General features: G+C 27.5%; 6 protein-coding genes across 6 annotated transcripts; 3 read left to right on the forward strand and 3 right to left on the reverse strand.

Moving 5' to 3' along the window:
• Positions 1 to 20177: 20177 nt before the first annotated feature.
• Positions 20178 to 24138, forward strand: Bma-fkh-9.2 (Fork head domain containing protein; the record flags this gene model as incomplete). The annotated part of the gene is made up of 6 exons (XM_001892393.1): positions 20178 to 20648; positions 21603 to 21741; positions 21937 to 22113; positions 22896 to 23041; positions 23162 to 23440; positions 23734 to 24138. The coding sequence occupies 6 exons, from the start codon at positions 20178 to 20180 to the stop codon at positions 24136 to 24138; spliced, it is 1617 nt and encodes a 538-aa protein (XP_001892428.1).
• A 4912-nt stretch (positions 24139 to 29050) lies between these two features.
• On the reverse strand, positions 29051 to 34723 carry Bm2240 (Uncharacterized protein; the record flags this gene model as incomplete). The annotated part of the gene is made up of 10 exons (XM_043075088.1): positions 29051 to 29247; positions 29397 to 29525; positions 30086 to 30164; positions 30365 to 30479; positions 30754 to 30838; positions 31257 to 31358; positions 32535 to 32652; positions 32838 to 32887; positions 34262 to 34331; positions 34673 to 34723. The coding sequence occupies 10 exons, from the start codon at positions 34721 to 34723 to the stop codon at positions 29051 to 29053; spliced, it is 996 nt and encodes a 331-aa protein (XP_042931022.1).
• Positions 34724 to 39077: 4354 nt separating this feature from the next.
• Bm1246 (Uncharacterized protein) lies at positions 39078 to 40855 on the reverse strand (the record flags this gene model as incomplete). The annotated part of the gene is made up of 5 exons (XM_043075089.1): positions 39078 to 39224; positions 39427 to 39533; positions 39744 to 40041; positions 40255 to 40440; positions 40757 to 40855. 5 exons carry the CDS (start codon positions 40853 to 40855, stop codon positions 39078 to 39080), a joined length of 837 nt encoding a protein of 278 aa, XP_042931023.1.
• Positions 40856 to 43411: 2556 nt separating this feature from the next.
• Positions 43412 to 47457, forward strand: Bm3410 (Uncharacterized protein; the record flags this gene model as incomplete). The annotated part of the gene is made up of 7 exons (XM_001897815.2): positions 43412 to 43498; positions 44774 to 44956; positions 45324 to 45546; positions 45735 to 45997; positions 46341 to 46534; positions 46715 to 46826; positions 47167 to 47457. The coding sequence occupies 7 exons, from the start codon at positions 43412 to 43414 to the stop codon at positions 47455 to 47457; spliced, it is 1353 nt and encodes a 450-aa protein (XP_001897850.2).
• Positions 47458 to 53568: 6111 nt separating this feature from the next.
• Positions 53569 to 54837, forward strand: Bm13417 (Uncharacterized protein; the record flags this gene model as incomplete). Its single annotated transcript, XM_043075090.1, has 3 exons — positions 53569 to 53667; positions 54072 to 54233; positions 54811 to 54837. The coding sequence occupies 3 exons, from the start codon at positions 53569 to 53571 to the stop codon at positions 54835 to 54837; spliced, it is 288 nt and encodes a 95-aa protein (XP_042931024.1).
• A 4239-nt stretch (positions 54838 to 59076) lies between these two features.
• Positions 59077 to 63472, reverse strand: Bma-pag-3 (Uncharacterized protein; the record flags this gene model as incomplete). Its single annotated transcript, XM_043075091.1, has 5 exons — positions 59077 to 59252; positions 59525 to 59716; positions 60374 to 60587; positions 61257 to 61573; positions 63274 to 63472. 5 exons carry the CDS (start codon positions 63470 to 63472, stop codon positions 59077 to 59079), a joined length of 1098 nt encoding a protein of 365 aa, XP_042931025.1.
• Between the last annotated feature and the right edge of the window lie 8617 nt (positions 63473 to 72089).

Below are 72089 nucleotides of genomic sequence, written 5' to 3' on the forward strand. Positions count from 1 at the left end.
CAACAACATATAAGAAATTGTTACTGAGGAATGATATAATTATCAGAGGTTATTAATGAAATTAACATTAAATGCAAATGTTTTAAGGTTTGAATTTTGCGTATCCCAAATACTTTTGAATATGTTTCATAAGTTTCATACGTGATATGTAAATGAGCTCTAGCATATGTTATTTTTTTTTTAAACAGTAATAAAAAAGCAGAAAAAATTATATTCTTTTATTATAAGTAAATTAAACTTATAATTATAAGGAACAGTAAAATTAAAAAGGATGAATTGACGATAGAATGAAAAGAAGTAGAAATTTATGAAAGTTGCGAAAGTTGGGCTGAGAACTAATCGAAGAAACATATATAAATTATGAGAATAGCTTGGAATAATGAAATGTGTGCAAATATATGCGACAATAATAAATTCAAATGATAAAGAAGTGATTAGGAAAAATTTGAAGTAATCAATTGGATCGAAGAGGAAAATATTCGTGGAACAAAATGCAAATTTAATTTATCACTGAAGAAAATGATGTAAGTGATATGTTCAATAGAAATAAATAAATAGTAGTAGGCCAAGAAAAAGATTTAAGGAATAATTGATTATTTTAAAAAAATATACACCGATCATTTATGGTAGTGCAAATGGTAAGATTATATTTTAGAAAAAAAAAATTATTAATTTTTAACAGCTATTTTAATACTACCATAATTTTATAAATAATAGGGAAAAATTAAAAAAAGAAATTAAAAAAGTGATAATACAAAGAATGAAAAATGAAATCAGCCAAATGACATGCAACAACTAGTATATTATATGAGAATAAATTATATTATAATTAAATAACGATAAAAGCTTATTAATAATTTCCGATCTTTAGTTCTTGTTAACAACATATGAACAAATTCATATCATTTGTTTAATTCAAAATTTATTTCATATGATAATAATCTGATTACTGTTAAATAGATAAAGTGAAAATAATTTATATATTTATAGATTTCAAGGAAAAAAATACAACTTTACTGTTACAGTTGAATTATTAAATAACTTCAGAAATATCATTAAAATTGTAAAATTCATGCAATAATTCCCGAAAACTAATAAATAAGCGCCAGATATGATCATAAAGTTGAATTACATTAATTAATCTGATTGATTACTTAAGCTATCTTATTTCAATATTGTTATTATGACACGAAATTTAAAAAAAAAAAGTAATACTCGACTATTCTTTATTATTATATTTTTTGATTCGCTACATTTTTCTACTTCTTTCTTTTTTTCCATGTTGTGTCATCGTTGATACTTCACTTCCTACTTTTTTTTTTTATCATTTCTCGTTTTCTTAGCTGTAAATAATGAATTTTAATAAGGTGGAATTCATTATTCACTATTTCAATTTCTTTTCTAATCAAAACATTTATTTAATATTTCATTTTTGATTATCCCAGATATTTATGGTTTGTTATAAGACGAGAAAAATAATTTTCCATTTAATAATAAATGATATATTTATGAGCGAATCTTTTAGCACAATTTTTATCTCATAATTAATTTGTCTATTAAGGAACTTGAAAACTTGGAAGAATTCGAATTTAAAATATAATCACAATTTTCGTTGATGTAATATAACAAATGCTCATCCTATAATAATTCTTCTATTATCTAATTAATTAATAAGTCCAAGATATTGTTAATCCTTTTTGATAAAATGAATAGCAAAAACTGATTAAAAACGAAAACGGAGTTTTTTTTTTTTTGTGTTGAAATATTTTCATTCTAATGATATTTCACATGAAGCAGAAAGGTTGCTCTAACTATACTTTCTGAAAAGATCTATAGAAGCAAAAAAATAAAGAATTAAATCAACAAAAAAGAAAGAAAAAAGAGTGTAATCAAAAAATAATCATTTCGTTTTATATTTCTGACAAAATGTTACTTACAATTAACACGTATAATTGGCTTTTCTCCATTTTTTTATTCCCTTATTTACTTGGTTGTTTAATGAATTTCTGTCAATTTCATTTTTTCTAATGTATAATTATACGCTTTATTTCAAAACATTTCAAAATAATAGTATCAAATAAGGTTGTTCAATAATGTTTGTTTAACTTTTGAGAAAATGAAATATTGTGTTTGTCAATTGAAGGCTGAGAGGGAAAGAGAGAGAGAGGAAGAGAAGGAGAGATCTGTAATCACTTACCTTCCTTCACAGAATATTTGACAAATAGGAATAAATTATCAGTTATTATTTAAATTCTATCGTTAATTTAAGTTCACTTCGAATTTTATTTGTTTATATTTCGAATTTGATATCATAATGTATTCATTCAAGAAGAATTATTTAAATTTTATTGAAAAATGAATTATTTCACTTAGTATATACAGGATTTCTATGTCTATCATTCCATTGCTATAATTCATTTTTTCATAAATTCATTTATAATTATGTATTAAAAAAAAGAACGAAACGTGGAAATATATGAATAAATAAATATAAATGCACAAATAGATAGATGTAAGATATACAAATAAGTATGATACAGATAAATGTGAACAAGTAAGCATATAAATAAATAAGAAATACAGCTTAATATGCAAATAATTGTGAAACAGCTAAATATATAAGTACATATCTCACTTATGATATATTAATGTTATTAAATTTATATAAAGTTTCTTTTATGTAGAAATAGACACAATGAACCAAATTTACTGACACAAATTCTTTCATTCTAAAAAATCTATTTGGGAATTAATGAAACAGCTAATTGGTTTTTAACTTTTTAACTATAAATATACATTTTGCTATGCTACAATTTTAATTAAAATTTCCTCTTCGTCTAATTTATTTAGATGAAAAACTGAAAGTCATCTGTTAAATTTAGAATATTTGATACAACTGTCAATACATATTTTAAACTGAAAACAACCTTTAATTTTGATGTCTGTAGCAAATAGAAGAATATAATAAAAATAGTGGTACTATTGATACTATATCACTGGTAGGTAATATTAGTAAAGCATTTTCACAAGAAAGTCTGTTGAGAGTTCACGTTTTAAATTATATCGTAATAGATTTATTATCTATTAAGCTTTTCATTTCTCTTTTTTCTGCATAAGAAAATTACGCATACAATTTGTAAAAGAAAAAATTGTTTTTCCAAATTTTGATTCAACTAGTTTACAAGTTGTATGTAAGAGTATGTTTACTTTTATGTGTATGTGTTTATGTATGCGTAGACCACGTATTATGTATGTATGTGTGTGTAAGCATATGAATCATATTATAATGCGATACTGTCAAGTTAATGTCGCATTTCGCTTTGAATTAAAAAGAAAAAAAAATATTTTTTCAAAATGTGCTTTACCTACTGTATTAAAATTTTGTTTGCCATCGATATTTTCGAGATATCGTCGACTTTCTCGTTATATATATATATATATATATAACGAGAAATATATATATATATATATATATATATATAATTCATTCATAAATGATTAGTAGTAGTATTTCGATGGATCATTAATTATGGGCTGACCACAGCAAATAATAAACATTTAGCTAATAATAACTGAGCATAATTTGTCACTGAATGCAAACAGAACCATTTCACATCAATAGCCATTGGGCATTAATGGTTTATAAGTATAGTTGATTACTTATGATTAAATAACTTTTTTATATACTTCTTTTTCTATCAACGTTATAAGTGAATGGAAATGACTGTTATAGAAATAGCATTGTTGTATTGTTTGCATTCGTTTAATTGTTGATTCATAATTTAATCCATTTTTACTATTAATTAAATATGCTACTTTTTATCATCCGGCTGTCAGAATAGGATGATAAGCAGAAAACTGTTGCATATAACAAGCAATATTTGTTCTTACCGTTATCATAATAATAAAAATTATTATATATATATATATATATTCGGAAGATGTGAATAGGGAAATAAAAATTTATATTTTTTCTTAAAGTTCTGCAAATTCTTAACATCGATATAACACATGTATTAGTTAGGCTGTTTAATATGATTCTCTTCGTTTTACATAAACTTTTCCTGGGCGCAGTTATATGATCAATCTATCTGATCACTCTTTCCATTTCTCTTTTCATCTCGTAATGTATAAATCTTGCCCGAAGGTATAAATAGAGAAATAGTAGGGTTGTTCCCAATTTTGAAACAATTTAAATTTTCAAAAACTTGTTTTCTTTTCTTGTGAAATCCAACATCACAAAAACTATGGCAACAAGACCAAAGTTTAAACAATTCATTTTTTTCCCCGAAAATTGCCCATAACTTTAGTATATCTACATATCTTATATATATATATGTGTATTTTGTTAGTATTGTCATCATCATAAATGAAGACAAACTGTTTAGCTGTCGACTAGATACTTCATCAGCAACGATAGTACTTTAATTTTTATTTTGTTTTTAATATTAAAAATTTTTTTGTTTCCTTGCCCTTTTTATTAACATCAAAATTTATGTGAAGTGGGACGAGGAATCATTGTTATTCAATCTAATATTTAAAATATTAGGTTGGATAAGAAGTCATATTGCAACCTTTGGAAGTTAAAAAGTTAGGATGAACAACTGCTCTTTGCTCGGTTAATAAAATTAAAAAAAATTTGCTCGGTTAATAAAAAAAAATTGCTAAAATGAAAAATTTTATTAACCGAGCAAAGAGCAGTTGTTCATCCTAACTAATTATAGGTAGAGAATTCACTCATTTTAAAGTTAATCATTCGCAATCGTTTCAGATTATCGCTATGATGTCACCATTTCCCATTATTATTTTGAAATATTAGGTTAGATAACATTATGAAGTTTTTCTTGCTACCTGACACTTAATTTAATTTTCTAACATTCTTTACCTAATGATTATTATTCATTTTGATAATTTTGCTTTTAATTATGTTATTGCTACGTTAAATAATTTTTCATCCCTTTCTGTCGTTTTAGAAATAAATATTATACCTAAAATTATCTGGTCCCATTTCAATTACATTCTTAATTGGAAAAATCGATCAACTTATTCACCATCGCTCTTCTTATTACTAATAAAACTTCACGAAAACAACCTGATATAAACACCTATCCCATTATTTATGTATAAATTTATGAGGATAAATTTTAGAAGTCCTTTCTTTTTCCTGCAATAATTTGCAAACAAGTAATTCTAGTTCTTTTTTTGCGAAAAACGTAACTCAGTTATATAAAAATAGTAATATTAAATTGATAAATAAGTAAATTAAATAAATAAATAAATAAGTGATAATGAAAAAAGGATGATATTTGTTTTTAATGAAAAATAAACACTCTTGTGTTATTGCAAAATATGGTTTATTTCATTTTATATACAATGCATTTCAGTCTGATAAACAATATGAAATGATAATTAATCCTTTAGTTCTTCCATTTTTTTTCTATAAATTATTTTTAAATAATAGCATAAATTGACTTATCTCCATTACACAATTCCATACCTTTTCTATGGGCAAAGTCATTTAGTCATTCAGGTACTTAGTGAGTTAATTAGTTAACGAAGTAATAAAAATTTACGAAATATTTCATATTTCTTTGGTAGCAATTAGTAATTTGAAGTACATATTCAAAATATCCTTCAATATTGATTCAGCCTTTAACGATTTTATGGTATCGAAAACTATTTCTGCTTATTATATTGATGTAAATATTTTCATGTAAATTATGTATGTCTTTGCATCAGTAGATTCTAACTGAAACGTATGAGTTAATACAAGAACTACGTATAACGAGTCGTTATCATCATTATTGAAAAACAAAATTTGAAATGATAAACGTATGAATTAAACGTTCCAACTTAGCACATGACATCTTATTGTCGTCATCCTGAAAAATAGATTTTGGTTTTTTTACTAATTACAAAAATATCATAATTATCGCCTAAAACTAGTAACAATCAAAATTATGATAAAATTAGGAAAAGCAGTTTTTTTTTCTTTTCATTCTCTATAGAATGATCATTTGCAATTGTAATCAGCACAGATGCTGAGGTGAAATTGAAGGGCTTCACTATTATTCTTCCCTTTCGCCTATGTTATTGTTTAACATAAGCTCATTTTTGAGGTTGATTTTAGTTCAATAAACAGAATATGGGAGTAAAGTTTCAAAAGATCAGCTTATATTAATCACTTCCATTACAAGAAAATAAGGTAAACAGGATTAATGTTCCCTTTTGTTTTAATGTTGCTGTCTTTTTCCCTTTGCAAAATAATACTCCTAAATTTTAATTTGCTTAAATTCGCATTTTTTCCTTTCGTTCTTTTGAATCAATTCATTTTTTACGGTTATACCGTGTACCTTTTCAGACTTGCCTTGTTGATTTAATTTTGAACATTTTCATCTTTCAAACAGTCTTCAATTACAATACTTTATCTTAGCTTAAATAATTTATTGTAATAGTAAAATACATTCATGACATATTAAAATTTTTTCTTCAGTTTATTCGATTGTTGGTTGGTTATGAATAATATCTTTTTTTTCTTTCATGAAGTGCTGTTTGTGTTTACATCTTTGTACAGTTCCCGAGAATCGAGAATAACACTCCAAAATTTCAGGCAATTTAGAAAAAATCCTTATTTCGAAATATTTCCCTTCCCAATCGAAGTTTTGCTTATTTCGCTTTTTTCCCTTTCCTTCTCCCTCATTCCCTCTTTCTTTCTATCTTTCCCCCCTTCGTTTTATTTTATCGTATATATAAGGTGGCATTAAAAATATAAATTAAACAAACGATTACTGTAATAGGTATAATGAACTAATCGTACTGTAGGTATTACTGTATGTAACTTCTCATATGTATTTTGTTGATGAATTTAAAAAAATTATTATGGTTTGCACAAATTTTAGTTACTAATTTTTTTCTTTTGATGGAATAGATAATAAGAAGGGAGGAGGAAACATAAGGGAAAAGAGAGAGAGGAGAGAGAGGTAAAAATGAAAGGATTTATTTTCTCGGCTTGAAATGGTTTATAAATATGTTTGATATGTGTATATATTCTGAAAAAGCGAAAGGGGAAAAGTATTATGCGAAATTTCTCGATTAAGGGAGAAGACTGAAGACAACAGGTTAACAAAGAGAGTAAAGATGAGAGGAGAGAAAGAAAGAGAGAGAAGGAGGGAGAAAAAGTATATAAGAAGGCAGAAATTAAAAATGATAATATGCTTAATAAGGAAGGGAAAAAGATAAGAAGAGAAGAAAATAAATGAAATGAGAAAGGAAAGAAATGAACAAAATAAGAAGATTAAGTGATAATGAATGACAATGATAAGAGGGAAAGAAAAAAGGAAGAGCGAAACTCATATACAAGGAAGATATTAAAAGATAAAAGAGAAAGGAAAGGGATGATAAAAAAAGAGTAAAAAGTAATAGAGAGGAAGAAGAATTACAAATTTCTTTTCCACAAAAAAGATTTCGTCTTGAATGCTGTTGTACAAAAAATATGTATACAAACATTTAAATGATGACAAGGGAGAAAAAGAGAGGCGGAGAGAAGAAGAGGAGAGAGAGATTATACACAGATAAACTACTACAATAACTAACTACAACGGCTGTGTCGACAATCATTTTTAATCTTTAGTCTTTAAAAATAGCAAAAATTTAAAAATATGTGTATATATAGGTGTGTGTGTGTGTGTATGTATGTGTGTGTAGTTGTTAGTATGCTATTGCTCTTGCTATCGTTAAAAGTGATTGTGAAATGGAAGGAAAGGAGAAAGGAATGGATAGATGGGTGAATGAATGGGTAAAAGATGGGGTGACAGGAGGAGGTGGTGATGGAGGAGGAGGTGGTGGTGGTGGAGGGGTATGGCACGAGGGTTCTGCTTTCATAATATATTTCATCAATAAAATCTACAAACGAAAAAAGATATGTTGAGGGGGTAGCGCCCAACATCACCGCACAACCAGCCGTGTGTTTCATTTAGTCAACCTACCCCCTCCCACTCTTTATGCTTCATCTTTTTTTTTTATTTTCCTCATGAAAGCAAAGGAAGGGAAACATTGGACTGGAGTGTGAACTGAACTAGACTGGGCAACTGGACTTCACTGACCCATTTGGAAAAAGTCTGAAGACCAAACAACAGTCCGTCGTATCCCATGCCAACATTTTCGGATTATTTATTGTTGATTGAGATTGAATGATTATTGATACACGAAATGTTGCTGTCTTCCAACATAGAGATACATACATTATGTGTCTTTTCAGTTTTTATATTACTGTTATTACTACTATCACTACTGCTAACTACTAACTCTTACTGTCACGACTAACATTTACTATTACTACTAATAATAATAATGACAATAATAATAAATAATAATAATAATAATAAATGATAATAATAATAATTGTAATTACAATTATAATAATAGTAGAATCATCTCTTTAACTACTGTGCTACTATCGATACTTGTTGCCACTTGTGTGTTATTTCAATTTGTTTTCATTTTCCTGCAAACTAACACAGAAATGTATTACTTTGAAAATGAAACGATAGGTAAATAGCAAGAAGAAAGAATATGGATGTAAAGTAATTCTTATTTTATTAATATTTGTACTTTTTTGTTATTAACTTGTTACTTAAAAAGCTTTACACACATATTTTACATATTCTGTACTAAATGCACGCTGATAAAAGTTGTATTAAGGTATATTCATTTATACTTGATTAGATATTTTTCTCCTTAAAAGTTTTTTCTATTCAGTTGTGTTTAAAGTACGCCAACTTCTTTCTAATTAAACAAATTACTTAATTATTTAAGAAAGAAAAAGGAAAAAAGACGAGGAGAAAGTTTCAATTAATTTGATTTTGGCTCAAAAGCAAAATAGTTAAATAATCAATCATGGTTGTTCGAACCGAACCAACTTTTTTTAGAATATTTATAAAAACAGAAATATTTTTCCATAAGTGAATGATTTTTTTTTCCAGTATTTAATTTTCAGTCTTCGGTTGTTTTCATACAGTTTTTTTTTGCATTCCACTAAGCTTTATGAAGTTTCGATAATCATTTGAAATATAAAATATCTTTTAATATTAAGGAAAATAGAGGAAATGTTATAATGTTCTCATCCTACTTTTCCTTCTAAAGGTCGTTTTTTTGTCCTTGCTTTCTTACTTTTTTTGTCCCTACTCTTTCAAATTGAATTAAATTTACCTAATTTTAACAAATGTCAAAAATATTAGCATACCTAAGGCGAAAAAACGTTAGAAAAAAACAAGTATGAAATGATATGATAAATTGTTGAAATGAAAAAAAAAAAAAAAAACGATGAAAGTATAACATTTTGTTTAATTTGAAACTCACCTTATTACACTAGCTAGTTTTCCTCTTGCTAATCATTTGATGTAATGGAACAACCATTTCAATACATCTTCTCTATGAACTAAAAAATTATTTTTTTCGTTCTATTTCTTGCTTATTTCTTTTCTTGATTTGACTTGGCTCCTTCTTTTGCTGACTTGACTAAATCAACTCATGGTGACATATTTAACTTCTGTTAAAAAGTTTTCAAAGTTTAAAGTTTTTTTCATTCCTTTTGTTATTTTAAATTATAAAATATGAACTTCCTCTCTTTTTCGTTATTACAAGATTTCATGTTTCACTTATCATTTCAAACTTCCTTTTCTTCCCTCATTTCAATTCATCCCTTCGAATCTCTCAAATTAATAGTAATTTTGTTCCATCTTTAGCTATTCAAAAAAGTGATCAGAATTTCCGTCATTTTAAATCAATAACTAGCTATATGTATGTACGTATCTGCTGATATTAACAGTTGTTTCAATGAAAGTTTTTTTCTTAACTGTTTAACAAGTTTAAAAATAACAAATTTAGATGTATTACTCTCTCCCATCGACCAAAAGGAAAATAAATAAATAAAAAGAAAACGAAAATGTATTTGTTACAAAGTATTTTAATTGTTTTGAGGCAATGTTAAAACTATTCCGAAAATTTTCATGTGCTGTTATTGAACTTCATACTTTTCCATATACTCGATAAAATTAAGTATCAGAATTCATATAATTGGCATGATATTATGTCCTTATTGCAATAACGACTTAGAGAAGATGAAGAAAAGGAAGTAAAGGAAAAGGGAAGGAAAAGAAAACTATTTGAAACGATAAAAGTGCTTTTTCAATATAATGAAAATAAGTTTCCTTGTTAAAAATCTCTCACACATCTTTTGCTTTACATCTCAGATGAAAATATATGCTTTCTGTGAGTGTGTAAGCCTGCTGATAATTTCATTCATTCATCCATTTCATTTGAACTATTCGAAAGTTTGCCTAGAACAATAACAAATATTGTTAGCTATTAACATATTCGATTTTTTAAATTAACAGGTTTTTGAGTATTCCATTTCTTCTCATTTAAATTACTACCCTTTCTTCTTGCATTTTTCTTCGAAAGAAATGATAGATAGGTGGAGAGAAGAAAAGAGATTGTAAAATACAGTAAATAAGCAAATAATTTGGATGAATAAAACAGGTTAAAATGGCGATAAATTACCAAATTGTGATAAATTACCAAATTAAGTAATCACATTATTATATGCAACAATAATAATAATAATAATGCTATATAATTTTCGGTGATATTTGGCTAAGTTATTAATATTAAGGAATTAGACCTTAGATTATTTTTCCGCTTTGGTGCATCTGCTGATGAAATAGTTCCGTTTAAACTTTCCTAAGCCGTTGGTTTTTACGCGATCTAATTATCTTCTTTTCATTTACTTGCTATTCTCGGGAAATATTTATCTATTAATACTTCGTTTCATTCCCGGCCATCAATATTTTCTAGTATATTATGTGATCATTACCTGGATCTTCTAGAAATATTCAGCAGTATTCTGTTCTCCTTCCTCGTTGTTAACTTGTGCTTAATAAATTCTCTTGTCCATTCGTATATTTTATAGTTATGCCAGTCAATCTTGTCATTGGATTCTTCTTATATGTTGCGGATGAAGTACGTCTATAAAGCCTAGAAGTTTCAATATGTCACCAAATGTCGCTTCGTTTCCATCCATCCCTCTTTCTATGACGTTTTTTAATCTTTTTGTTACTACTCATTTCATCCTCTCTGCTTTCCTCCGTTTCTCTGTCTTTTATTTACTTTTGTGCCTGTGTCTCTCTCCGTTTTTTTCCATCTATTTCTACTTCTTTAAGATTTGTCAGGATGTAAACCGGTTCTCTCTCGCTCTCCTCAACTCTTTCCCATGTCTTCCCTTCTTCATCTTCCTTTCCTCAAAATTTGTTTTTTGGATAAATCGTCGCTTTTTTTCTTTCGTTTCCACTCTCCATGTGATATAAATACATATATTAACACAACGACACTATCCCATGATCTCTCTCAATTTTTCTTCTATCTTCTGTTTACATTTCGTTGTCTCTCTTTCCCTCTCCTTTTCCCCTTCTATGTAATTATTTTGAAGTCTTTTTCACCGCCCTAGTTTTGTTTAATAAAAATGTAGAGGAAACATCCCGAATGTAGCATTGCCTTTGACATGTTTCCATTTTGTCCGTTTCCCTCCTTGCAGGACCCTCTGCAAGATTTCTTGTCCTATTCAAGACCTTCCTCTCTCTGGATCATGTATTCAGGATCCTGTCTTCTCCAGGATTCTCTTTCTCTTTCATCTCTCATGGAAGATTTTGCCTCTTTTCATCTTCTCTCTTTTCGTTCCCTCGGATCTCTCATCTTTTTCCACTCCTCGTAAAATGTTTATGATAAATTTCGTCATTTGTAAAAAAATTTTTTTTTGAAATTCACCCGAAAAAAGAGAAAATAAAAATTAGATGACAAAACCACTTTACAAGCGGATTGATTAAACTAAGCAATATGGAAATTCCTTCTTTCATTTCCGGTTTATCAACATTATGCATATGCATACACATACACACTGTTTATTTCCGGAAATTTTTCTTTCCTACTTGAAAAATTTTGAAAGGCTCGTTTTCTTCATTCCTCCATCATCTTTTATCTTATTCCGTCATATCTTTAAATTCATTTTTTATTTTTCTCATTTTTTCTTACAGCGAAATGTTTTCGCTGCACTATTTTTGTGCAAAAGTTGCCGCTACGTTATTTCTGTCCTCTCACACATTGATAGTAGTTCATTTTTTGACAGTAGTAGTTAACTTGAATAAGAGAGGAAACGAATTAATAACGGATCCAATCATTCCGCTTTTTCCGATGATATCATCCATCATTGACGTATTTCGACATATGCAATTCTACAACCTCGTGGCTAATACATGTATATATCCTTTGGGATGATAATTCGTCAGATGCGACATTTCCTCCAGTATACATTCAACATCAACGATGAACAGTTGCCAGAAATGAAGTGAAAGAAAAATTGGCCGCAAAAATGAAATTTCATTTTTGTTTTGCAAACAATAAACATTTAAACTATGCGTACAACGTCACTTTCTTCATCGAAGAGAAATATTGGGAAAAATAGGAAAAATTCCATTTTTAATATTTTTTCCAGGATATAAATGAAATTTATAAAATTGCTTCTTTCTTTTTTCACTTCATATTTATTTTTATATGTTCTTCTTTTCTTTGCCAGCTTGTCTTTCTCTTTATTCATCTTTGCTTTTATTCATTTCAGGATATAAAAATTTCATTTGTTCAATTACGAAATAAAGAATTAATTCGAAATTTCTTATATTTCCAGAATTCTGAATGAAATTTATAATTCTAAAAAAAGAATCATAATTACTGTGAAAAGATATGAGAGAAGATAGAAGGGAAAATAAAATATAAAACACATGATGAAGTGAGTTACATCAAACAATCGTCTATTTCACAGATTAATTTATCATCTTTGATCATTTACCACTTCCTTCTTCCCTTCCTTCTATCAACCAATAAAAGCATATTTATATTCAAAGAATAAAAGGAAAACATATTTACAATCAGCGAAGAAAAAAACCAAAATTTACAATTATATTTACAAAAAAAAATACATATTTACATTTAAAGAGAGAAAAACAAATTTGTTTACATTTAAAAGTAAAAATATATTCACATTTAAATAAACAAAAACATATTTACATTTTTGGCCATAAAAACATTGATGTGCGTAAATATTAGACAAAATTTAGCCTTGAAATAATCACTTCCAACGAATTTATGAATTGTTTCTCTTCATTATTGACTGAAGGAGGGGAGGTTTGGAACTGCAATAATGAATATAATCGAAATATACTCTGTAATGATGGATCGAAACATCGAAAGAGTGAAGATGTGAAATTCAATAAATTGAGTTGAAAATAAATATATAACATGGTCATATGTATTCATTTGTTTATTTATTTAGTTTATTTATTCGATTAAACTAAATAATTAACGAATTCGTTTGTCTGTTAATTTATTTTTTATTTTATTCACTAACCAATTTTTATTTAATTAAATGTTTAATTAATTAATTAATTTATTTATTTCAATTATTTTTGTTTGTTTTTTTATTAGTTTATTTATTTACTTGCTGTTTATTTAACACTAATTGTATATATTCATTTATTTATTTAGTATTTGTCGTTGTTTAGTTTTTTACTGATTTCATATTAATGATAAATATAATTATGACAGTCTATGTCATCGTTCTGTTACCATCTTTTTATTACTATCCTCTGTGTTTTCCGTTTTCTCACTCTAATGTATCCTTCTCTCCTCTCTTTCTTTTTCTTTGAGTTTTCCCGTCTTTTCTTTTTTCTTTTTTGAAATGCAATTGAAGCCAACATCAGATATTTCCAACCGTATATTATCAAAAAAAGAGCAAGAAAGAGAGAAAAAAGGACAAAATGATTATTTCAGAAATAGAAACAACAAACATTTAAAAAATATACCTTTTTCACTGTTTTCTTTTATTTAAAAAAAAATCCTTTTGTTATTGATAGTTTTTGTACACTCAGTTTAGTTTTTTTCCCACTTTTTTTAACGAAAAAAAAATTGTTCAATGCATACATTTCTTCATGCTGTCATCACCCACATTTTTCAAAAAATTTTTTTTAATTTTTTTTAAGTATTCGAAGTTAGAATAGTATTGCTTTTACTTAATGATATTTTATTTGACTGAATAAACGCTGTCTTAACTAGTTCATTGCCCTGTTATATTTCATTCACTTATTAATTGCGTAATATACTTATCCAAATATAGATAACTTACAAACAAATACTTAGCTTAATAAAGAAGCAGGGAATTAAAAGTGACTTTTTTCCATTTGTAACAAAGAAAAAAATTAAAATAAAATGATGCAAGCAAACAGTGATGCTTTCAAATAAGTTTGCTCTGAAATTACCGACCATACTTTCTTTACAGTGTTTAAAGATATAAACCACTTATTATTATAGTGATATTATTATTTTATTATCACTATTATCATTGTCATCATCGTCGTCATTATCATCATTATCATTCATCATTACCATTATTATCATTATCATTATTATTATTATTGTCAAAAAAAAAAAATAGTATTATTGCTACGATTGTTACTGTCATTATTATTTTTTTTACATTCATTTTATTAAAAATTTTTATATACACTTTTACATTCGTTATTTTTCATAATATTGGTGTGCAACTGCATGATATGAATAACAATCATTTTTGACACGAATTATTTTTCAAAAAATTCCATTTTCATATATGTTAATGTTTTGTATTGTTTTGTTTTCAAAATTTTATTTGTGATTTTGAATTAATTTATACATTTCTGAAAAGAAAGCTCAGTACTTTCATTAATGCAATTTATTTATGCATATTGAAGCAAAAGGAATCAAATTAAGGGAGAAATATGAATACCGTATAGCACATAGATTTCTAGTAAATAAGACGAATGTATTGAATTTATATTTTATCACAAAAATATTTCATCCCATTAACAGTCAAATTTGATTTTTTTTATTCACCGTGTTGTTTAAAAAAAAAAAAAAAAAAAGTGAAAAATATTTTTTTTGCAGCGAATATATATTTCCTAATTCCAATTCATTATTTTCCATCGTTTTTTTCCATTTTTCTTTTCTCTTACGATCTCTTCTGTTTCTTTCTTGTGTTTCTGAGAATTTAAAGTTTAAGTGGTAGGTTTATTTTAATTACACATAATTACTGTTTGAAAACACTTGCTGTTTGCAAACATTTCAGGAAACATAAAAAAACTTTTTTTTTCCTGAATTATAAATATGAACTGTATATTTACTGTTTTTGCAAATTGATAATTCATTTGCCGACTTAAAAAAAAGAAAGAAAAGTGATTTAATCACTTACGTTGTTAAGAATATTTGTAGGCAAATTATTCAATTTACTGTACAGATATATAATCAAGGTGCATAGTGTCTTACCTAGATTTGAAAGTTGAGGCTTCAAGTTTGTGCTTGATACTTTTATAACATTGCATGTTATTGACGTACGCTTCTTGTTGCTAAGGTTTCATTAGAGTTATTTAATCATTTTGAAGATTTCATTTTCATTTATATTTAGAAGAAAAAAAAAACAAAAAAAAAGTAGTTGTATTTGATAAAAGCGGTTGCTATGTGAAATGAAAAGTCCTTAGGCATGACTGGCTAACTAATATTCAAAGTTGTCCTTTTTGAGTTGGAAACATTAGTTAACCAGCATTATTAATATTATTTCAACTATCAAATTCTCATTTTTCCTATTTGATTATACTATAAAATTACATCAAATAGGGTGGCAAATTTGTCATCATTTTCTTTTTTTGGGGGTATTCGTTAGAGTGAAATATTACACTAAGAAATGATCTACACAATTTATTATTGACGTAAACGGCTAAATCTTTGAGGCTAACATTTCTTTACAATTTTAACAAACATAGTCAATTAAATTTTGTAAGTTTGGATATAAAGGCAATTAAATTTCCTATAGTATGCTTACCATCCGTATTATTTAGCAAGTGGCGTAAATATTATTATTATTACTATTATTATTATTGCTATTACTATTACTACTATTATTATTATTACCATTATCATTATTTATTTTTTTTTTAATTTGTACCTTTATGTAAAAATTCCTGCATGCATATGAAAAGTACAGCCGTTCTCATTTTTAATTTTAATTTTTTTATCCATATCATCATCATCACCTTTGTTTCCTTAATAACACTTTGAAGTAATTCCAGTTTTGAATTTAAGTTCAAATTACGTTTGAGCTCTAATTAATATAAGAAATAAGTACTTTCGCTACATAAATTAATCATGGATTACTTTACATCATAATAAATCGTTTTGGTGATTATCAACTGAAACAGATACAGTTAAAATAATTAGTATGTTGTGCCACTTAAGTACGAGAGCATGGACTGTTGGAAAGCTTTCTGTTTTTATTTAAAAAAGGAAAAAAAAAGCAGAGAAGGCAATGAAGATATGATAAGCTGCTGATACTACCGCTGCGTGTTGAATATTTCAGCAGTTTTGAGTTGATAATGACGATGACGAATATCATCACTACTTTTATCATTAGCACTTACCGTTCTCGACATCATTATCATCATCTTTATTTTCTCTTCTTCCTCTTTGCAAGAAAAACAATGTAAGTTCACTTTTTCTTGTCATTTCTTTCTTCTTTTTTTAAATTAGATGTGAATTTTGATCAATTATTTCTGAAATTTATTGCTTCAATACATCAGCTATTATCGTTGTTACTATCATTGTAATCGTTATTAGCATCACTGTTATATTCCTTATTATCGTTATTATCGCTGCACTATATTAGTGGACCGAATATAATTGAAAATTTATGCGCTTTGTATATGGTATTTTATTTTTGATCGCAATACATCATAAATATCTTGTCGTTATTATTATTTATTATCATTATTTACAATTAATGTTATTATTATTATTACCACTGGTTGTTAATCACCATTAAATATTATTAATATTACTCTGAGTGATAACTGACAACAATAACAAGTGATATGTTGTCATCATTTACTGCTACTGTTAAACAGCTCATTCTTATCATTATTATTATGGAGTTATGATTCATTTTCTTCTTACTCAATATTATGATGAATAATATTGTCACCATTTAGCATAATCATTATTATCTTTTCAGTTCTTCACAATTATTTCTTTTTTTTTTTCTATCGTATATTTCAAATTAACATTTTTTAAGATCTCAGTGTAATAGACATTTTCGGGGTTCATAAAAAAAAATTGAATAAACGAAATCTCAGAATTATTTTATTTGTCATCAGTATTCCCTTAATTATTGTTAAAGCAATCTCTTGGCTGTATTGTTTGACTGTTATTTGACCAAATTTAATGCTTAAGCAATGCCAATTTTTCCTAAATTTCTTTATATATTTATTTTTATTTATTCATTTATATATTTTTATTTGTTTATATACTAATTTATATGCTTATGTATCTAATTACATATTTATTGTTTATGAAATGATTAATTATTCTTCTTTAATTTTTTTTTCCATTTATCCAATTATTCATCCATTTCTCTTGTCTGCATCTTTCAGATTTATGCCATAATGTCTGTTTTATTTTCTCTCGCTTCTTTTAAGACCTTTGTTTTCCTTTTCTTTTTTCATCTTAAGAGCAATTTACTTTAAATAAACACAAAAATTATTTTTTCTTTTCTTTTTTTTTATTTAAACAAACACTTGAAATAAACTGTTCTTTTTCCTTTTCATCTATTTTCCTCATTTTGTTTTCTTTATTATTGTTTTTTTCATCCTCTTTTTTTGTAAATTTACCAAAAATCGATCTAAAATTTTCTGTTACCTAAATATCCTTTCCACTCTTCGTGCTCTTACTTCTGATATTAACCTATTTTTTGCCATTTTTATCTATCGAACCTTGTTAGCTTAGTTCTGTCATTTTGTACATTTTTATTTCACTCACAGTTTAGTATATTTAATCCCTCCGTCATTTTGTCTCTCATCCATTTCAGTTCGTTTTTTCCGCTTTCGGCTCTCTTCCATTCTTTACCCACAACAAATTCTCTTCCCGATTCCTTATTTTCCGGTTTTCATTTTCCGTCTTTTCTTTCCTTCATCTCTTCCTCATCCACTTCAGTCCAACAACAATAACGTCCTTTGTTGACGCAAACTTCTGTTGTTCTTCTAGAAGTGCAAGAAAAGTAGAAGGTAAAAGACAAAAGGGTTGGTTGGATAGATATCATTAAAAGCAAATGAAAAATATGAAAACTGAAACTTCTCACATAAATACACATACACATACTCTGACATACAGAAACACACACTCACATACACGGACATGCGTACATATATATGTACACACACAAATACATCATATTCTTTCTAATATTTTTGCTGAATAAGCGAAAGTAGGAAGGAAAAATATTAGTACTTCCTTGAACGAGCAGCATACTCATATTTATACATTCATTTCCCTCTCCCTTTCCTTCTCTCTCTCTTTTCCACTAAAATTGCATCAACTTTTTATACTTTGTCCTTTTTTTTCCTCAGCCCTTCCTAAATCTTTTCAAATTCTCTCTCTTTCTCCTTCCCTTTTTCGTTTTTTCCTTTACAATAAGAAGACGAAAGTAATGGATTGAAACAATCAAGCAAGTAGTCCTTCCAATAACAACGTCAAAAAATGAGCAAGGAAAAGAGAGAGAAAGAGAAGGCGAAGAAAAAAACAATACTTACTTTGAAATTACTCTCCAATTTCTTTCCTTCTTCTTTTTATGTTCACTCTCTCTCTCTCCTTCCCTCCCTTCATGTCTTATTTCACATTTCTTTACTATTTCTTTTTTATCTTTCATTCTTTTGATGTTACTCTTAATACTTTTCCATTGTTGTTTACTATTTGTTTCATTAAAATAACTCATTTATCTCAAATTAAACTTTTTGCTGGTACACGTTTATTTGACATGATTTCAGATAAAACAAAGTACATCTTTTGCTGGAAGATTAAATATTAGTTGTGTTGTCGGTTTAAAATTAAGCCACAATCGAATCAGGTTAATGCACTAGCTTTTCTTTGATAAGGATTGATACTTTTGGAATAGAAAAGCACCTCGAAATATCGAACAATCCTTTTCTCCGTTTTTTTTTTCTGTTTTAAAAATGAAAAAAAAAAGTGCCCGGCAAAGTTTTTTCTTTTTCTCTTATTTTTTTTTTCTCTCCATTTTTCAATATTGAAAGTGAATAATAAACCCATATCCGCAAAGAAGAGAAATATAATGTATAAATATCTCGAAGAGACTTTGATGTTAATATCTGCTCTTATTTTCTCGTCATCCACAATTGAAAGTGTAGATATTAATTTAATTGAATAAAACATTTTCCCTAATTCATTATCTAATTAATCAGTTTTGCTCTTCCTGCTAAATTATAGGAGATGATCAATTTTTCGTTCATAATTTAATTATTTATATTTCCCATATATTATAATCGTTATCCTAAAGTTAATTGTAATGATTCATACTAATTCTAATATAGCGATGTGAATCATCTTCGGATTATTGCTTCATTATATAGCGAACGCGTTTTACTTTACTTTCATGACAGCTAATTCCGTTAATGCTGTCCATTAATCATTTTGTCCTTCACAACACTATCATAGTATTATTCCACCAAACATGTTTCTGTTCTGTACAAATATATAACATTTTATCAATGCAGTAATTAACTAGTAATAATAATGATAATAATACTAATAATAATAATAAATGAATATTGAAAAAAACAAAGACAATAAAGAGTAATAATAAAGTACTAATAATTTTGGATAACTGACAGTTTTCTAAAGCATCATTTAAGTAAATGCTTTCATTACTTTCCCGGGAATTTGTGTAAATGTGTACGCGTGTTCAATTTTTTTTCCCTTCCTCTCTCTCTCTCCCTTTCTCAATCTCTGAATATACATTTAGGTTATTTAATTTGATTACCATTATTTTATTTTTAATATTTCAGGAAAAATCAGTAATTTGCTCAAGCGAAGAGACAGGTCCTCTTTATCAGATAGAATTACATTCCTGTTACTATTAACATTATTTAATTGGAATTGATTAACGAAAAAGGAAACCGACAAACAACGGACTTATCACGCTGGAGTTCTGTCCCCCATCACCGCAAAAAGCTGCCAATATTGGTAGCGCCCTGGAATTAATGGATTTAATTGGTTCAGCAGTTCTGGGAAATAACAGTAGCAGCAGCGATAGCAGCAACAATAACAATAATAGCAACAACAATAACAACAATAGTGACAACATTAGCAACAGCGATAGTAACAACAGTGATATCAGCAATAACAGTAGCAATATTGCTAATAGCAGTATTATGTCCGATATTCAGGAAGATAACAAAAGCACCGGATCAGTGAAATCCGAGCCTACACCAGTAATTGATGAGTTGGCAACCGTATCACCGTCTTCATCAACCGTCGAACAGCCTAGTACCACTCCCGAGTCAAGGATTCGAATTGCCGCAAGTCCGGGCGTTAATAGCAAATCGATTACTGATCCATCACTAGCGACGATGGAAAAAGCTGAACGGCCAAGTTTAAGCTATAAAGATCTTATCATTGAGGCCATTGAAAGTAGTCCCGAAAAACGGTTAAAACTGAATGAAATTTATCAAGTATGCTTTCTTTCTTTTTTTTTGTCATAAATAGAAAAAGAAAAGGAAAAGAAAACATTTTTTCTGTGATTTCCCGAAATGCTTTTCATGGATTTTCTTAAGCAAAACAAAACAAAAAAAAAACAAAAAAAAAAAAAAACATTGCAGGAAAATATTTTAGAAATAAAGCAAAACACTTTTCGTTCCATTTTTTTTTTCTTTTCTCTCTGTTATAATTTTTTATAAAGAAAAGAAAAGAAATCTTTTGTCCATCAAAAACATTTAGGCAGCTACAAATTTCATTTATTGATAATACTTGTTTTTTCTTACATCGAAGAAATACTGAAAGTGAAAAGGAAAAAATTTAGACTTAAATTTTGAAGTAGAAAAAGACGCAAAACATGGAAATTTCCACTTTTTATTCCGCTTTTTGCTAACTTTTATTTTTATATTTTAATTTTCTTTATTGCTCAGATCAAATCTCTCTCAGATAATGATAATAATTGTCTTGAAATGTCTGATGGGAAAAAAGAAAATAGTAAAATGATTTATTAATTATAACTGGATTTGTCAGTCACAATTTCTGAGAGAAAGCACTCTTTTCCTTTTCTCTCTCCTTCCGCTCCTTCTCTCTCTTTCTCTGTGTTTCTCTCTTCATCTTGATTTTCAAATACCACAATTGTATGAAAAAAATATAGGTTCCAAAAATATAGGTATAAGTTGATCCAGGAGTTGTAGGATGAGCTTATTACATCCACTGATTTCTATATTTATATTTCTTTATCTTCCATTTTATTTTAGGAAATAAGTTTTTGTTTCAGATTTTGTGTTGTTTATTATATAAGTAAAAAATTGAAAAATTTTTCATTATTCTCGAAAAAAATAAGAAATAAATTATTTCATTAGTTATTGATTATTTAAAAAACATAATACACGTATTATTAGTAAACTTCAGATAATGTCAACAAATTATAGGTGATCCGTATGACACATCCATATTATCGTTTACGACCGGATCAGTGGGGTTGGCAAAATTCGATACGTCATAATTTGAGTTTGCATGATTGCTTCGTTAAGTTACCTCTAAAACAAACATCTGCTAGCGGTGTTGTTGGTAAATGTTTTCCTAGTTTTTATTTTTTTTTAAAATTTTCTATAGCTTTTTTTCTATTTTCTTCATTTTCTTTGAAATTTCAATAGTTATATCAGATGTCGGTGATATTTCCAATTCGAGATTACAAGTTGAAATCTGTCTCCCTCTTCCAATATTTACCATTTATGTCTTATTTAAACTGATATCAAATTTTAGGTCATTTCTGGACTGTTGTACCAGAGCTAGGTGATAAACAAACGTTACGACGACGTAACCGAGTGACAAATCGCTCAGGCGCTCGTGCCGCATCAGCAAGCGCAGCTGCAGCAGGTGGCCAATTTAATGGTCGTTTATCGTCTATTGATGGTACCGCGAATGGTATCCTGAATTGTGGTAATTATTTCTCCTTCTAAACAGTGATTTCAACAATTAAATTTCTTTTTTACTCCATCTATCAAATCATCTAATGATGGATTATAGTTTAGTTATAACAGAATTTCTCTTACATTTGTTAATAATAATGTTAGCCATCCATGCGACATTATTAGTTGCGTATTATATCTATTACGGATTATTGAAATCTATTTGTTCAGTATCCGACTGTATACTAATTATGCATGAAAAGCATAGCAACCTGTTGTCCCTATTTCAATAAAACAAGCTTATTTTGCTGTTCTTTTATCTTGTGAAAATAGTTTATTTTAACTTCTTGATAGTTTGACTTAATAATGATAAATGTAATTAATTAATTAATTACCCTAAACCCATATGAAATAAACAGTTATGGTGTTGGCTAGTAGTAAGTATTATGGATTTAGCGGTTAACATCATTAACTTTATTATCTTTGAAGAAATGCCTAAATAAATGTACTACGGTCGTGTTATGTATTAGAATCTGTTTGAAACCGTAACGTGTTATCTTTGAAGAAACTCAGGTAGTGACTACTCAAAGATGTATTATCGATATATATATACTGTATTATCGGCACAGAAATGACCTGATTCATTGTGTTGATTATTTCTTTGATTTTGTTTGTGAATTTATTTCTCTACCTATTTGCAATGGAAATTGTCACTTATCTTTTCCAGTGATCTTATATATATTCCAGGACAAAAAGAAAAACCAAAATTTGTGTTCCGTTATTTTCCTCAATATATTTCACTTTTAATTTCAGCAGTAGGAGCTGATACTAACGGATTCACGGATGGAAGTGGAATAATTAGTGACGACAGCGGAAGTACAAGTCCTGCTCATTGTTCATTTGATGGTACTTATAGTAGTAGTAATGAATTCCGAGCTAGTGTTACTGATTCATTGTTGGTGAGTAATAAAACTTCATTGTTTACTTTTAACACCATTATCGGATAAAATTATTATTTATGAACTTTTTAAAGATAAATTATTATTGAAACATTTGCTTACCATTAAATTTACTTCCAGATCTCGACACAATCAGTTTTTAAACCACAGCCATCGTACACTTCGACACTGAGCCATCATTTGTCGAAACCAACTTTAGCAGAAGTAGAAGCAGCAGCAGCTATTTTAGGTACTTCTGGATCAAATAATAATAATACCAATCAAAATCCACTACTTACATTATCTACGCCGACAAGTTCGGCAGCATTTGTAGGTGCTGCCTTCGATTCATCATCTTTTACAAGCGACGACTATAAATGTTATACGCAGAATCTGCTGAATGCTTATTTTTACCAACAGGTATTATTCATTCCGTTAAGTTGTAGAATCTTTGGCAGAATCCACTGATACACTTAATTGATTGCGATTATTTATATCCGTCAAAATATTGGAAATTTACAGATCTGTATAAATTATAATGGTACCTGCTCATCTTGGAGCTTCCGAAAATGCATTTCATTGTTATGCCTAGATTTTGACGATGAAAAAGACTTAGATGAAATTATATGATTGATTTATTTATTGTTTCTAATTGATTTAACTAATTTTTTCAAATGAAAAAATTAACTGAATTTTATTTTTTTCATCTTTAGGGCCTACTAACATCACTGCAGCAGCTGGCGGAAGTTGCTAACCGAGTTAATCCTATCGCAGCTACGTTGCCGGCATCATTACTCGGTGCCAAAATGCCGTTGCTAAACGGATTACTCTCGAATCCGGCACTTTTTTCCTCCCAAATGCCGATTGTCAGCGTTGCAACAGCTGCAGCCATAAAAGCGGCAGCATTTGGCGTATCACCTTTGCTACCTCTGAGCCTAAGCGGTGCAGCAGCAACAACAGCAGCAACAACCAATAATCCGTTTCTGGATTCAGAACACATACCGGGAACTCCAAAGATGTCTATCTCACCAACAAGTACCCAGCAGCAACTCTCATCTTCCGGCTCTCTGTCATTCCCAATTAAGAGCGAAGCCCAGTCAACATTTATGTTTTCCTAATGTGCATAGGTCCACGGATACGACTAAGGTCTGAGAAGTGTTATTTTAAGTTGAAATCTGACAGTACTGTCATATTGACGAAGTAACAATAACTGGGATATTTCTCCTTAAAAATTTATAAATCAAGAAATTTTCAAAAGTCATATTTTGAATTGATCTTTGAAACCCTACTAATTAATATTTGGATCAATTATTACTTCTCACTAGTATTTTATCCTTTTTCCTTTTCCCTCTCTCTTTCCTTACCTTTTTCTCCGCTTCTTTTTTGTTGACTGATGCAAATTTTTGTCATTGAGTTGTTGCTAAGGTGACCTAATTTAATCTTTTTTAATTTATCTACATATGCTATACATTTGTGTGTGTGTGTGTGTGTGTGCATGTGTGTATATGTATGTGTGCAACAATTAGTTGTTTTCAGGGATTCCTGCAGTGTTTTATTCTACCATAATGTAATTTGTCAAATGCATTTTATCGGATGTTACTAATTATTATAATTAATGCACTCAGGAATCGAATATACGAAACTTGCATTTTGTATCTTCGTCATAGCTGTCATCATTGTCATCGTCTTTGTCAACGCTTCATATTGTCCCACTAAATCACTCATATTCAGTCATTAAAAAAAGCCCCAACTCTTTATCTTAAAATTATACGAAATATCAGCACAAACAAACTAACTCAATGTTTTCTTTTTTTTTTTTTCTTCATTGGATCTCTGTTGAAAATTCTTATTTTTGATTCGTTAAAAACATGCATGCATGCGTGTTTTTAACGAATCTTGTTCATTTATTCGTGTTTTTTTCGCTTTCTTTTCTCTCTTCTTTTTTTATTGTTTTATTTTTGAAAGTTGTAAAGAAGACAAAATTACATCCTTATCTCTCCCTCATCTTTCTTCCCCTCCTCTCCTAATTTATCATTAAAGTTGGATACACTTAGTTATTTACTCCTTTCTCTTTTCCTACCTTTTTTAAATTTCATTTTTATCATTATCATTAATGGATGAATGAATGGAAGGAACGAATTGATTGTTTTAAGAGCGAAGTAAGGACTTGCGGGCAGCATGGTTATTATATGTCATACTATAAACATTTATTTTAAAAAACTTAGGTTTAATTTTGTTTCCCTTATTCTTTTTATTATTTTCATTTCGTTTATGATTCAAAGAAAACAGAAAAAATTTTTAAACCGCGAATAAATCAGGAGATAATAAGAAACGGTGAGAAATCAAATAAATTATAAGTTATTTCAATTATCTATACAAATATATGCATGTGCATTTGTTCAAAGTAAAATAAAAAATGAAGTGAAAATTTTTCACGGCGCTTCCTTTTTTTACCTTTTAACAAAAAAATTTTTTTTCGCTTCTGGCGACTTCATTTTAGTTTCTTTTCTCTTTTCCTAGGAAAATTTAACCTAAAATATGACGTAATCAAAATTATGTTTAAATTAAACCAAATAGTAACGAATTTTTTCTTTTCCTGAGGTTTTCTGCCTTCACGGGTTTTAGGCTTTTTGGAAACAAATTTCAATTTTTAATCACAGTTTTATAATTTCTCTTACTATTACGGTTCACTTTTTAGTCGCGTAATTGAAAAGAAAAAAAAAAAAATTAGTAACTATTGAATAGGAAACGAATATAATTTAATTATTATTTCATTATCCTTTCGCTGAAATTTCTCATTGTTCTTCTTAATCGTTATCACTATTATCATTTTCTTATATGACTTAACCTGCCACCATCTACCATCTTTCTATTCTTCTCTTATTATCCTGATGACTTTCATCATCAATTTTCTCTTCCTCTTTCTCACTCTCCATCTCTCTCTCTCTCTTCAAAATTAAGAAAAAAGGACTAAATTCAATCAATCCATCTAAATAGGTCAAATTTATATCACTTCTTTTTGCTATTCTTATCAATCATATTGTAGTTCTTTTTTTAAATAAATGAAATTCTTGTTTTTTCCTTTTTTTTTCTTTACTTTGTTACATTACATTTTGCTGGGCCAACTTAATTCTCAGTGATTCCAATATATATGTTTATCAAAACAATTTTATTCATTGTTTTCTTCTCTCGGCAAGGCAAATATTGTTGGCAGGTTGCCGATGTGAACTGTACCGGTGATTTTTTTTTTCAAAATATATGTTTATTTCTTATTTAGGTGTTTTTTCTTTTATTTTTGATGTTTGTTTTTAATTTAGTATTATTATATGTACCATTTTTCATTTAATTTTCTTAAAAACTAAATCAATAGGAAAAAAAATTTTTTTTTTTGAGAATTCTTCTGTTTCGTCCGAGAAATTTGAATGAATCAATTTTTCGTTTGCCATTTAATTAGCAATATTGTTAAACCTACATTTTTGTGTCGTTTCATAGCTTACATCATTTTGATTACGTTTTATACTATTTCTGATATGATTTAATTGGTTTTTCTCTTCTTTTCTCTTTTTCTCTTTTTTTTTTTGAAAAGGATTTGGGAAGAATTCTGAATTTTTCTCTCAGAAAATTTTTTCCTCTTAATTTATCCTCAAAGATAGATTCAATTAACAGTAATGCAGTATAATTTAATTTGTTAATTCATGAGGAATTAATTGATTCACTATCTCGATTCGTCTAGATATCATAATGGTTTGTTCATAAGGCCATATCTTTTGTTCTTTTTTCTTCATTTTTTTTTTTTTTTTGTCAGCAATAACTTCCTTCTCCGTCTGTACTAAAATTTCTTTTCCAAATTTTTATCAAAGAAAGGAAAGCCTCAGAAGTCAATAGAAGTCACTGGCTTATTCTTCCTAATTCAGTTTGCCTTTTTTTCGTAATTTCGTTATTAAAATTCCAGTTCATTGACTTCTGTTTTTTCTTTTCTTTTTTGTTTAATATCACACTTAAAAATTTACACCAATACTAGCCTGAATTTCGATTAAATCAGAAATAATTTACTTTTTAAAAACCAGTTTTTCTTCCATTAACCATATTTTCCCATGCATTTCTGGTTTTGCTGCGTGTTTATTCTCAAATGTGAAATATCGGTGATAATTCGAGTTTGCTTGTGTGATTTAATAAAAAGGAAAGTTTTCTCGATCTTTTTTTTTTGAATAAATAAATGAATAATTGATTTTCCAAGAAAATTACTAATTTCTCATGCACAAATTATCAGTTTTGTTCGAAATTGTTGAATTTTTTGATCCTTTTTTGCAAGAATATTTTTCTTGGTATAATCTTTTTTCCTATTTTTGATTGTGCAAGTCTTTTTTTCTTTTTTATTTGTATATACCTCGTTGTTGATGGTGTTTTTTCTTTTGTTCCTTGATTTTTTTTTTAATATTTGTCATTTTTTTCAAATTCAAATTATTTTGAACTGTAAATTTTAATACAGGTTCACATTGTGCGAGGTTTTCATTTTATTTTCTTTATTCTGTAACTGTTTTCCCTATTTTCTTCCTTTCTTTTCCTCTCTCTCTCTCTCTTGTTTTAGGAAAATATGGTTATGAAAGTTTTTTTTCGTTTTTTTCGGTATAGACGCATTTGTCATATCTGTTAATTTGATCTGCGTGGAATCACATTTCTTCCTTGATAATTGAAAGGTTAGAAAATCCAAAAAAAGAAAGTGGTACATCAGTTTTTCGATCGTTACTATTTCAACTGTGTGCCTTTTCATTATGCTGAATTTGATAATATTGATAAATTGTCGATCCGGAATTAAAATTTGGAATTTTAATCTTTTCAATTTTAATCAAATCTACCCATCCTGCTTTACTCCTAACCTCTAATCCCACTTATGATCATCGTTTTTTTAAGTAAGTTAATTTTCGAAATTAGGTAAAAATTTTGTTACTATGTTTAACTCTCCGGTGCTGTCGATAAACAGGTCTAACTTACCGAGTTTTCTTCTCTTTTTTATTCCTCTGTGGTATTAGGAATGCTTGTTGAATTTCTGTAGTTGCAAAATAAACATCGAAATTTTCCATGAACAAGTAATTGTCTCAACGATGAGCATCAAATCTTTGTTTATTAAAGTGAAAAAGTTTATAATGTGAAAGTATTTTACCATTTTATTTTTTCATAAATGTTTCGATAAAGATTTCATCGAATTTCATGCAAGGGGAAAAAAGTTTAAAGTTTAGAAGAATTGCTGCTGTTGTGTTGAAGAAGTGCCGGTCTCTCTCTCTCTCTCTCTCTCTCTCTCTTTCTCTTCTTCCCTTTCCCTTTCTTATTGCAAATTATATTTTTAATTTATTTTGAAAATATTTTTTGAACCCATCAATTTACAAAGATGACAAAATTAGATGTTCTTGATATATTTTTATTTTTATTACTGTCTGTTTTATGACGAAGGAGCTATTATTGCTGTCTTTTTTTCTTCAGTAAATTTGGAAGATTTTTTTTTTTTTGATATAATAAAATGTTTGTTGTTTTATTTGAAGGACACAATAAACTTCTGAAAAAAAGATTGCTCTTAATTGAAGTGGAATTAAAAAAAAAAATGAGAATTTTGGGTCAGGAAAGTGAATATAGAATGGCCGAAAATGGAAATTGTCACTTCATGGTGTCAAGTTGCAACTTCGGTTGCTGGAAAATTTCAAGACTACTTGTTACAATAATGGCTTTAGTTTTTGATTCAAAAATTTGATGACTTCACTTTTGTCAATTAATTTATTCTATTTGAACTATGCCAGTTATGTTTGATCAATTTCGTATAAATTATTTGTAGTACACATGCAATCTTGGCAATTTATTTACGCTCGAATCAGAAATTCAATTTTTATCCGTTCCCAAATTGAATTAATTATTTGTTTCATTTCCTAATTAGGTTATTTGTGACCAATCAAATGATATGCTGAAATTTTAATTAAATTATTGTGGTTAATTCAATCAGTTACAGAAACACTTTTATCAGTGGCATAATCAGCAGATATATCAATCATAAATTAGATCATTTGGTATCAATCCATTCGCTTCATGTATTCCCAAACTTACCTTTTTGGTGAATTCACAGTCCGGCAAACAGAAATACCCTATTCCGGAATCATCACTTAAATCATACCATGTTTTTCGGCAGCAAATCATTCGATGACCACAATGTGAATCTTGAGAGCATTCATCTCTTAGCACAGCTGCGATAATCAATTTCAGTTAATATTATTTTAAGTTAGCTAACATATCCTTTCCGACTAATACAACAGGTGTCATTCATTTTAATCATCCGTCACTTTTTTGATACCATTTTGATTTTCTTCTCAAATTTTACAACTTCTGTGCTAACCTCTAGCAAGATATAATTCAATGCGAATCGGTTTATCAAGTTGTCGCTTTCGAATATATTCCGTTTGAACCGGAAACTCAGTTGAAAACCGTAAATCAATGAATGATGATTTCGATAAATTATCTCCATCTACAAACATGTCTAACTCACAATGATAAAATAGAATGATAATTTTCAACCTTTGTAGCGGCCTTTACATAACTCTGGAAGGAAGCATATAACACCAATTTCGGTTAGCTCATTAATAACTACTGGAAGTTCCCATTAGTTTGGTACTACTCACTGGACATCATGTGTTGAAGAATTAAATTACTTTTTATGTCTCATTAAAATATAAATCATTACATATTTGAAACAGCAACAGCTAACTCTGTCCTGTTACCGTAAATTAATTCCTAAGAAATCAGAAACTTCTTAAATTTTTTTTTTTTTTTTTTTGAAATGTTTTGAGAGACGAATTTTAATTATAAGGAAAAGCATAAGAAATAATATTGTATTCCATAAAAGACATCTGAATGATAGGAAAGAAGGAGAGTAATGATAATAATGATTAGAGTGATGAATAGGCAGTGGATATCAAAGTAAGCAGCGAACGAAGTAAAAAGCTCTCAGTAATAAAATCCATTTCGCAATATTAAGTTTTCAATTTAAATGTAACAAAATTTTAAAAAATTCGAAAACAAAACCACCTGTTCCTGTTCTGCTATTATTTGTTGCTACTAGTTTTTGCTCTTTTTGATAATTACCAATTGTCATTTTCAATTTCGTCTATAAAATTTATGAATTTTTTTTAATTTTCAGAAATTTTGAAAAATTTTAATTTGACAGTAACAAAACTTTAGTAACTACTTTCTTTTTTTTCTTTTTAATCTTTCGAAAGAATTAAAATTAAATAGAAAAAAATTTGAGTAAACAGCATTAGAAATTGTTGGTTCTGTATATGAATGATGAAAAGCTGTTGTAGTTACTGTTGGTATTATTGCTGCTGTTGTGACTGTAGTGCTAGTTGTGTAATCAAAAAGATCTAAATTTCCAAATACTGATAAATTTCTGGTCGTAGTCTCAATTTTAGATAACACTTCGCTGAAATAATGGTTCGTTATTTCTTGAAAATATAACTGTTTGGAGGAAATTTGTTTATTACACACTTATTAATATCGTTTTGTTTATACTATATTTTACATACAAGTGAGATCATTTGTTTTGAAAAAAAAAAACGACAAAGGTTGAAGTATTATACTTTAAAAAACTGAAATTAAATGGTAAATAGATTTGTTATATATGATACAATATTGTTAATCACAACGAAAAATATAGTTTAAATAATTTTTGATTTAAATATAATTTTCAAATATACCTTGTTGCAGTACCCATTAAACGAAACAACTGATGATGTATCGCTAAATGTGATCTGTCCTGTTCTTTCGTATTCATTAATGAATCTAAATTGTTTCTTGCACAACTTTCAAGATGATTATCAAACTTAAGAGATACTGTTCAAAATAACAAAATATTGGAAGTATTAAAAGCATATTAGCGAAAAAAAAAAGCTTAAAATGAATAATTCAATTTTCAATTAATCCATCAACTTTATCTGTTAATATAATCAAATATATGAATGAAAATGATTTAAATATGTTTCAAATAGTTAGTTTAGCACTTATTGATTTCGTAAATTATGTATAAAATAAGAATACATAGCAGTTTCTTGTTATAATTTTTAGTATATATTAATAGAAACAAAAAAGTGTGACACACACACTTCCATTCGTTTTTTAAATTCAAAATCATCAAACTGAGAAAAAAAATTGATAAATTTAAGTCGATATTTTAAAATGACTAGAGATGCATCATACTCACCGTGTTTTCTTTGTATTCGTATCGGTTTATTTGACAAATGCCAGCAGCTACCATTAACACAGTATAAATTTGGTGGGCAATGATTATCATCACTGCATGGGCCTAAATTAAATTTTTTAAAACAAATTTTCAATCAAATAACAAATATATATATATATATATATATATATATATATTTACTTCATCATTCCAGTTTGTTAGTTTTTACATTGTTAATAATAATGATAACACTATTGATATTGGTCTTGATAATGATAGTGATAATGATAACTCTTCTTCCCAGAATGGAAAATTTTTGTGTTGTCATTTGACAAGGACAAACATTTGTCATATAATTAATTATTCATTTTATGCATTATTAAGATTTCTCCCCATATCATCTCCTTTTCTCATTTTATATGCATATATCAATTTAAAAACATTAAAATTTCTTTAAACATTTTGATTTGCCAAAAAAATGATTAATTAATTATTTGATTAGTATCAATTAGCATAATTTTTTCAAATGCAAATCGTACAAATTTTCAAATGATGTTTAAGATTAGATGCTGACTTTTTGATCAAAAAAAAACCAAAAAATTGCAATGTTAACCAATGTTTTTTTAGATGGATTTTTCAGAAAAGAAAATTCAAATATATGGGAAAAATTAATAGTGTTAAGCATAAATAGATAAACAAAATGAAATAATATTAGAAATGAAGCAATTTTACAGCAAATAAAATACAGCAAAAAAAAAATAAATAAATATGTTTAGATCGATTTTTCACAAAAAAGAATTCAAACATATGAAAAAAATTAATAGTAATAAGCATAAGTAGATAAATGAAATAACCCGGAAATTTGTTGTATTTTTAACTTTTTTAAACCTATTTCAAGAAGTATGATTTAAAAATGATTTATAGCATAATTTCAGTATTAATTTTATTATCGCACATTCAAAAAAACGATCGAAATAAAAAAAATCAGAAATATGGAGTGTATTACTTTTGTTTCTCGCTCTCTGGAAACTGTGAAAATGCTGCAAGAATTTAAAATAATTTAGAAAAGTTAAATTGAAATACCGCTGTTACTATATTTAAATATATAATTAACGGAAATATTTTTCCACTATTTGCCTAATTTATTTAGAATACTTAAATCTCTGCCCAACTTTCAATCTCACTATTTATTCATGTAATGATCATCACTGCAATTTTGTGCAACGTAATTACATTTCATTTCGATGAATTGCTGTTATTACCGATAAGCATTAAATATTGTTATGCATTAAAACAAACCAGGCCACTGGAACCATTCTGTCTGTTTCGAATTTCTTGCCGAAAACCGCTTTTGACGCTTGTTGTGGTCATTGTTTAATTCACGTTGCTTTTGAGTCTTTTTGGGTTGTTTATCACGCTGTGAAGAGGATGTCAGCATAGTTTCCAAATTATTTACAATAATAATAAATATTATTAACACATATTTAAATGTAATTAGAAGAAAGATTCATTAATTACTCCAGTTTTGACAGAAAAAAACATTAGGAATTTGGCCGAACTGATTTGTCCATAAAATAAAAAAAATGTAACCATAAAATAAACCTGAATAACATCACTGGTAATATCTTTAGTGATTCCTCTGATAAATAAACCTGAAAAAAGTAAATTTATGTGAAAATTGTTAAAATATTTTGCTATCAGATTTTATTCAAACATATCACAATAACATCATGAGCAATAATGAAAAAAAATGATAATTATATATCAGACAAAGAACTTCTTTTATACTGACGCTTTCCTAAATCACAAAATTTTATTTTCATCTGACAATATAGTGAGAAAATCATTTATTTTAATCAGAATTAGGACAAAATAAGACTTTAAAATTTCAAAATTATGATCGTTTTTCATTAAATTAGACATTCTAACCAAAAACGGTAAATTTTATACTAATCAAAATTATTCACATTTGCTTTTTTAAATTTAACGTCGTTGAAAAACATTTTAAGTATATTAAATAAATATAATTTCATTAATTCATTCAATCATCAAATTTATATCATTTATCTCAATGGTTTTCATTATCAGGAAATGTGTTCCATCAACTTTTAAGCAGATCAATTCTTTTTTTATTCTGGAACTACCTCGTAAAATACGTTTTTGTTAGCCTAATTTTCAGTTGAAATTATCTGAGCTATATGAAATAAGACTTCTTAATATTCATTACCGATCAAATGTAATTAATATCACAATTAAGAATAAAAATTGAATAAATTTGATAAAATGAATGATCTATTTAAAAATGAAGTAAAACTTAATGGACAAATTTGACTATTCTTTTGCAATTTATATTTATCAAAATATGTACCAAAAAATATTCGCAAATCTTACAACTATTTTTACCAATTATTGTACTATGCTGCTTATTTTATATTGATGATAGTACATATTCTAAACTTTGACTAAATTAAAAAAAAAAAGTAACTTAAAAGCATATTAATAATTGTAGAAAAGTATGCACGTTGAAAATAATAAATGGAGTTGATCTTTATACAGTAATCTAGCAAGTTATTAAAACAAATTGTTTACTTGGTTTGTCATCATCAAAGTTGTATACTATCTATTGTCACTGATTTATTCTCCACTTACTATTTCCACTCCTTTATTGTAACTATTTTTTAAATATCATTTCTTTAATTTAAGAAAAGTTTTTAAAGAAATCCAAAATGATTATTTTGCTGTTTTCGATTTCAATACAAACTTGGCATTTAATTATGATTAGATTGAAATGCCAATGATTAGTTTCAGCATTGTTGCAATCCAAAATCAAACTTCCATTATTGGTACAATTATGGATGTAAAACAAAATCATTTCATTTATTTTCGTCGTTAGGGAGAAATGAAATATTTTCCCGTGAACAATTTTTTTTTCAAATTTTCGTACCACATATTATTTTTACGATTCTATTTGTTTGCAAATACATTTTAAATGAACATTTCCTAGAAAATAAAGAAACATGCCGAACCGTTAGATTGTGATAGTTTCTTAATAAGTCTGGTATTTTGGTTTTCCTCATTTATCCAGTCAGTCTGTTCCTGAAATTTGTTATCTCCTTTATCAATATGACTTAAAAATCAATAATCGCAACTGCCTTAATCAAGATAATAAGATCATTAAAATATCTAGGTACTGAAATTTATAAATTTACTTCAAATATTTCACTTATTGGAAATCTCAAATTAATTGCTTCAAATTTGGTTAATCTTAAAATGATCAATTAAACTGCCAAAATTATTTAAATCATTAATTTTCATAACTGCTATTTCCGAAAACTTTATGAAATGAAAAATATGAAATTAGATCAATTAATAATTGCTATGATAACATCAAAACAAAAGTTACTGAAACTTTTCTAATGGCTTTTAGTAAAACTTACGAATGAAATTAACTTGTCCACGTTATCTTCATAGTTTTTTTCCCTTATCATTATCAATTGATCACTGTTGTTTCTTATCGCATCATTATTTCCAACTTTTATGATTACTGTACTTTTAATTGCATCCACAATATTCGTTATTCTCAAAGTTTTAGGTAATAAATGGTATATTCCCGCAAAAGATTATTTCGAAATAAAGATTAATTGAAACTTCAATATTCAGTTAAAATTGAAAATTCGTGAAAAAAGTTCAAATCAGATAAGTCTGTTCTGCAAATTTTGACAGGAATCAGAGGAATAGCAGTAGACTGTATTTTAAAAACTGAATTGAAGTATAGCTAAATATATTCCGAAAAACAAAATCTAATCCATTTGATTTCAAAACCAATACGACTTTTTATTTTTTGTTGTATTAAATGATTCGATAATTAGTATTTAAAAAAAATTTCTTTTTTCATTAAAAATACTAGAAAATTTTTTTTTACTGGAAACTTTACTGGTTAAGCGTATCAACAGCCCAACGAATGAAAATAGTAGCAGTTATTCCGGAAGGTATAATTAAATGTGTGTAATGTTTTATTACTAAATAAATTGCAACCAGTATAATTACTATTTGAATAAATCCAACTGCAAAATTTAACATTCTGGAAGTAGCGAGTGAATATATTAGGAAATAGTAATTAGTAAATTGAAATTATGCTCAAATGCTCAATTTTTTCAATTTTTTAAGTTTAAATTAAAAAATGTAAAAAACAGTGAGTATTTGGGAGTATTTCAAGCGATATCATTCATGATTTCCTAACATTTTTGGAATATTGGAATATGTTTAGCACAAATAATAACGAATCAATACGTAGGTGTATTACTAACTTTTCCAATTACTGCTCACATAACTATTATTATCCCTTTCTGTAGCAATGTTTATCTGTTATCAGATGGAAATAAAATTATACCTGCAAAATTTCTCGCATTGCACTATACTACTGTGACACTTGCTATCCGAAGTACATTTCACTAAAAATTCACTAAAAACATAAATTATAATAAACAACGCATTAATCAAATTTTGTAATTAGAAGCAGTAATGGAAATTTATTAAATTTATTCCGCTGATTTCAATTTTCTTAAGGATTATCAAATATTATATGAGTTGATACTCATAAAAAAACTATTCTGAATACAGTAAAGTGCGAGAATGACAAAAACTGGTTGCACGACGATATACTTAATACTTCGAGAAAATTCAAGCATAAGAATCAGATAATCTATCAGAAGCTTAATTAATAAGGTATTGTGACTGAAAATTGGAAATTTCTGCTACAGTAATGTCCTAAATCAAATATGCTAAGTAATCGGCTGATGATTATCATATACAATAATAATAAGAAGATTACAATGTAATACATTTACTTTACTGGTTTAGTTGTCAAAACGAACTGAATAACATAAAAGTACTAATCATGATTAAATTGGCATGATTTCATATTAGTGTTGCATTATTTAATTAATTAATAAGTGAACCTTCTTTAATTTCTGCTAACAATACTGTCTGTATATTATGTTGCAAAAGAATGCTAATGAGAAGTGACCGACAATACCTTCGTACATGTAAACTTTGAATGAGCCGCATGGAAAAGTCTGAAAATAAACATTTTATAATTTTCAAGACAATTTAAATATTTTCGCAATCATGTTTTGAGCAAATACGATGAACTTTAATTAAATTTATTTAGGTAAAATTACTTTAAGTAATTGAAGTACACCGTAATGTTTGAATTATATCAAAGTGTAGTTTAATATTATCTTTGAAATTTCAAATAAGCTTAACAAGGATATAATAATTATTATGTTGCGGGTAATGAGCAAAAGATATAATATATAATTTTTAATTCGCTGAATTAAATAAATGATTTTATTTATCAGTAAAGCAAATTGTTCCTTCTACATTTTCAATAAATTAATTCTGTTATTACAAGTTATTATTTAGCGGATAATAGTTTATTACTGGAAATAACATTTTTTTTTTACGATTCCATTTCTACATTTAATTTTGTTTTCGTATTTGTAGTCGAAGAAACATGCTGGATTCTAATCCAAAGAAAATTAGTTATGTAAAAATGAATTTTCATAAAGCAGTAACAGTAAATAATGATTACATATATTACAAGTTATTTTTTAGCGGATATATATATATATATATAAATTTAAGAAAAAAAATTTATCAAAATCTAAATTTACAGTTCAATTATTTCAAGCAATATACAAGTCCATCTAAACTCCGGTATTATCAACATTATACAAGAATACCATAAGAATAAAGAAAGCGGAATTCCTTCTCTCTTCCAACATTAAACTCAACTAAAGACAATTAATTCAAAACTTCAACACTATACTTTTCAATCGTAAATTTAAATCGAAATTCGAGTGAAAAACTAATAAATTTAATGAAAGAATGAATGTTTGCAGTAAATTTTATTCTCAAATAACCAAAAATATGAATATTTTTCATCCCATTCATTTCCTTTTTTCTTCATTCATTTTCTCTCTCTCTCTCTCTCCCTCTCTCTTACCGTTGTCCATTTCTATCCCATTGTCCACTTCTATTATTTACAACCAACTTATCGGTCATCTTCGCGTACTTCTTGTTTATCCCCGGTCCATCTTTCCTTTTATTCTTTTTCTTTGTTCCATTCTTTAAAATGTCACTTCTTCATATTTCATAATCCATCCAAAAACTTTCCTAAGTATTCATCTAGCGGTTATCAATAATTCATTTTCACTCTCTTTTTTGCATATATATATATATTTTTCTTGGAATCAAACTGTCTGAAAATAAAGAAATTTTATAATTTTTTAAGTTTACCTGTTAGCCATAAGATATTTATTCTTATTGTTATTAATCTTTTTGTTTGGAGTACCTAAGTATGTTCGAGATAGTAATGGTATTGTACCAATGCTATTGTAAAATTAACTTTCATCATTTGGTAGTAAGATAAGTTAAGAAAGTAAAGGAATTGCAATAGTATTTATAAATGTTTTGTATTTCCCGATGTTAACTAATAGCATTATTCCATGGAACCAAATTATATGTGAAATAAGGCGGGCAATATAAGATGGAATAGTAATCAAAATTGGCAATTAGCAGAGGGCAACGTCAGGTAGCGACGCACTTTTTATGTTTCGCAGGGATGGTAGAACTGCAATCCCAAAAAATAATTTTTGTAATAAAAGAAACAGCAGATTAATTAGTAGATAATTTAATTTATGATTGTACATCGACTGATTAAGCTGAAGCGATAAACTGAATTTCACGTCTATTTATTCGGTTTACTGCTTCTAATAACGAATCCAGCAATTCCCAATTTTTATTTTATATTTTTTTTAGTAGATATTGCCAATTTTATCAGATTTAAATTAATAAATTTTAATATATCTCTATTAATAGCTGTGAATTGTAAGGAATAAAAGCTTTAAATTTTCCAGTTTGAAATATTTTATGGTTTTCCAACTTATTGTTACATCATTCTCATTAACTGCTTCATTAACATCATTAATATTACTGTCTTAATGTAGTCAAAGATCAAGTGGCGTAGATTCAATTATGATCAAAATCATTCCTTATGTAATACTGCACCATTTATTTCCGATCATCCATCTATCTTTGACCTTTTCATTACTTGTTAAATATTACCCGTCAGCAACGCTGTTTCAGCAGCAGGGTCAAAGGTCAGGCCGCGCAAATTCCTTTACAGCCAAAATCATTCCTCTTGTAATATTACAGATTTATTTCTTCTTATTAATTAAATCTAAAAATTATATTTATTTTAAGGATTCCATTGAAATGCACTCATATTTCAAGCATTTCAAAGAGGTCTTTCTTTAAATAAAAATTTAAATAACGAAATGAAAGGTTTCATGTTAAATTATTGTATGTTATTTCATATGCTGACATTATTTGCAGTAGAATTTAAAATTATTTGTAAGTTAGGAAATCGGTAAACTAAACTTCTTGGTTTACATGTAATTTGCATATTTTATGGTAGAAATAATGCAAGCGCTGTTGACATGAAATTAAACAACATTTCAGTTCTATTTGAGCAAATCACATGGAAGGGATGATTGTTACATAAAATTCACATGTGTGATGACCTCTTCGCCTTTTCTTAATGGTTATGGATCCATGCTTTATTATAAAACTGAATGGCGAAAGTATTATTGGTCAACTATAATTAGCACAAAGAAGTGTCAAACAGAATGGTACCTTTCGTTAATTGAGACTTTTTCATTATTTCAAAATTTACAATCTTTCGAATGCACTGAATTTAATTTTTAACTTAATAAGTGTTTACATTTAAGTTATTCATTTATTTGCTATTGGTCATTTATTGTTTTAAATTGATTTCGTTTAAAAGTGTGATATCGAATGATACACTTTCTTCGATTTAGCATGATGCGGTTTGTTAACGTAACAGAGATCATTTCCTGTTTCCATAAGCAGTATTTCGTTATTTGATAATATTAGAAGCCTTTCTTCATCAAGAATATTGAAAATCTGAAAATAGCTGCTAATTAGCTGCAATTAAACCTAAACAAATTCGAATCCGTGAAGCTTTAAATTTATTTACTACAATTGCCTTAATTTCGGTTTTCACTGACAAAAAAAGCACAAATCGAAGATGATCGCTACTTAATTTCAGACAGACAAAGTTCCCAGTTATGAGCAAATATCTAACAGAAAAAATTTGCTAACTCACTGGCTTCTTCTTTCCACAAAGCCACTGAATTCCTTTAATCGCAGTGATTAAAAAACAGATGAAAGCAACTATCAGAATCAGTAATACCACTGTCTTTTCCCAAAATTCTAAAATTATCACTTTATTGATTTAAACTACCAATCTTATCACGAACAAAAAAAAGAAAAAATTTATTTCGGACTTGCAGAAAGCTTTACGAACAAATCGCCTTAATTTCGGCTTTTCAAAATTACTACTGATTCAGTACGATCCCAATCGTTGCTAATCAAAATTCTAAAACAAAATTGGTGTCAAAATTTTAAATTTACGAATCGAACTTTTATTTTTTTCTTTTGCTTTCTGTTGTTCAATTTCGTTCGAAATAAAATGATAACGGATAGAATCAATCTTATCACCACTTCTATTCTGATCCAACAGATACGACGGACGAAACAAATAGAGCAGTTGGTGAACATAATTTAAAAAACTGATAATTTGATCATCGATCTCAGAACTGTTATTTTTTCCCGAATTATTCCAACCAAGGGTTCGGTTCTTTTCATAGCAAAGGAGTAAAATGTTGATGTTTATATAATTTAAACTTGCATCCAGCACCATTCCCACGCATTCATTATTCTGCACTAAGAATTCTCCAAATGCGGCAATTGAGACTAATTTAAAATTGTTATGCTTAGTGAAACACGGTGGTGCTTTACTGATTTCTCTTGAAAGTTTCGGAAGAATATTTCCAACAATATTTCCGACTGCTTACAAGTGATTATGTCTAATTCATTACAAATGTATTGAAGATTATTATTTCAACTATAGGATATTGTCATGAAAACGCACCGGAACGGTAATATTTTTAAGGGTAATATTAAATTCTTTAATTGATTTTGTTAAATTTGATGGTAAATGAAATGAATGGTTTTGTATAATTGTTAGTGATCGATTATCTGTGACAAACGCTTCCATTTTATCACCTTTTTGTTTACATATTTTCAGTTCATTTAGAAATATTTGCATTTTTTGTTCCTGAAAGCTAACCATATTTTGGACTAAATTGAAAGTACATGCACTGACTAAATAGCAAAATTAGCAAACTTAGATAGATTTGAAAGTTAGCTGAGACTAAGGATGGAAAGTGAAAGAAAGAAAGAAAAAATAGTTGGATTAATCGGAAGAGGTTTTCATTGATAAGACTAACCATTGCATTTTCTTATGGATTTCTTCTACCTAACCAAATTAACTCTATTTCTAGGCGCATCTGAATTATCCCTTCTAAATCTTTTTTTTTTTTTTTTTGAGTATATATTTTCATCCATTTTTATTACAAATTTCCGTTGCTTACATCAGTTTTCTGTGACAATTTGCCGGAAATTTTTAACGTCCGCGACGTAACATCCACCATTTGAAGGGCTAGCAAAAAAGCAACCATCCAGTAACGCATTATTATAAAATCAATGTTTCACTCTTCCTTAATTTTGATAATTTATAAGAATTTTGCTTAATTCAATCAGTGACAGTTGCATGCATCAAATAGCATATTGAATAATAGGATCTGGTCGAAAGATTACCGGAAATCATTGATGTAAATTCTAAGCATTAAAAAATCAAGTTCAAATTAATGCGATTGGTGAATTATAATGCAATTGAAGTAGTTTTTTGATAACTACTATTTTCTAAACATTAAAATTTATTCAATTTCTAAAATTTTCAGCAAATATTAATTTTATAACAAGTAGAGAGTTTTCATATAATATCACTATAATTTTTCATATGATATCACTATAAAAGTGTAAATGAAAAGTAATCATTTCATTTGCACTTTTATTAATGGTTGATAATGATAATGTGACATCCATTACTGATAATTCATTCTTGACTTTAAAAGTCAAATAATGCCTTTCGTTTTCAGCAAATACAATAAAGAACTACTTTAAATTATCAGCATGATATCACATTAAGATCATTATCACCAAACTGTTGTAGTGAAAATACCGGTTATTCCTTATCATTAAACTAGGAAGGAAATATGCTATGCAATTGGTTATTTATTTATTTATTTTTTTTTACAATATGACTGATTTTTTCACGAAAGATTTCTCGCAAAAAAAAAGATATTTTGTAGTTGTTTAATTAATTACTAATTCTCCATATTTTGTTCATTAGACATTTGACCCATTTATTTCTAAAATAAGGGATATATCTTACTACATTAATGAATAAAATAGAAGTTACACTGATATTTTTTAATGATATTTTATAAGTTTTGAATAAATTATAGTTGATCTATATATAATATCCAAGCAAGTTTTATTTGATTAATATTTACTGAGATAAATGAAAATGCATGGAAACGTTTTGACAGCTTTTAAACATTCTACAAATTTCTTCATTTTGTATATTATAGAAAAGAAGAGAATAAGTGAAAGTACAATTTTTTGTGTGTTTAATGTCCAAAAAGCACTCATTTTCAATTCTTAATTTGAAAATTTTCGAATTGCTTCGGAATTTTGCGATTCAATGTATTATTCTCAATTGGAACTGAATTCTCTTTACTTTTTCCTCTGCTTCTAATTTCTTGTTCACTTTCCATCTCTAATACATGTTATCAACAATGTCTTCCCTCTTCCATCGAAATGTTATATATTTTATCATGATGATAAACTTTTGTTGAATTATTTTGACAAAACTAAAAATGATAGTGATCTCTTGAAATATGTCAAGATCCTCCCATTAATTTGAGGCAAATTAAACCTGAAAATCTTAATTAGTTTTAATTTTTTTAAATTAACCAGCAAATATTATTGTGTTTGTAGGAAATGTGTTCTCAATATCATTCTTATTTGACAATTATCTTATTAATTTTCAAATTATAATTTATAATTTGGTAGTAAATTTAGAGAATGTTTCAGTTTAAAATTTCTTTGTAAGTCTTGTTGCTTCTTCTCTTCAACTCGCTTATTTCCACTTTTCTTTCTTTCTTCCTTCCTTTTTTTTTCTTTTTTTTTTTTGTTTTCCTTTCTTTGCATCAAAAATTACTAAAGAAAATAGTCTTTTTTTTATTTGTTAAAAAAAAGACCTTTCAAAATAATTTCTCTCTTTTCTATTAATCAAAAAGAGAGAGGAATGAAATGAGACGGAAGAAAATGACGAAATTCTTAAATTACTACAAGTTTTTCTTATCAAAAAAAGGGAAATTTTGACATTAAAAATGAAAAAAGCGTACTGTAAAAAGGAAGTAAATATACAGAAAGAAATAAAAAAAATAGCTTTAAAATTTGTATGGGATTATGTAGATTATGTTTGCAAAATTTATATGAATTTGTGAACATTGAAAGGAAAATTTTTTGCTTTTAAAATTTTGATAGGCTGCACTAATTGAAGAGAAAATAAAGGAAAAAAAAAAAATTGATATGGTTTCATTATTTTACAATCTTTCTTCTTTTTCGTTTTTTCTTATCCTTTTCTTTTTCTCTTTAAAAGAAAAGATGAAATGAATGTTTTGAGATGGTTTCATTCCCTCATTAAACGTAAACAGTCGTAAGATGATGCATTCGTTAGTTTTTAATTTCATCATTTCACCTGTCCTTTTGGTAACTGTATATGTACTGCCGGTACAATCGACCTATTACTAGCACCAATATTATAGAACATGTTTATCATCTATCACTTGATATCATCTTTACTCCATCTTTCTTACCATACACATCTATTTATAGAACGATTAATTTTATATACTAATCAGTTTTATCATTTGACATCCTGCTAACAGAATATATTAAATTATTGAACTGATTGAATTTATTCATTCATTAGTATATTAAATTAATCGTTTTGTTTTTTATTAATTTCTAAAATTTTCGCTCTAAGCATTTAGTACATTTATTAGTAAATACATTTATTATTCTTACTGATTTACTACCATTACATTTGCTAACAATTTATTCTGCATTATTTAGTAAGAACAATAATATCATCAATAATTTATCTGCTATCATAAATGTTATCATTTTCTTTTATCGATTCATTTCATCTGAGTAAAATATTTCCTGTTCCACTGCTGACACCGGAAACGAATGTTATTCAGGTATTTTAATATTATTTCAAATTTTAAGTTGAAGTTATAAAATAATTTCATTTGATAGTAATAAATGTTATCTGATGAAAAAGAAGTAAAGAGAGAAAGAGAAAGAGAGAGCGAAAGAAAGAAAGATGAAAATTTTGGTATTTGTTAAATAATAACAATCATCAAATAACATAACATTTAATTTGCACTTTTCTAAAAATTTTATTGCATATTATATTTGTATTAATTGCTTTTTTGTTCATTTAAGAAAATTATCGTTCTAAGATTTAATTATTGAATTACGCAGTGACTGTCAATGAAAAAGACAGGTATAAACAAAATAAAAGAACAACATAAATTTTATTGTCGGAAGTATGAGATATCAGACTGAAATTAGAAATAGCTTATTCGGCTGAAAAAAAAAAAAAAAGCGATGAAGTGTGATTCAGTTGTGCGTATATTGCATTTATATTCAAATTTAATGGCATTCTGAAATAGCTGCAAAATAAATACAAGATAACATGAAAAATATTCTTTATGTGCAGTGGTAGTTAGAAATAAATTTGAATAGTCAAATTGGTCATAAACACGAGTTAATTTAAAATTTACCGTAAAAATCTCGTCCCAAAAATTGTTAAATTTTTAAATTAAAATAAATATGGGACTAAATTCACTCCTTGTATTAAACATTAATTTATATGAATTTAAAAAAAAATTCTATGACCGATTTTATGATATGTTATAATTAAATCATTAAATTGTTCTATTACTTTATCTATGAGAAAAGTTTATTTTTTTATTAAATCACTACTTTTTAATTTACTTGCTTTTTTCCCTTTAACAAGTGATGAACCATTGGCCTTTTTCGGTACATGGTTAACTACAATTAATTAAATGTTTTGCACTTCTATTTATTTGGAATCTTAAAAAAAAAAAAAAATCATTTATTCAAATCTTACTAGCTTTTAAGTTGAATTTCTGATCTGAAAAAAGATATCGAATAATTAATTGAAAAGAATATTACCTTAATTAAATTCCTTTACCAAATAAGCCCCTCTACATATTTGCATAATAAATTCTTTTTATCATTATTGGATTCCTTGTTTTATCAGGTAAATAATTCATTTGTCATAAGTTTTCTTCATAGATTTCTTCTGAAAAATAATCAAATTATTATTAAAAATAATTATTATGTAATAATTACACCCTACAAAAATTTCTTTTATACTAGTAAAAAAAAAAATTTTAATTCAAATTAAAAAAATCTTCAAAGTGATTTTTTTTTTTTTATTAAAGGTTTTACGATATGGCTTTGGATGGATTTTAGTAAATGTTATAATCACATTAGCAGCAATAATTCTTCTAATTGCGTTTTTTATCATATTCTTCGCTTTTTATTTCCCGCACCCATACGATATCCACGATCGATGGAAATTGATTTGTATTGATGGATTATTACGTTTAAGTAATGAGTATATTGTAAGTATTTCTTTTTTTGAAATTATATATTTAAAGAGTTATCGATCTTAATAATAAATATTATAAAAGATTTTTGATCTGTTTCATTCGGTGGCATAAATATAGCGACGTGTATACGTGTACGTATTTGCGTACATGAGGGCTATGTTGTTAGAATTATTGAAATTTTTGAGTATGATATTTATTACTATTTCTTTTACATATTTGGAATACAGTTGATACGATAAATTATATTTGCTTATCAGTGATAATGAGAGATTTCATTAAAAATATTTTTGCATGTATATAAAGATATATCAGAAAATTCATCAAATATTACCATAAATGTTGCAAACACTTAATTATTCAAATTTGCATTTAATTACAGGGTGAAATAGTACACTTTTTATTTGGTCCACGATATCGTAATATATTGACGAGAATAATCTTTTCCGTTCCCCGTTTATTTCATCTTTATTCACCTAATTGGCTAACAATTAGAAATGAAATTGTTGCCAATATCAAAGTTCGTGTTTATTACCCCAAAAAACGTCGTAGTAATGCTATGATATTATATTTGCATGGTGGTGGTTGGACGACATTAAAACCTGGTAATTAGTTAAAATTTTTAGTAATAATTGAAATACAATAATTAAATAAGTGGTAGTTTTTCCTTATTCGTTTTTTTTTTTTTTTTTTTTTTTTTTTAATTTATTTAACAACAAAAGTGGAAATATTATGAAAATTTTTGAAGCATTAGAATTTATATGCAAATTACAAGCAAAAATAATATTTCCAGTTGATTATGATGATTTAATACTTTATATTATAAAACATCTCGGAATGCTGATTATTTCGGTTGATTATCGTCGATCACCGGAATATCTCTATCCAATTCCGATTGATGACTGCGAAGCAGTTTATCGAGAGTTAGTTACTATTGATTATAAAAGATACGGTATCGACCCGACCCAAATCTTTGTGATGGGCGATAGTGCTGGTGGCAACATTGCTGCAGTTTTGGCTCAGCGACAGTTACGGGCAAACTTTCAGAAACCAAAAGTATGAATTCGATGTTCAATCATTTTCGTATAAGCCTACTATGGATAACTTCTGGAAATTTGGAATATGCAAGATAAATTTAAGCCTAAAGATTGTGTAGATCGAATTTAATGTCCTTTGTTTAAATGTTAAAAAATATTTTCCAATTTTCAAATAACTTTTTTTCTAAAATATTTGTTACTACTTTAGTAATCGAAATTTTGCAAGATTTGTACTACTTTCAGACAACCTTGTTATCATTTTTATCAAAAAATATTAAAGCTAAAATTCGCTTCATTTGTTTCAACTATAATTTCATTGTCTAAACTTCTCCTACCAATAGCAATGCTGTTTATTTATTCAGTCACAAATTCTGATTTATCCCACAATACATCCATTTGATTTTCAATCACCATCTTATCAACAATACCAAAAGTTTTTTCCTGGTTGCTCAATGCTTAATCCACGGATGATGGCGCAATGGTATTTACATTACTTAGGAATTCCAGTTACGCATAAGAATACACAAAAACTGCTTCAGAATAAGCATATTCGGAGGTATATATTCGTACAGAAATACTGATCCAATAACATAACTTTGTTGTTATTAGAAAAAATCCATAGGAAAATGAAAAAATACTTTGCAATGATATCTACATTACTTAATAATTTTAATAGTAATAAAAAATACTTAAACTAAGGTAGAGAAAAATCCATACTAAATTAATAAATTTGTAGAGAAGGAAAAGAAGCTGATAAATTACGGTCCATTATTGATCATAATTTATTACCAATCAGTTTCATCAATGAAACAGATAAGAAATTTGAAATGGAATTAGAAGATGATTATGTAAGTTATAATCTTTTAATATTTCTATGTTTCCGATTTTTTCCTTTAATAAAAAGTTCTTTTTTTTTCAAAACAAATTACAATGTTTTTTGTAGATTATCAAAAAATGTATACACGCATTCAGAAAAAAAAGAAGTTGAAAATAATATTGAAATGTGATATTCAAAATTTTTGAAAATAATATTCGCAAAATTTAAGCATTGCATAATAATGTTGCAAATTTACTGGGAATTTAAACTCTATATAGCATTAATTCCATTTTATTGTGCAGCATTTCAGTAATTAAGCTTATAATAAGTTTTCACTTTTGTCTGTCTTTCATTATAATTTCAAATTTCAGCTATGTGATGCATTGTCTAAGCATGTTTACAATCCTGATTTATCACCTATCATGGGTACAAATTTGGAGGGCCTTAGTGATGCAATGATAATCACAGCGGGATATGATATTCTCCGTGATGAGGGCACATTATACGTACGCTTACTGAAATCTTTTAATGTTTCAGTTTGTTGGAAACATTATTATCAATCTTATCATGGCATATTAAATATGTTTTTTAGTAAAGAAAAATTGAAAGTTTTGCGTGATATCATTGATTTTATCGAATTACAACAACTGAATGAAAACTGATCCTTTCTTTCATTTTCAGTAAAATTTGTTAATAAAAAAAAATATTTTTTAATTGGAAAAATTAAACATTTTTTGTACAGCAATCTCACATCCATTGCAATCATTTTTTTTTTTATTCCCAGACAAGGAATTCATTGTGAAGTAAAAATTATTTGAGTAAACAAGTTATTAATAAACTCAATAGCTTTTAGCAAAAAATTTATTAATATGATCAATTTTTCATGTAAGTAATTAATTAAGGTAAGCGATTTCTTCTCCCTTTTTTTTGAAGCAAAAGTTCTTATAGTTTTGTCTTTCCTTTTTTTCACATATTTGTCAAACGCTCCTTTCTTTTAAAAAATGACTTAATTGTCGCTCGAGCAAGTCAGTGTCAAACCATTAGAGTTAATGGATTGATTTCCGTGGATGAAGAGAAAAAGGAAAAACTAAATGATTATTGATTGTTTTAAGATGACAAAAATAATATTAGTATGCTATTAAAATTTAATTTTAAATATTTAATTGACAAATTTTGTGCGTAATTATTGTTTTATTGCATCTTTATCTAATTTGTTTCATGGATTTTTTAAACTGGTAAATGTAAAACTTGTAAATGAACATTAATGCTTTTACACTAATACTAATTGTACCTAATTGTAATTAGGTAACTTAGTAAATTTATTTGACTCTGTAAAGTGGATTGTACAATTGTGCATTGAAAACTAAAATAAGTTGCTCATAATTTGGATTTAAAAACAAGAAGAAAATGAAAGGAAGGGAGAGAGGGAAACAGAAGGAGAAAAAAGAAATTAAACATTTTTATTATTGTACTATCATTTTTTTATTCGATTAAAATTTATATTCAAAAATTTTGGTATAACAATTTTGAACAAAAAAATTTGCATGCTACGAAAAAGTTCAAAACAAATTAATTTAAATGTTTGTTTATTCCTTTGTTTGCTGTTAAATTAAACTGCTATTTTATATTGGAACATGGAAAGTAACGGCGCGAATGCATTATCAGGTTTTTAATAATGCTAAACTTTCACTTGTTTTGCTTAATAAATTTAACCTAAAGAACAACATGGAAACATATGCTTGGCTGTTTAATGGTATGTTTAAATTACTTTTATTCTTCCCATCTATTTATATATTTCTATCATATCAAATTATACATATTATTAACTGGATTTTTTCATGCTCATCTGAATATTTCTTATTGTATTGCACTATTTACTTAATATTTTAAGCATCAAACAGATTAAGTGTTCTGATAACAACAAACAATCAAACTAATTTTTTACTAAAGGTTAAAATTTAAGTTCGAACATTTAAATTTTCAAAAGACATCAATCTTATTTCATTATCGTTGTGTTGGTTCATATCAACAATAATTATTTGGATAAAAGAGGTACTTGTCCAAAGGAACAATTAGAGTCCCTTGCACATCGAAGGCGAAAGGATAAATTGGAACAATTAAGGCGGTTACGTGATGATGAAGGTTTGAATTTTAATTTTTTTTTTTTTTTTTTCTAAATTTCATATACCACATCATTAAGAGAGAAAAAATATTATTGGTAGCATGACGATTTTACTTCATTTAATTAATTAATCAATTAAAATTTGTAAAATTATGACAAGCCAGTTAAATGTTATAGTAAAAGGAAGAATTTGCATTTCGTCCTGATATATCAGTGATATTATTAATCAATCGGACAAAGCCAATCGAGAATTTATAAATGTATAAAGCCTACATTCATTGTCTTATCCTATTTATACATATACCAAAATAATAGTATCGATATTATTCTGATATGTGACAATTATTGAGTGATAAGTTTTTTTGATATGAATGTTTTGAAAATTTTTTAAGAAATTAATTATTTTACCGTTCAGTAGATTAATTTTTTTTAACATCATTTTAGAATACTCATACCATTGATTTGGAACAACATTTCTTGTTCCTTTTCTTTTTGGTAGTTTTTACGGTTCTTTTTCTTTCCCAGACCGGTTTTCACTTTTTTCGACGTAATAAGTGTAAATGAGAGAAAAAAGAAAGGAAGTATAAGTGAAAAACATATTTGGTTATTTTAAAAAGTTCAATTCTCCGGCTAATTCCACAATTGGAACAAATGCGGAAGAAATAATTTTTTGTGAGTAAATGATTGATTCAAAATTTCATTATATAAGTTGAATATTTATGCATATGTATATGGAATATTCGGAATTTTTTTCAGGAATAGATCCTGAAAGAGAAGAGCAACTGGAAATTGATAAAATATGTATTGGTTGAAAAGTGTTTATGTAGTTTTTTGTTTTGTCAAATTAGTGCCAAAGAAACAAAAAAAAAAAAAAAAAAAAAAGATACGAGATCTATCGAGGTGATGAGACGAAACTGATATCGAATCAATCAATCAGCCAATCAGTTGCTTAAGTTATGACGGATAAATTGAACGTACTTCAGATTTTACTTGATAGCTAGCAAAATTGAAAAGCGACGTTATCTGTTTTTTGGTAAAATATTATACGATTTAAACGATTAAACCATGGTTTAGATCTTAGCAAGATTTAAAATTCGTAGGGTGAGTAATTAGTGAGTGAATGTTAAATAGAATTTATTGAAAGATAAAAGAACATTTGTTTCCTTTTTTCAAGATTTGATGCATTATAGGCCCAAGAACGAAAAGAATGAAGTGAAAGAGGGCAATCAAGTCGAAAACGAGTAAGACGTATCATACGTGCTTGAAGACATTCCAAACTTAAGCATGTTAATTAAAACATAAAAACATTACGAAGTTTTTTATTACGAAAACGATTAAAAGGAGAAGAAATTGATAGCTCATATCAGCGACAAAATGATATGTCTAGTTATCAAAGTGATAAAGTTAATCGCCAAAATGATGGAAGAAAGAGCCAATTCAAAATTATAATTACAAAAGTCATAGGAGTCAACAGCTGCAGGTTTAATTTGTGCATTTAGCAAACATAATTATTGATAAAATAACAGAAAATGAAAAAAGGAGCGCCGAGAATGAAATCATTCCGAGCTAAGCTACGTGAACTCCCGAACTAGGATAAAGGAGAAGTTGGGTAGGAAAAACCCATAAGAACTAAAATTAGTAAAACGTTTGAAATTTAATGAAACTAAATTTATAATAAAAATATTTCAGTATTTGCTAGTGAACTTAGTTATGTACATGTAAAAATATAAGTGTTATTACAAAAAAAAGTAAAACAAAAGCGTTAAATAAGAAAATTAACAAATGAAATTATTTTTTTAAAAAAAAAAAACAAGATAGTAAGCCAGTAAAGCTATAAAGTCTTAAAAATCTGAGTTGTACTCAATTTTCATCAACTAAGATCTGCTAAGCGAAGTAATGTTAAGCTGTTTCAGAAAATTTGCGCGCTGAATTAACTCAGGAATTGTCGTCAGGTGAAAATTTTGAATTTTAACATGCTTAAACATTATTTCATACCACATGCGTTGATTATTCATTAATGAAGTCATAAAGTTATTGCAAAAAAAGAAAAAATGCAAAAATTCAAGGATTTCCTAAAGATAAGGGAAATTTAAAGAACTTCAACAAAGCACTCATCATAGGTTATTTAGCTCAGTTCTTTCAAATATCTGTCGGAAAACAGGAAAAAAATATTTATTACACAGTAAGTGTTTAGAATAATACTAATGATTCATCACTACAAACCACTTCGTTATTCCTTTGTTATATCCAATTTTTTTTTTTGAAACAATGAATCCTTTATCTAAACCTCAAATAGTAAATGTACATCTGTCTTCACTGTAAATGTTAATCTGCTAAGCCAACCCAGCCCACTTTCTACATCCTTAAAAGCCTTCTTTAATCTGATAACAACAACGAAACGATCGGTGCAGTCTTCTCTTCCTCCTACTCACTCAACAGTACCACTTACTCCTTTGCTGTTTCAATTACTCCACTATATATTTGTAGGTCGATCTCGCTTGCAGATAAGAAGCAAAAGCTTCAGTTCAAGTTCTACAAACTTCACGTAAGTCAAGAACTAATCTAAATCATCTCTTCCGGCCAAAAAGTTCATCAAATTCACGACAATATTTGTAAATCTTTTTTTTACCAAAACAAAGGCAAATGTAATCTAATTTGATATAATTAATATAAAGAAAATTGACATACTAATTTAGGAATAAACCATCATCAAGTGAAAAATCAAAAACAGGTACAAAGATGAATTTTTTAATTTTGACAAGTTTTACATATTTGAATAAGAAAGTTTGAAATTTAAAATTTGTTGATATTTATATTAATGTGAGTGATTTTAGTGAATTAAAGAAAGCCCAGGCACATGGCTATTCAAAGCAGCTAAAAAGCGAAAGAAGGAATGGCTTCAGCAGCAGTTAGATTTACGCCGCAGTAAGTTTAATTTCCTGGAATACTTTTATTTTTAATAATTCATTAGCTTTAAATTTATTTATATCCTCAGCTTCAGAGGTACGAGAGCAAGCGATTTCACACAAAAAGAAGAAACTAATCCGTCATCGGGAACATACGGCGAATAAATTATTGATATCTCCTAGACGGTTATTGCTGGAGCTTCCATTTGCTTTTTATTTCAACAAAATAGAATTGGATTAAAATGATTAGCTTTGATAAGTTAAGGTTCTTCTAGGGTTGCTATAATATTACCATATCACATGATCAACAAATATTTGAGCATTAGTTACTTTATGAGTAATGATAATGCATTAAAGAAATATTCTATAACAAAGACGAAATTGTGATAGATCAAATGGGTGTTAACTGCTCACCAGGATGTCTCAACAGCTCATGTTAAGGATCAAAGCCGTAGCTTATCGGAAAGAATTAGAAATAACCGGAAAAGCCATCAGACAGCAAGGAGCATTGTTGAAGAAGACTTGAAGCAACGCTTATAGCAGATGGTTTACAAGTTTTTTCATCCTTTTTCACTGAATTATAAATTTATTCTGAAAAGAAACAAAACAATAATCGATTAACTTCCAAAACCAAAATGTCATATCAATGTCGTTGGATAATGTTCTTCTTCATCAAATCTTAACAATAATTCATCCAAATACAAATCAATTATCAATACGATCGTGATAAATTCAAATGGGGTTGCTTATCTGTTATCAAAAATGCTGAATTACAGGATTTCAAACTAACACCTGCAAAAATTCCGGAAGCAAGATCTGAAAAGTCTAAAACATCAGATGTATACTAAAATACACTTAAAGGAACAGGTTTCAAATATTATTACTTTGAAATATAAGATATGGTTCAGGAGATGAAATGGACAGTTTTCTGACTACGTAATATGATGCACATATAAATATGACCTATGTATCAGCATGGGTATTATTTTTATAGAAAATCTTCAAATGTAGTAATTTCAAGTCAAGCGATTCAAGAATGCAGAATAACAGCAGTGATACATCAGTAAGAAGTTTGAAACGTCGACGAAAATTGCCTTCTGGTCAAAGAATGTTCGATAAGCGAAACTATAAAATAAACCCAAACATTCTAATAAAGGTGACGATCGGTTATCACAGGGAAGCCAAAAAATAGATGTAGCAAATACCACCCTCAATCGAAAAGTAGGTAAGCGATGATTATGGCACATCTGCTAGTAGCACCTCTACTATTGCTAAGAGCCAGAAACAGTGAATAATAAATCGTCAGAAAAAAAAAATGTTCAGAATCAGAAGTAACTGAGAAATTTTCTGCACAAAACAGTTAAAAGACAAAAAAATGATTGGGAGACGAAGAAAAGAGCAATCAACAGAAATGGATAGCTTACGAAAAATGAGAAGTGATGGAGAACGAAATCTAAGGAGAGAATTAAATCTTCGACTTAATTTGGAAAAAAAGCTCGAAATGAAAAGGAATTTTTTAGGAGAAAAGGAAAAAAGAAAAAAGTGGAAGCACAGTTAAAAAGAGAGAAAGAATGGATTAGTAAGCATTCATCAGATATTTTAACTAATAATAAAGCAAGAAGGAATTCACTTGAAAGGACAAATCAAAAATCAATTAAAATATTTCCATTGTCGTCTTCAAAAAATGAGAAATCAGGAAAAAATTAGTTGGATGATAAAAATTCTAGCCGAAAAGCAGTCGGAAAATGATAAAGAGTGCAAAATCTGGTAAAAGAACAGTTCGTACTAGTACCAGCGAAAAAGAAAATTTAAGAAATCTGCAGAAATTTGATCGAACTTCAAATGTTAGTATGCATTCGGAAACGTCTTCATCTGCATCACTATCATGAAGGAATACAATAAGTAGATAAAGTAACCTGTCACATCAAACAAAATTTCGTCAAATTATTCACTGCAATAGAATGCGTCACAAATTCTTTAAAAGAAAATAGATTTGTCATCACTTTCAAATAAATTTAGCACATCCGAAAAGGCTTCTGTGAATCAGAACTTCATGAATAAACTTTTAAAAAATGATGTTAGGAAATCTAATTGGACAAAAGAGAAAAAGCTGGAGAGTTTGGAGGGAAATTTGAATTCAAATTCACGCAGATCCCATAAAAACAGTTCAAGCTATAACTCTAAAAGTTCAGAAAGTAAGGTAAAAGTCAAAAGAAAAGGTAAGAAAAGCTCGCTTCATTGAAAACAGCCAACACTTCGGAAAGTTCAAAACGAAGCAAGAAAAAACGAAATCGGCAATATCCCGACAGAAAGGTCGACAACTGATTGGCAGTGGGAATGCGTGGGAAGATGTAAGAAACGATGGACCATTCGCAGCATTAATCAGCAAGTATCACAATTTAAAATAAAGGTAAGCTAAATTTCGAGATAAAAAATGTGCAAGAACAGAATCAAATTCATATTCTTATGGGAACTTATAAAAGGTAAAGAAAAAGTTTTTTTCAATTTTTCGTATGTTCTTAAAAATATCACTTCTGATAATTTGGATCCTTATCATTCATGTACATGAATTATAGCTAACTAACGTGTCATGCGCTTGATTTCACTTTAATTTTGCTTCTTAATTCAATTTTATCCTTATTCAACAAAAGTAATTAATATATCCATATATCTAATGCTAACGGTAAAATTTTTCAAATGAATGAAACACCACTTAATTCAATTCGTAAGTGAAACCATAACAATAACTATTACTCTTATCAACTGGTCATTTTTAAATTCTATCACTTATAAAAATAAATCCATCGAATTCATCCATCAATGATAATAATAGGAACCAAATGAATAACTTCAAAATATATGATATTTGTTTTTTATTCTTCATTTTTATCCATTCTTAATTTCTTCTTTATTTTCGTAATCTTACAGTTTCTATCAAAAAAAGTATTAAAATGTGTATTTTTAAATTTTGTTATTTTAAATTACAGTATTCCGCTGATTATTACCGGATGTAATCGATAATATCGACACTGCATGCATGAAAGGAAGGTAATAGACTGTGATAGATGAATGTTGTGATCATAATATGCTAATATCGAACACTGTGTCAAATTATAACACCGAATGCCCTTGTGATGTATGATATCTGAAGGATCAGTTAGTAGTCATAGCAATTTTGATATCAATAACTTTTTGTCACAGAAATAATACCATTTATCACTTTTATATTTGAAAGTTGTCAGCGCTAAATTACTTAAATCATTGTGTTTTAGCTTATTAACTTATATCTGAATGAAAAATTGTGTCTTTTATAATCCTTTTTTTTTTTTTCATTTTAGGGAAATTTTTAAAGCAATAATTTTAAAAGCAATTACGTAAAAAGATAGATTTCAATGGTAAGAAAAATAGATTTATGGCGTCATTACGAGTTGTAAATAAGCGCACTGAGTCATTGAAATGCATTTTAAGTATATGTCAAATTGGCTTAATTCATTTGTCATTCTGAACATTAAAGCCATTTGAATTATCTCAGCTGTTGACACTAAAGTCGTAACTCCAATTCGCTATTATTAAACAACCTTCCACTTAGGTAAAATAGTTTAACATTCAACAACTTTCGATTTACATCAAGTAGCTTTCATCGAATAACTTTCGGCTTATGTGAAATAGTTTAGCAAAAATTTAATTCAAATCTGCACTACTTCTCTTAATCATCAATCATTGGCACAGAGTCATGCGAGCTTAGCATGATGAGACTTCCTAAAAAGCTTCATCCATTTCGAGATATTAAATTGTTTAATGCAGTTTATCCATGTCGATCAAGATTTTTTAATAAACTTGAATTATTTAATTTTTATTGGGACATAAATAAAGTAAGCTTTGTTGGTATACTTGATGTTTTCAAAAAATATTGTAACTAACTTTTATCTTTTCATATCACACTGAAATTACGTAGCTTAAATTTTTTGTAAAATAGATTCTTAATTCTAAATGTGCGCATTTTTCAGCTTATTTCCACATAATTGTTTGTTTTTTTCCTGTAATTTCCAAATTTAAATTTTCTCTGTCATAATAAAATTATATCAGAAAAGAAGAATCTTTTTTTTTTTTTTTTTTTTTTTTCACTTTTAAATGTTGATAATATATAAATAGTATTTGAATAAAAGAAAATTCCGAGACAAAAACCAATAAGAATTGGATTTAAGTTGAAGAGGAAAGAGCTGATTGATTTAGTCCGGTTTTCCCGGAGGACATAGTTTCCTGGCAATAAACCTACCATGATAAACATTTGCTTCTCCCTTCCGAGTTTTTAAAATATTCATAATAGATTTTGCATGGCTTTTGATTTGTCTCATAAATATCAAGCAGAAGTCGTTTTTTTTTTTCAACTTTACACTGCAAGTTTTCCAAAATTTTTCTCAAAAGATTTTTTTTCTTTTTGCATCAACAATTATACATAAATGAAGTCATCAAATCTTTTCTATTCATCTTTTAATTAATAATTGCATATATCTACGAGGAATATGAATAATTGAATGATATATTTGACTGCACACACTCTGAATCGTTTTTCATCAAAAGTAAATCTTTTTTGCCATTAACTGAACAAAAATTTCTAATTATTGCTGTTCAAATGGCATATTATAAACTTGAAATTTTATCTCTATTTTTTTTTTTTTTGGATAATCTAATTTAATTTGCAAAATTTATTAATATATGATGAATTTCCTTAAATACTAAAGGAACGGGAAACTTTATCGTTCTTAAATTTTTAAAAAATCAGCCATTTGTCCGGATCCGATAATCTCTTTATTATTATTTCATAAATGTGTTAGTTACAACTATCGAGGTAGCAAAAGCGAGTGATTGTTCGTAGACGCATAACTGATGATTGCGGTTTAAAAATGATAAATATCCATTCATCATCGTTTCAACCATCCGTTATTACCGGTTAACAGAATTTCGTTGCTAAAAGCAATTCATTTGATTGTTTCCTGAATATATGGCATATGATGGGAAGAGAAGCTTCAATTGGATTGCTTCCGAATTTTTCCGCTTCATTTGCAGCTTTTCCAAGAGATGACGAGAAATAACTTTGAAAGCAATATTTCATACCTTTCCTAACTAATATTTATGAATCTGAAATACTCATCACTCATTTCTTCAATTGCAAAATAATTCTTTCGCTACAGTATTTTACAGGCAAAACAAGGGTAAACAAAACTTTGATAAATACAATAATGAGTTAATTAGACATTAAGTAATTTCAATTACTTATTGAAATGAAACATCCAAAATATCACACTGGGCAATGAATTTAACGCTTAAATACATAATAGTTTGTTTGTTTATTCGTCTTTTAAACTGTTTAAACTTTTTTTTAGAAAACTTGTTAAAAAATATTTTGTTAAATTATCCATTTGTCCCTTAGATTTTCATTTCAACTTTCGATAATTTCTAATTTAATAGGGAAAAAGGGCAAAAAAAATAAAATAAAGCAAAACAAGGAAAAGAATAGAAATTAGTAACAAGAGAGAAAGGGAGGGAGAGAGATGGAGAGAAATGTAAAGGTTTGAAAGCTTTGAAGTACAAACCATCTTGTTCCGTTTATTTTGAACATTAATTTTAAACAAATTTACAGCATAACAAGATGGAAAAGATGTGTCGTCGTATTTTCCGTTATCAATGACGATATGTGCTGCTACTTTCATTGAAATTAACAAACAGAAATAAAGGGAAGGAATCACAAACAAGCATGTGAGACTGCTCATCAAAATGACAATAAGATTGCAAAAGATGAAAAGAGTAGTAGGAATGAAGAAAATAGATGAATCAAGAAGACTGCCCAATTCTTCCTGCTCTTTCCCTTTCCTCCGTGAGTGAGGTAGAAGGAGTGTGATTTGACATGTGAGACAAATATATGAGATTAATTAAATGACAATAATGTGAGGACTGTGACATCTCAAAGGATAATTGCAAAAACATTCATTCGGCAACGAAGCCAACCAGTTTCTTTCATTACAATACTAATATTATTACAATATTGCATATTTTCTTTATTTTTGTTATTGTCATTGCTAATGAATATTTATTTGAATTTCATTGTAGAAAAAAGAATGCAACTTAAGTTATCGAATTCATCTATTTCAAGTTTTGGTTTAATTGACTACTAACTACTTATCAGATCTAATTGCATTAAGTATGCATAACTATATTACAATTGATCTTGTTCAATTTCATAATCTTAAAAAATGAAAGCATAAATGAAAAAGATTTGAAATGAAAGAAGTGTAGAAGAAAAAAAGAAAAAAGAATGAAAGATATAAAAAAAATTAAGCAAAACTCTGTGAATAAAGAGGGATAACAAAGGATACATTGTCGTTAAATGAATATTTAAATTAACAAAAGTGTGTTGTTTTCTAAATTACGTGTTAGAATGTAATACGATAAGTTAAATGATAAAAGAAAAGGAATGAAAGCTAACACATATTTCGTGCTAACAACAAATATAATATTTGATTAATCATTGCTATCGTTTTTCACTTTTCTTTATTTCTTTTAGATGAAAATTTTGCATTTCGTCCTATACAGATTGTATAGAAAAATAGAATTCTTCTTTCCTATGAACTTTTAACTAAAATAGTTTTATAAAAAAAAAGTCAGATTGCTGACTTGAAAAGAATCTATTTTATTTTTGTATTATATAATTTGGAAACAAATTTTATGCAAATGTTTAAAAAAAAGAAATGTCCCATCACAGTGTCATGCTTTTTTTGATTGTCATATTATGATTATTTTTATGAATGTGGCTATAATATGAATAAATATTATTATTTATTATCATCATTTTCATTGTAACATTCACTTTCATATAGTGTTGCTTTTATTAAAATATTTCTTTTTCGGAAATATTTTTGAAAATTTGACCTGCATATTAAACATCTTTGTACACACATAGAAATATGAAATACCTGATATGTGAAATTGAAAGCTTTGTAATTATACTCTCCCAAAAATGTCTAATAATTATGAAAGAGCAACTGCCATTAAATTAATTGAAATTGATTCGTTTGACATTTAAATTTTGATTTAATAAAAACAAATATCTACAGACACCAGTATCATAAATAAATAAAATATGCAATAAGCTAACTTAATCATAAATAATAAATTTAGACATTCAACAATTTAATGAAATTTGAATAGTTGCAGAAAAATGATGGAACAAATGATAAAAGCATCTGATACAATTGCTACTTTGAGCTAAGATTTAATGCCTCATCAGGCTCTGACATAGAAAAACGCACCGGTTTCGGATTCAAAACTGCATTGTTTGATGCTTCAAGATGATCTAAGTTCACGAATGATGATTGATTAATTTGATTTGCATAATTATTTGAAGTACTTCTATTCGTATCATTTCGTAATGCTAAAAATTCAGAAATTATGATTTGCAGAGTATTTTTCCTCATAACATTTTTATCATATTTTGTTGTGGGATGGCAAGGTTCATTAATTCTGTTTATGAATAATATGCTTTAAATGTTTTCTTAACTACATATTAAATAGGTAATTAATGAAATAATTCGAACTGATTTGATTAATTACCATAACTTTTATCACAACTTTTATAGTTATCCGAAGACAATTAATCCAATTACTAAATTATAATTTTTAAGAAATTTAAGAATTAAAACACACGTCGATGAATGAAAATTTCGTTAGAATGATGACTTTCACGATGTCGACGACGGTCAACTTTTCGTTGAAATGTCCTACCACAAATATCACAAGAGAATGGTTTATAGCCAGTATGCTTACGTGAATGCGTAATTAAGTTAGAGGACTGAGAGAATGCCTTACCACATACCAAGCATTTGTGAGGCTTTTCACCTGGAAGAAACATCAGTTTAGTATAATTGATAGAATATTAAGTTGTACTGTAACATTTAATTATGATATTATAATAGATAGATATGAAATTAATGCATTGAAGCGAATTATCGACTGGTATTTTCAATCAATAATTGTAACGGTTATTAAATAGCAACACAAGTTTTTGATTGATAATTGGAAAATTTTAGCAAATAATAAATCTTCTAGAATATTCATAAAAATGGTAATTTCGTTGAAATGAAAAGTAATATTTGATCAATGAAAGCCATCGATCAACTATGCATCTTCTAAATCACTTATTCATTTTTGATTAAATTAATTTGGTAAGATATGAATTAGATGCTCAACAGATGTTACTATAACAACAGATGAAATCATAAAAATGTATGCTTTTGCTGTCGAAGATTTGTTAATATGTTTATATGTATTAAATATTTTGAATGGTCATTAATATATTGAAATTAAAATGAAAGTACAACAAGATTGTTCCAATTGATGAGAAAGTTGTAAAATAAGAAATATTATTGTTTAGCAGTCATGAACAAAATTTTTGCACATTTTGGAAAGAAATTTGACACACTGAAGTAGTAAATTATTGAATCAGTAAATAACTAAATAAACAATTCAATTAATTAATTCATAAAATTCATTTACCAGTATGAATATAGGTATGTTTCTTCATATCCGATTTTTGATGAAAACGTTTACCGCAATAATCACACGGGTACGGTCTTGTATCACTGTGAATAAGTAAATGAGTACTTAAAGTTGAAGAACGCTTGAAAGTTTTACCGCACTGCTTGCATTCGAATTGTTTCTCGGGACCAGATATTTTCGAAAATTGGTTATGTTGCTCAAGAATATGTTGCTAAAAAAAAAATGATTTTCAAATTTTAAGGTTTTTAATTGAATATTTTAAAAATTGACAGTTCAAAAGTAGAAATTTCAATATTGCAACACATTGTCCTTCTCTTTGCTTCTACCAAAAAATGACTCCATTATAAGTATTATCATCATTGCTGATATCATTGATAGTATTTTGATAAAAAGGATTCCGCAATAATATGCATATATCAACAATTTCTATTATTATTTATTTTAACTGTTGTTAAATTTTCTTCTTATAATGAATTATAACTTTGATAACAATTTTATCACGAAAAATAACTTATCAATTTGAACATTCCTATAAAACATTTCATCATTTTTTTCTTACTTACAATGCCTCAACATTTAAGCAATAAAGATAGTAATAGATGAGCAGCTCATTCAATTTAATTTGACATCGTTAGTAAGTTAGTAGCTTCATGATAATAATTGCTAGTAAACATTGCACTGTGGAAGTTGCCACAACTTTTCAACATATTATTTGTTCGAATCATTAATTGTTTAATTATTTGAATTACAAGTTTTAAATATGAAAACAAATCGCTGTTTGTCTAACAAATATGATATTCAACATTTAAAAAATTTCTTACTTGTACATTAGGAAGTTTTTTCCTGAATTGAAAGTAAAAAGTAAAATAAAATGATTTACTTCCAATGAATATTTATTAATGAATAGTTTGTTGCAAGTCGTGCAAGATTGTACATTTGGTTCTTTACTGCTTACAGTTACAGCAGAAGTAATATGTATTGGGTATGATTGCTTTTCAGAAATGATCCGTTCGGCACTACTTGCAGCTTGCAGCCTTTGCAATGTCATCAAGTTCAGTGCTACTTGTCGCAAATGTATGTTCCACGCAAGTTGATTCACATTCGAATTTGGCATTGCAGTATCATTGTTAGATAACGATGGATAGAGTGACCGCGCAGGAAATGTACTTTGCTGCAAGGCATGCAACGGGTAATATGCTGCAAATTTTGATTATTGAGATATTGAAATATTTTGTAATAATAAAGTAAAATCTTATCAAAAGTTATTTATTTGAGATAAAAAGTCTTTTTCTAGTTCAATTCAAAATTTAAATTTTTCTCTAAAGCAGTTGTTTTATTTATAAATAAAATTTTATCATGTCAATTCAACTATATTTATATTTATAATAAACTATGCAATCCGTAGTAAATTCTAAAGTTGATTTAAATTTTAACTAAAATTAAACTTCAAGTTTAGCTGAATTAATCGAACAGATCACTCGAATAATTAATATGGAACTAAATTGGAAATGAATTACTTAATAATGTAGTAAATAAGTAATTAAACAAAAAGTAGACGAATAAATATAAGAATTAAAGAGACGAAAATGACAAGCAGTAATAATTAGCAAAGGTTCAAATGGGACATTGATTATGACAAATCACTGCAATGCCATTGGTTGTTTGTCTCACTCCCATTCTTCCCTTCTCTCCTTCAATATTAATCTATCTACCGTATTCTATCCATCATTTCTATCCAAGATATTGAATCAGATTGTCAAATATCATACATATTACGCTAAAGCTCTGATACTAAAATTTGAAAACAAAAGATTTGGTTTTTGAAATAATTTATTACTAAATTATGAAAGGTAAAAGCAATAGGTAATCTGAAAATGATTGCCAATTTCAACATTGATGGATGAGTTTTTTAACTTAATACTTGCCGTTTATTCATTGCAAATAATTAACAGAATTTGATGGTATTCCTTTCAGAGATATCTTTGAGGGATTAATTTATTACAATTATATGAATAAATAATATTGAATAATAAAGGTTTGAATCATAATTAAATCAGTGTTCTAAAAAAAGACTTGAATTGACTATTGCAGCATTATATTTCATATGAAAAATTGCAAACCAATCATAAACATTCATATAGTATTTGTAAAATGCGGAATATGAATTTGAATTTTTTTTAAAAAATTAGGGATTTCTGTAAATACTTTTAAAAAAATTAAATCAAAGCTTAATTTTATTTTTATTAACTATATTATTGGTTTCTTTTTTCTCTTTTAAATCTTTTTCATATCATATCTGATGTACTGCTTGTACTTTTTATTCTTTTCCTATAATTGATAATAATTCTATATGTGTAATTATGTGTATACCAATATATATTATGAAGCAAACCGTTTTGAAATTAAAAGAATTAAGAGAAATAAAATGCATTTGTAAGATATTAAATTTCAGGTATGTTTCCAGTTAATTTTTACAACCATTCATCCATTTTCGTACTAATAGTGCATATTATATCAGGCAGATATATGAGTCCTAGTCGGAATGATTTCTTTACTCAGTTTTAATTTAATTTAATTCGGTAATTATGAGTGAATAAAATCTGGTTATCTTAATGATGAACGGATCAATTATGATAGCTTTTTTCTCTCTTGATTATAGCAAATAAAAAGAAAAAAAAAATATTTGATATTTCATCCAATAAATGATGACAATATTCGCAGAAAGCGTCCCATTCAAATTCCGGAACAAATGGATGAATATATAGTGAGTATCAATCCCTAGGTACGATTATGCAAATACAGTAATATGCTTCTGGTATAAAGATGCACTGTAGTAAATCGTAAACACATTATACTATCATGAAAATTGTATTGAATTATATGGCAGTAATACCAACCTTGTTGTATTGGTTGTATCATTTTTGAAGATGAATTTATAGGGAAGTTATAATTCCCAACATGATGGTTTACAGTATTTTCAAATGGTTTTGCTGGTGCATTTGTCGACTTGTTGATATTGTGATCTAGGAGGAATGAATCCGTACCGACAAGTCGAGCTACTGAGTAATTGGATAAGGTTTCCTTCATTTTCGACATCTTTCTTGCTGCCACATTTAGCTTCGTGAAATGTTGAAAATATAAAAATTACTGAAAATTGAATAGATTTTATCAAACTCGCAAATTTCATCCTTCTTGCTGTGATTTGACAACTGAACTTAATCTTGGATTTTACTAGTTAAATTTAAGTGCTAGTTGAAGTTTGACGCTGAAAAATTTTCATTTGCTAAATTTATAAGTCAGTTATCTAACCTAACCTGTATCTCCGCCTGGTTTAGATAAGTAAGTAAACGAATAAATAAATGAACCGGAGATGGGAATGTATGTTAATGTGGGAGGATAGCTTGACAAGTGATGGGGAAATGAATCTTGCTGGAAGCAGGATGAAGGCAACAGTAGGCGGTACTTTTCTTTTCTTGTCCTTAAATGCAGCACGCATCTCTCTTCGAGAAGCCAAAATGGCCCGAACTCTGGAAATATTTTGATTGGGGCTCATCGAGACAAACACAGGCATACATACACTCGCACTGTCGTCAACTTCATATTAAAATGCCATCAGTGGAGTTGCTTGTCTCGAAACCCAACAAATTTCCTCTGCAATATCACTGATTACCAGCTATTTAAGGTTTATATGCCACTGTTCCCTTATCAATGAACAAATACAACTTTTCAATGATTTCTCCTTATAGTTAATTATCTATTCCAATATCAGTAGTGGCAATAATAATAATAATAACGGCAGTAATAGTACCAATAATACTATTGATAATAATAATAATAATGTAGTAATAATAATGAAAACATTAATTATAATAATGCAATTTTAGTAATAATAGAGATTCTGTTTACAAAAAAAAATTAATGCATAGTACCAAATGATAATAATGATAATAGTAATGATAAACGGTATCAAAGTTTTTGGACAAGAGCACAGCTTGTCAACAGAATACAAATAAATAGTTTCTTTTAAGAATCAAAATGGTAACAATTTATAATTTTAAAATGTTACCTGTTGAAATCAAACAGAGATTAAAAGGCTATCAGACATATGATGACGAGCAATATGAGAAGATAGCATACATCTAATGAGGACATCAGATACATCGTTGATGTTAAAAGATTAATCTTTAGCTCAAAAAAGTTGCCATAAAAAATTTAAATCAACGTCATATCATCAAAAATTGATGGGAATGAATGAATTAATTAATTAATGAATGAATGAATGAATGAATGAATGAATGAATGAATGAATGAATGAATGATTAAAAGGAATGAATGAATGAATGAATGAATGAATGAATGAATGAATGAATGAATGAATGAATGAATGAATGAATGAATGAATGAATGAATGAATGAATGAATGAATGAATGAATGAATGAATGAATGAATGAATGAATGAATGAATGAATGAATGAATGAATGAATGAATGAATGAAATGAATGAATGAATGAATGAATGAATGAATGAATGAATGAATGAATGAATGAATGAATGAATGAATGAATGAATGAATGAATGAATGAATGAATGAATGAATGAATGAATGAATGAATGAATGAATGAATGAATGAATGAATGAATGAATGAATGAATGAATGAATGAATGAATGAATGAATGAATGAATGAATGAATGAATGAATGAATGAATGAATGAATGAATGAATGAATGAATGAATGAATGAATGAATGAATGAATGAATGAATGAATGAATGAATGAATGAATGAACGAATGGAGGAATGAATGAATGAATGAATGAATGAATGAATGAATGAATGAATGAATGAATGAATGAATGAATGAATGAATGAATGAATGAATGAACGAATGAAAAAATAAATAAATAAATAAACGGATGAGAGAAAGGAATGAGGAATGAAGGAGTGGTCATCCATCTACAATGGATTATGAGTGTGTGGATAGTTTCATACCTATTTTGATTTCAATAAATGAATGGAGTAATTAGATTTAGTTAAAAAAAAAAAAAAAAAAAAAAGGAGAAAATAAGAAATGATGAAAGTGTGAGATGGATGAGAATGAGAAGGATGATATGAAGGAACAATCAATATAAATGAACGGATCTCAATCTGATAACAACAAGTACTTCTGTCCATTGTTATCAGTGATATGAACTGAACTTAATTTTTAATTAATTCGAATTTGAAAAAAAATTTTATATTTCTTCTATGATCATCTGATAATTGATGAAAAAACGAAAAGTCATTTGTACTAATTGTCTAATTATTTCTTCAATTCATTCTTTCGACTTAAAACGATAACGAAGTGTTTGTTTAAAAAATAATTTAAGAAAGATTTAGACCGAATTCGATTTTAATCTCTTAAAATAAAGTTATATTTAAAGATATCCAGCAAATAAACTGCTTTTATCCGGCAATTACCCTTAAATAGTAATAAGCATACATTATTAAATTTATCACTAATGAGTGGTACTGATAAGTTAATTCTTTTTTATTACGCAGTATACTGTACACTACATCAGGTCACTGTATTCTTCTAAGTAACGAGTAACCCGCGTACCTTACTTCATTTATTAGTGTTGACAATTAAAAGAGATGTGGTAAGGAATAGAAGGAAGTGTACTGATTATGTTTACACTTTGCTGAAATGCTCTCTCCATAGTAAATAATAGAAATAAATTAGATAATTATCTCTCATAAATCCACTAAAATCACTGTTCATTAACAAATCAACAAGCCGATTACTCTATCATCCTTTGATTAGGATTAATTCAAGGAGGTGAAGTAACAGATGGGATGACAAAGGTCACCTTCAAGTACCTCTTTCCCTAATCTTTCCCACATCATAATAATTACACCATACAAATCATATACCTTCTTATCATCTCATTTATTTATTTTTGTTACCCTTTCCCGTCAATCAATTACTTTATCAAATTTCCAATTGTTTTAGCGCATCAGACAAAATGAAACGTGTAGCTCAAATTAGCCATGCAGTAATGCATGTAACTTTGTTGCACCAATTGCAATTAACCTTTAACCCGTACCGCCATCAACAGTAATTCACAGCAGGATAGATTAATGTACAGTGCGGCTAGTCTATGTGATAGGACACCCTGTCTACTTCAATATTTCCACTGTTCCCTCACCCATCCACTCAAAAGGCATGTTTAATATAAAAGCATCTACGTACAGACGCGTGCAGAAACGTATATATACATGCATGTATAATGATGTGTAATTTTCAAGGATATAATTGAATATAGTTGAATGAATGAATAAATGAGAAGAAAGGATGTCTCAATCAGCAATTTCTATCTGCCAATAAACTACGTTGTATGGGTAGGTACGATCAAGGTGGATGGTGGATAATTGGTCCATTCTAACAAAACATATTGTTCGAAATTTGGGAAACTGTATATTATACACACAGAGAAATCATGGAAAGAAAAATAAAAAGACAGATTAAATGATAAGATATATTGATTGATTTGTTATAGATAGATGAAATTGATCTATTCATGAAAGGCTACTATATGTGATGTTAGAAAAGTACATAAAAAGAATAAGTTGAACTAAACGAGTCAATTAAAGTTAAACGCACCATTTTTTCTTAGAATATCTGGAATAAATTTTGAGAAATATTTGATAGCAAAAAAAAATTTCACGAAATAATTTTGTTTTCTTCAAACTAGGTAATAGTTTACTGTGAAACGAAAATTTTGAGGAAATGAAATAGCAACCAATTCTTGCAATTACAACGTTCAATAGAAGCATATAAATCAAAAAACCAGAATGGAAATTAAGCAAACTGGAGGTAGCAGATTGCAATTGATAAGTTCAACTTTAATAAATTGTTTGATGAATTATGGAAATTGCTGTTATGAGGACTTTTAAGTGAATAATCATAAATTTAACATTTCAGCTTATTTCATTACATATTATTATATATTTGATTAGACATTATTAGACTTTAATGCTATGTTGACCTCAGCATATTAAACAATATTTCAATACCAGTTACTTAGTAAATTTAAACTTCAAGTAAATTATATCATTTCTGCAACAAAAATCCAAAATACTTAGTAAAAAAGTATTAGGAAGTAATAAATTAGGAAGGAAATAAATTTTATCCTTTTCTCATAAATTTGATTTTAATAAAATCACTTGAACTTTTATTGATACTTTTAAATGGGTATAAAAATGATAACATCGTCATCGTATTAGATTGTCAAGAAAAGCTTGAAAAAGCTCAAATTGCAAGCATAAATCGGAGATTGTTGAAGTTTCAACTACATCGAATGACACGTCTTAAACAGTCCCAAAAGTATCGTTTTCGAAGTAATTTCAAACACTCAATTCTACTTCTCTCACCAACACTATTTGCAAAAATTTGGAATGAAAAAAAATTGGCAGCGATTTATTTCCTTTTTATTTCGTCCGTTTATTTTGAAAAAGAAAAAAAGTGTTAGAAAGAAATTAAATGTGTTTTAACAGATATATAAAATTGAATCAAAAATTGCAGAAGAAAAAGATAATTTTAACCATTTTTAAAAAAATTTACATTAAACTTATGTTAGCTTATCAGCATATAAAAATCCGGAAAAAATAAGCTAAAACGATTTTGTTATCTTTCCTGAGCCAAGTAAGCGTTATTTGTTTATGATTCATTTTTTTAATTGAGGGAATTATTGCAATGAATTGAAAAGAAAGAGAAATAATGAACATATCGTCTCAATTGAAACACTTCAATTAAATTATGAAATTTATTTTAGATTATATTTTAACGACTTCCTTCGCCTTCCTATAAACTTATGACCTTTTCAATGTTTGATTATTTGGCGCTTAATCATAATGTCATTTATGATCGCATTATGTGCAACAGTATTATCACATAATTTTTTTTCCCTTTCTTTTCTAAAGCTTTTATTAATTTTAATTGAATATTTGAATTACTAATTTGTTTAAATTGCACATGGTAACTTTTAGAATTCTACTTAAATTATTAAAAATTATTATTGCAACAAGAAATTTCTGACATTGTTGAAAATTGTTGCACTGTAATTATTATAGATATGCAAATGTAGCAAAATTTCAACTATGATAGACTGCAATATTTTGTTATCCTGTCAAATTTCAAGGAAATTTATGCAAAATTCCAACGTTTCTGGGCATAAATGCCCTTGAATTAATCAAAATAACATATTTGTGGGTTTTAAGGTAGTGAATTTGGCGCCAATCAAATAGAATACCATTAATTCTTATCTAACTGAAACAAATTTGCATATTCTTAAGACACCATCGATTGTGTCATCATTAATCTTTGGAACAGTTTTGACATATATTTACGGTAATGAGACAGTTTTGATATATATTTACGGTAATGATATGCCAAACTGTGATGGGTGTAATGGAGAAGATGACAAGACGGAAATGACACAACCACAGCTATGAAATAAATGTCATCAACTGATAGATTTCAAATTATATCTACCAAATTTACATATAAATTAATATATATATATATATATATGTTTGCGTGTTCATCTATGTCTGTGCTACATTCTTATGACTTGTTGATTTCTACTCCAGAATGGTAGGTTCCGGATTACTCCTGATTAATGAAATGAAATCTTATTCTTCAATAGGATAATTCCAAATTATCGAATTACGAAAAGCATAAAAAGATATAATTAGAATTTAAATTAAAAAGTTTCTGTAAAATAAAATAAAAATGAAAGAGGAAAAGATTAGTTTTCGACAAATTAACTGCACTGACTTAATAGTATGATCACAAAAAAATAATTAATTAAATTAATTAATAATCTCTTTTCAATTTTTTCAAACCATTAATTGGAAATGTGTGCTATATAGTATCGATGAAATGGAAATTATGTTTAATTACCGTTCTTTCATTCATTATCGAAAATAATCATCTTATAAGCAATGTGGTAATAAAATGCTTCGATAATAAAAATACACTATTCATCTCTTATAAATGTATATATTCATACATCTATTTCGATTTCTTACATTAATCCCTTTGGAATACTTCATTGAAAAAGTACTTATATTTCTCTAAATCAAAGTTAAAGTAAAATCTAAATTTAAATTAAGATATTTCAACAAAGAAAGCTTGAAAATTCCGTGGAAAAGAAAAATAAAATTTACAAAAAATTTTTTATCATTAACATAATTATACATTTTATCACTAACATAATTATTCCGAATCTTTAAATAAATGAATGGATAAGTGAAAAATGAAATTCCTTATGTAAAACGAAAATACAGCAAAATCGGCAATTCGTGCAAAAATCCCCTGGGAATTACCAGGTCCAAGGATTGGAAATCCGTTAATAACTCATCCAAAAATTCAATCTACTTTCTATTTATATATAGTTATGCATACATCTAACATGTATACAGTCGAAGCATTTTCCTACATTCATAATTAATGGTGAAGAAATATGGGTTACCGGGTGAGGTAAGGGCAGGGTAGTTAAATTAGTGTTGATGATGAGAGAGTTGAAAAGAGGGAAAGTAGAAGATGAAGAAAAGATAAGAGCCAGTCAATGTACATATATACATATGTATATCGTAATCAAATTTGCAAAATCGGGCACAAAACCCGTACGACGATCCCAAATCCCAAAGTAATTTCATCCTTCATCCTATTTCATTCTATTTCTTTTCTCACCCTTTCCCTCTTCTTTTCCCTTTTCCTCTTCCTCTCATAACTTTCATATTTTTTCTCGTTTTTCTGTATGCAAAAATTTTCTTCAGAATACTTATTATATCTTTTTTCTTATCATCTATTCTTTCTCATTTATTCGTTATTTTAATTGTCTTTTTTTTATCATTTTAAATAAACAAATGCATATCACATCGATAATTATTGTTTATATCAATAATTTGGGTAAAAAATTCTCACAATGATTTTGTTTTTCCTTTTAAAATCAAAAACTCAATAAAAAATAGGTTAAAATGAAATTGATGCTAATGAACGTGCTTGAAATAAACAGCATGATATATTATAAGAATATAGATTTCTTTTTCATGTTGATAATCTCAATCAATCCATTTGAATAATATTTAACTGACATGCAAAACCATTTACTATCTTAGGCAATATATACACATACATATATATGTATTAAATAATGAATAAAGAAGAGAAAAGAAAGAAAGAGGGAGAAGGAAGGAAATTTATTTTTTACCATTCTTTTTCAAATTTTTTATTTTGAAATAATTTGATAAAAAAACATGCAAATGCTTCATAGAAACAACAATCGCAATGGTATAATTGGGGTCACATGGGAGAGAATTAATGTAATTAATGCTTGGGTTGTGCATGTAATTTGAGAAACCCATCCACAATCATTCATCCATTTTCAGTGTCACTTCCAAAACTCATCACTACTATTAGGTTAAACAAAAAATTAAAAAGAAATGCAACAGTTGTAACAAAAAGGAAAAGGATAAAAGAAATTAAATTGAAGTTTTAGCTTTTTATTTCTCTCCTTCTCTCTCTCTCTGTTTTTTGGGATTTTTTATTGGAATAATTATAATTTATATGAAAAAATTTTCCACCTATATATTATTCTATTATCTCTTCATTTCATTCATTTAATTGCCAAAAAAGTAAGAAAAAAGGAGAAGTTTTGAATTTCAGTGTTTATTTCCATTTTCATACAATACAAATAAATTATAAGCAATAAGAAATAAGCTTCAAAATATTAGCTAATTCCTTCCATTTTTTTTTTCTTCTTTTTTAACGATATTGAAATTAGTCACAGTCAATGAATATTGATCATAGTTAGTAATTAACGTAACTATTAATCAGTTTTTTTGATTTCACGTCTGATTTTAACTTAATTTCACTTTTGATTAATTGTAAACATTGGAAAATAAATATTAATTGGTAAATATAACAACAAAAAATGAGATAAATATCGTGTTATAGCAACAACAACAACAATAATAATAACAACAGTAGTAGAAATAATAACAGCAACAATGTCTACTACTACCAGCGGAAATTTCCCGACGTTGAGCATTTTCCCGTTCATTATGCCAATTATAACTTGATGATTTTCTTGCCCAATATTCGCATGAATCCGGTAAATGCTTGATTAATCCGGATTCTTTCAGTAATTCTAGCAATGCTCTATAATGTCATACTTTCATCACTTCACACAAAGACTAAATTCGTAATTATTGTTGGAAATTATTTTACTGAAATTTTATAAAAGAAAAAATGTCAATTGGTAAGTGAGAAAAATATAATTTGTAGTCGAAAATTAGATAAGTTGACTACTATTACTATTGATATATAAGAAAGTAATTGTAACAACTTTTGAATGCTTGAATACTTATGTTGCATTTAGTTTATGCTTTAAAATTTTACAATTTATTCCATAATCTTAAAAATATCAAACATAATGATGAAAAACTTTTGATCTCTCATTTATGACCAATATAACCAAAATTATTTGCTTGTTAAGTCATCGAAGCTATACAGTAAGCGTTTTTCAGTTACTGTTCTGTAACCGGTGCATATATATTTGTGCGACAATAAAAACAACAAAAATGACACATATAAACGATGGAAAGAAGAGTTTGAGCTAAATTAAGTTAAATTGATGAAATTACCGCTGTATAGCAATGAATTGC

Source organism: Brugia malayi (assembly GCF_000002995.4).
Source record: "Brugia malayi strain FR3 genome assembly, contig: Bm_v4_ChrX_scaffold_001, whole genome shotgun sequence".
Taxonomy (NCBI): Eukaryota; Metazoa; Nematoda; class Chromadorea; order Rhabditida; family Onchocercidae; genus Brugia; species Brugia malayi.